The 72089-nt window shown below is 41.2% G+C and overlaps 1 protein-coding gene across 2 annotated transcripts; it reads left to right on the top strand.

The window, feature by feature from the left end:
- Window positions 1-24294: 24294 nt before the first annotated feature.
- Window positions 24295-69268, top strand: macroh2a1 (macroH2A.1 histone). Of its 2 annotated transcripts, none has more exons than XM_043703479.2 (9): window positions 24295-24445; window positions 37186-37379; window positions 43766-43872; window positions 45539-45739; window positions 47977-48087; window positions 55300-55399; window positions 64410-64499; window positions 65816-65990; window positions 68613-69268. In XM_043703479.2, the coding sequence occupies exons 2-9, from the start codon at window positions 37208-37210 to the stop codon at window positions 68776-68778; spliced, it is 1122 nt and encodes a 373-aa protein (XP_043559414.1). In that variant the 5' UTR covers window positions 24295-24445; window positions 37186-37207; the 3' UTR covers window positions 68779-69268. The 2 variants fall into 2 exon arrangements, with proteins under 2 accessions (XP_043559414.1, XP_043559417.1); XM_043703482.2 differs by lacking the exon at window positions 55300-55399 and adding an exon at window positions 56419-56509 and having other exon boundaries at window positions 24296-24445.
- Window positions 69269-72089: the final 2821 nt, after the last annotated feature.

Below are 72089 nucleotides of genomic sequence, written 5' to 3'. Positions count from 1 at the left end.
GCTCTGTGCTCAGCAGCATGAGGAGAAAGATCACTCAGTAACATCACCTCAGTCTGATATCCTAAGGATCAACATGTCCTTTTATGCCAGACTGAATGATATGAAGCCCATGACAGCACGCCCTCCCTGTCATTCCTGTCCTCTATCACGGAGGCCTCAGACAACAGCATGTGGGAGAGGCTGGTCCAGCCGCTATCTCTGGACGAACTGACCAGGGTTGTCGGGTCCTTTGAAAAGAATAAAACGCCCATAAGTAATGGCTTACTGGCCAAGTTGTATGCTGCTCTGTGAGACTTGATTGACCAGGACTTGCTAGAGGTGTACGACAGTCTGCTTCTGGCGAGAACCATGTGCCAATCCATAAGGAAAGGTGTCATCACTCTCATCTACAAGCAAAAAAGGGAGAGGGAGGAAATGAGAAATTAGTGATCAATCTCACTGTTGAATGTGCTTTCCAAAATCCTGACTAAAGTCATTGCCAACTGGGTCAGGTCTGCTCTGGGATCGGTTATTCACTCCAACCAAACCTGTGCTGTACTGGTCAGGAAAATCTCTGAGTACCTCGCACTCCTCAGGAATACTATCACCTTCATGAAGGACAGGGGGGTGGACACTTGCCTCATCAGCCTGGACCAGGAGAAGGCCTTCGACAGAATTTTACACATGAACATGAGATGTACATTCCAAAATAGGTTTTTGGGAGGGTATCTGCAATTGGATCTGACTTCTCTACACCAACCTCAGTAGTGCAGTCACAATCAATGGGGGGAATCTGAAAGCTTCTCAGTCAGTTCTGGGTAAACAAAGATGGAGCTGAAAATGTGTTGCTGGAAAAGCGCAGCAGGTCAGGCAGCATCCAAGGAGCAGGAGAATCGACGTTTCGGGCATGAGCCCTTCTTCAGGAAAAGAAGGGCTCATGCCCGAAACGTCGATTCTCCTGCTCCTTGGATGCTGCCTGACCAGCTGCGCTTTTCCAGCAACACATTTTCAGCTCTGATCTCCAACATCTGCAGTCCTCACTTTCTCCCAAACAAAGATGGAGGACAGGAAAACGTTATGGCTCTAAGAGCTGCTCCTTTTTTGAGGTATTTTCAACGTTGGAACCGATTTCCTAAAATTCAATAAGCAGTAATTACTGTTTTATAAGCCGTTGCATTATTTTGGAATGTTGAGGGACAAACAAACTCAAAACAAAAGCACTTTAAAAAGGAGGAGGAGAGAGAAAGGCAGTGATCACATGGTCAGTGAATCAAACAGGAAAGAAACCTACATCGCTGTCTGACACAGCAGTGAATCTGCACAGCTACTGCTTTTGCTCTTAGAGTTCAAGTTTCTCTGGACATCAGAATGCATCAAAGAAAAATTAACAAACAGCAAATTTCACAGCTGACCTTGGAGGAACCTGTGTGGGAGAGCTCATAGCACAGGGGGAGCAGCTAAGTGCACAGTTTTTAAGTGTAAGCTTGCTGATTTTTGTAACTCTGCAATAGTGAGTAGAGTGGGTTCTTTTTTGATTATCTGTTTTATTGAGAACTGTCTCTTTATCAAATTTTACAAATATAAAACAAAGGTACTAAGATAGTCTAGAGAAGTGTTTTTTTAGAGCAGTAAGACGGTGCTATTTTCTGGGCCGGTAGATTGTTAAGATGCAATGATGGCCTTCAGTACAGTGATGTGCTTTTCCAGTCAGATGTGGGAGATTAGGGAGAGTTTCCATATTACTGATGGTTATGTCTGCAGTAAGTGTGTTTGGTTGTGAATCTATCAGATCACACAGATTAGTGGGAGCGGCAGTTAGAGAGAATGAGGAATTCAAAAGATCTAGGGGGTGTGATGGATGGCATTTATAGGAAGGGAGAAAAACTGCAGATACAGTCAGGTAGATAGGTTATATCCAGGAAAGGTAGGAGAGAGAGGCAGGTAGTGCAGGAGTTTCGTGTGGCTGTCCCCATCTCAACAAAAATGCTGTTTTGGAAAATGTAATAGGCGATGGATTCTCAGGGGAATGTAGCACAAACAGCCAAGTTTCTGGTACCAAGACTGGCTCAAATGTAACGAGGGGTCCATCAGGTTCCAAGTGATCAATTGTGGTAGGAACCTCTCTGCTTAGAGGCACAGACAGACGTTTGTGCAGCCAACAGCAAGAAATTAGAATGATGTAATGCCTCCCGGTGCCAGGATCGGAGGGAGTGCAGAATTTTCTCAGAGGGGAGAGGGACCAGCAGAAGGTTGTTGTACTCATTGGAAATAATGACATAGGAAGGGAAAAGAATGACATTCTGAAGAGAGAATATAGAAAGCCAGGCATCAATTTTAAAAGGGGGTCCTTGAGGGTAGTAATACCTGGATAACTCCCAGTACTATGAGCAAGTGAGGGTAGGAATAGGAGGACAGAGCAGATGAACGCATGGCTGAGGAGCTGGTGTATGGGAGAAAGATTCACACTTTTGGATTATTGCAATCTCTTCTGGGATAAACGTGACCTGTACAAGATGGACGGATTACACCTGACTTGGAAGGGGACTAATATACAGGCAGGAAGATTTGTTAGAACAGCTCAGGAGGAGTTAAACTAGTAAAGCGGGGGAGGGGGAACTCAGGGAGATAGTGAGGAAAAAGATCAATCTGAGACTGGTACATTTGGGAAAAGGAGCAAGTCATACAGTCAGGGCAGGTAGGAACAAAGCAGAGAACAAGGTAGGACTAATAAATTAAACTGCATTTACTTCAATGCAAGAGGCCTAACAGGGAAGGCAGAGGAACTCAGGGCATGGTTAGGAACATGGGACTGGGATATTATAGCAATTACAGAAACATGGCTCAGGGATGGACAGAACTGGCAGCTTAATGTTCCAGTATACAAATGCTACAGGAAGGATAGAAAGGGAGGCAAGAGAGGAGGGGAAGTGGCGTTTTTAATAGGGGATAATATTATGGCTGTATTTGGGGAGGATGTTCCAAAAATACATACAGGGACGTTATTTGGGTGGAACTGAGAAATAAGAAAGGGATGAGCACCTTACTGTGATTGTACTATAGACTCCCTAACAGTCAGTGGGACATTGAGAAACAAATTTGTAAGGACATCTCCGTTATCTGTAGAATAATAGTATGGTTATGATAGGGGATTTTAACTTTCCAAACATAGACTGGGACTGCCATAGTGTTAAGGGTTTAGATGGAGAGGAATTTGTTAAGTGTGTACAAGACAATTTTCTGATTCAGTATGTGAATGTACCTACTAGAGAAGGTGCAAAACCTGACCTGCTGTTGGGAAATAAGGCAGGGCAGGTGACTGAGGTGTCAATGGGAAAGCACTTTGGGGCCAGCGACCATAATTGTTTTAGTTTTAAGATAGTGATGGTAAAGTATAGACCAACTCTAAATTGGAGGAAGCCAATTTTGACAACATGGGGCAAGAACTTTCAAACGTTGGTTGGTGGTGGACATTCGTTTATAGTAAAGGGACAGCTGTAAAATGGGAAGCCTTCAAAAATAGTTAGCGAGAGTCTAGAGCCGGTATGTTCCTGTTAAGATGAAGGGCAAGGCTGCTAGGTGTAGAGTATGCCATATGACTAGAGAAATGGAGGTTTTGGTCAAGACAAAGGAGGAAGAACATGTCAAGGAGAGATCAAATGAATCCTTAGAAAAGGATAAAGGCAGTAGGAGTATACTTAAGAGGCAAATCAGGAGGTCAAAAAGGGAACATGAGATAGCTCTGGCAAATAGGATTAAGGAGAATCCAAAGGGAATTTATGAATACATTAAGGACAAAAAGATAACCTGGGAGGGAATAGGGCCCCTCAAAATTCAACAAGGCAGCCTATGTGTGGAGCCACTGGAGATGGAGGAGATGCTAAACGAATATTTTGCATCAGCGTTTACTGTGGAGAAGGACATTGAAGATATAGAATGTGGAGAAATATATGGAGACATCTTGAAAAATGTCCATATTGCAGAGGAGGAAGTGCTGGATGTTCTGAAACACATAAAAGTGGATCAATCCCCAGGACCTGATCAGGTGTACCCTCGAACTCTATGACAAGCTAGGGAACTGATTGCTGGGTCCCTTGCTGAGATATTTATATCATCGATAGTCACAGGTGAGGTGCCGGAAGACTGAAGGTTGACTAATGTGGTGCCACTATATAAGAAAAGTAGTGAGGAAAAGCCAGGTAACTGTAGGCTGGTGAGCCTGACATCGGTGGTGGGCAAGTTGTTGGTGGGAATCATGAGGGACAGGATTCACATGTATTTGGAAAGGCAATGACTGAATAGGGATAGTCAACATGACTTTGTGCATGGGAAATTATGTCTCACTAACTTGATTGAGTTTTTTGAAGAAGTAACAAAGAGGATTGATGAGGAAAGTGTGGTGGACATAATCAATATGAACTTCAGTAAGGCATTCGAAGAGGTTCCTCATGGTAGACTGGTTCGAAAGGTTAGACCACATGGAATAGAGGGAGAACTAGCTATTTGAATATAGAACTCGCTCAAGGGTAGAAGACAGAGGGTGGTGATGGAGGTTTGCTTTTCAGACTGGAGGCCTGTGACCAGTGGTGTACCACAATGATCAGTGCTGGGCCCACTGCTTTTCATCATTTATATAAATGATTTGGATGTGAACATAGGAGGTATAATTAGTAAATTTATAGATGACACCAAAACTGGAGGTGTAGTGGACAGTGAAGCAGATTACCTCAGAGTGCAACAGGACTTTGATCAGAGGGCCAATGGACTGAGGAACGGCGGATGGAGTTTAATTTAGATAAATGCAAGATGCTGCATTTTAGAAAGGGATAGGACCTATACACTTAATGGTAAGGTCCTGGGGAGAGTTGCTGAACAAAGAGGCCTTGGAATGCAAGTTCAGAGTTCCTTGAAAATGGAGTCACATTTCGATAGGTTACTGAAGAAGGCATTTAGTATGCTTGCCTTTATTGGCTGGAGCATTGAGTATAGAAGTTGGGAGGTCATGTTGCATTTGTACAGGACATTACTTAGGCCACTTTTGGGATATTGTGTGCAATTCTGGTCTCCCTCCTATAGGAACGATGTTATGAAACTTGAAAGGGTTCAGAAAGAATTTACAAGGATGTTACCAGGGTTGGGGGATTTGAGCTATAGGGAGAGGCTGAATAGGCTGGGACTGTTTTCCCTGGAGCGTTGAAGGCTGAGGGGTGGTTTTATAAAGGTTTATAAAATTATGAGGGGCATAGATAGGATAAATAGACAAGTCTTTTCCCTGGGGTGGGGGAGAGTCTAGAACTAGAGGGCATAGGTTAAAGGTGAGACGGGAAAGATTTGAAAGGGACCTAAGGAGCAAGTTTTTCGAGCAGAGGGTGGTTGAAATGAGCTGTCAGAGGAAGTAGTGCTTGTGTCCGTGCTGTACATCTCTATGACTCTCCGGCTCTGTGAGTGAGTTTGGGCCGCTCATTCCCTCCTCTCTTGTTTGTATGTTGCACAGCACCTTTTGTCAAGTCCATCATGAAGGATGCGTGTTCGAGAGGGGTGACTATTCCAGACAGCAGAGGTCTTTGGGTCAAAGCCTCCCTCGACATGGATGACATCCCCCTTTTCTGCTCAGATTCTCTGTCAGTGTGCAGTTCGAACTGGCTCAGTTGCCAAGAGAAATCAAGGCAATAGTGAAGCCATGTTCTTTGGGAACTGGACCAACTGATCCCTTATACCCTTCACCGCCCGGACAGATTAACCGAAAGTCTGGGTTCAGAGGGGCTGGGATATGCGCCAAAACTTGTGTGGAGTGTGTCACCAAGGTGAGGCAGAAACTGGGCAGATGGGAGCATGTGTCCCTCTCCATTGTGGGTAAAAACCTGGTCATCAGGTGTAAGGTACTGTTGTACATGGTACAGGTCTGGCCTATTCCTTCAACCTTCACCATTGCAGTGATCCAAGCTATCTTTTATTTCATTTGGAGTTAAAGATGGACCGGATCCAAAGGGACATTATGTATAAAACAAGGACAAAGGGAGGGACAAACAGTCGCAGTGTTCCCCTCATCCTGATGACCACCTTCATGTGGGGCTGCATCAAGCTGTAGGTAGACCCTTACTGAGGTTCTGCTGTCCTGGTGTTGCAAGGAACGGGCCTGGCCTCATTGCCATGGAACACACCAAGTAGTTGAACTGTCCAGAATCACCTGTCCCTTGTGGAGGAATTTGTGAGTAAAGAAACCTTTGACCATCATGCAATGGTCAGCACCTAATTTCCTCAATACTCTTTTGGAAAAAAGATAAGGTTGATCTTGTCGGGTGGTTCCCTGAACAAGCTGGCAATCATTTGGCAGAATGCCTTATGACCAGTACTTCTCAACTAGCATCAGGGCATTGCTTGGCTGGTGCTGAGAAGGCCATTACCTGTCAGATTCTTTATGCATGCCCAGACTCTCTGTGGAGGAGATGAGCCTTCACACACATCCTTCTGGAATGTGCTTATGCAAATGTAGAGTATTGAGGTTGGTTCCGAGCAGCTCCGTGATGTGTGACTCTGTGCTCTACGATCTGTTCCCAGTGACGGACACCAAGACAAAAAAAACATTTCGCCCAAAACTTGCTGGTGTTCCAGGTGAAAGAGTTGACCCCGACCAAGTGTTGCAGACTGGCACATTCCAAGATCCAGGACTACATGCTGAGGGATGCACTAAAGCTTAGTGCAGCTGCCACTAAGGCACAGTGGGGAAGGACCACTGTGTAAAGTTTTTCTGCCAAAGCATATCAAGGGTCCATTCAGTCATCAGATACACACCCCTTCCCCTGATGCCTCAGATAAATGTCTACAGTTTAATTGTAAATATAGAGACAGCCGAACCCGGATGTTTATTTTCTTCTCTGTAAGTAAAGAAAGTATAGATCTGAATGCCTTCATTAACTGTGTAGGTACATAAAGATTTCCTTCTATGAACAAAGTATGTTTTTGCAATTAAAAAAAAGATTAATTACAGTGTAACAATGTCACCAACATATAGTGCCATCTTAGGTACAGAGTACCTTAATTCCAGAAGACAGCAATAAAGAAAAAAATCTTACATTACAGTTATACACAGTATAAAGAAAAACAGGAAGCAAAATTAAAAAGACAAATATCACAGTCTCTCTCCAAGGGCTCTCCACAACAGAGGGGGGCCTCCACATGGTCTGACCACTAGCTGCTGCTACACTCCTGCACTAGGCCGTTGGTCGCTGGTGTCCCTGCTCCAATTTGCTGAAGAAAAAGGGAAAGGTGCCAAAGGGATCTTTGATCATGTTGATTGCCTTCCTGAAGCAGCAGCAAGTATAGATGCAGTCAATGAATGGAAGGCCGGTTTCACTCAATGATATTTAGTTTAATTTGTTGTGGATTTTTTTAAAAATCTGTGTTCTTCCCCAGTGGGGTGATGGCTTCTGCATAGGGAAAGTGTTCAGTAAGTAAAGATTGAAACTATACAAAAGATTTATAACAGTAATTTCTGTAAATGTCTAGATGTTTTTTGCTGAGTAATTCAACAAATGGATTGCATGAAACAGATATAGTGTACTTAGATTGCCAGAAGGCATTTGCAAAAGTGCAATATCAAATTTTATTGTAAAACTAAAACCTCATGCGTAGGGTGTAGCATTTTAGCATTAATAGAAGATTGGCTGACTCACAAGAAGCAGAGGGTCAACATAGGGCGGCATGGTGGCTCAGTGGTTAGCACTGTTGCCTCACAGCGCCAGGGACCTGGGTTGGATTCCAGCCTCGAGTGACTGTATGTGTGGAGTTTGCACATTCTCCCCGTGTTTGCATGGGTTTCCTCCAGGTGCTCCGGTTTCCTTCCATAATCCAAAGATGCGTAGGTTAGGTGAATTGGCCATGTTAATTTACCCATAGTGTTCAGGGATGTGTAGATTAGGTGCATTAGACAAATATAGGATTGGGGAATGGGTCTGGGTGAGTTACTCTCCAGAGAGTTGGTGTGGACTTGTTGGGCTGAAGGGCCAGTTTCCACACTGTAGGGATTCTAATTCTAAATGGTTGTAAAGGTGTAATAACTTGTGTGCCACAAGGAACAGTGCTCAAATGTTTACAATTTACACAGATTACTTGGATGAAGGAACGGAACGTATGGTGGCCAAATTTGTTTATGACGTAAGACTGGATAGAGAAATAAGTCTTAAAGAGGGCAAGAAGAGGTCACAGAAAGATATAGTAAGGCAAGTGATTGACCAAAGATCTGGTGAATGGTGCACAATGTGGGAAAATGTGAATTGTCTATTTTGGCAGGAGGAACAAAAGAAAAAGCAGATTATCTAAATAGTGAGAGATTGCAGAGCTCTGAGATTGAAACGAACTTGGTGTTCTAATGCACAACACATCAATGACTATTATGCAGGTACAGCAATTAGTTGGGAAAGCTAGGATAATGTTATCATTAGTTATAAGAGGAATTGAATATGAAAGTAAGAAAGTAATGCCCATGTTCCACAGGATACTGGTGAGACCACATATGGAGAACTGTGTAGAGTATTGGTTACCTTATTAAGGAATTATATACATGCATTGTTGAGTTGAGAGAACAGTTGAGAGAAGTTTCACCAGACAATGCATAAAATGGGCAGGTTGTCTTCTGAGGAAAGGTTGGACATGCTATGTGTCTACTGAAGTTTAGAACAGAAATAGGTGATCAGATTGAAATATACAATATACATATTCCTGAGTGGTCTTGACAGAATAAATGTGAAGAGGATGTTTCCTCTTCTGGGAGAATCAAGTATTAGGGTTCATTGATAAAAATAAGGATTTTCCCATGTAAAAACAAATGAATTGAAGTTTTTTTTCTGAGGCTTGAGCTCTTTGAAGATTTCATCCAAAAAGGTGTTAAAAGTAAGAGTTCTTGTACATTTCTAATTGCAGAAGTAGACAGATTCTTGATAAGCAAGGGGATGAGAGATTATCAAAGGTAGGCAGGAATGTGGATTTGAGGTTACAGTCATGAGAGCCATGATCTTACTGAAAGGCAGAGCAGCCTTCTAGGGCCAAATGGCCTATTTCTACTCCTATTTGGATGTTCCATGGGTTTTGCGCAGGTTTATACCTACGGAGAGCATTCCAATTACCTTGTCATAGCACTAATACAGGTAGACAAACCTTTATCCGAAATTCTGAAATCTGAAAAGGTCTGAAATCCAAATTTTTTCCTGGAAATGTTTCTCCATTACAAGGTTGTTTGGTGTGCAAACATTTAACACAACTCCACACCCATTCGGCCCATGTCACTCAGATGTGACGTAGCGGTGTGGCCTAGCACTGGCAGGTGTCAATTCTGTCTCAGTGCTTGTAGTAATCACAGGTGGGTCTGCTGTTTGGTAACTTTATTTTACTATGAAAATGTCATTTCATCCTTTATCCAAAAAATTCTAAAATCCAAAAGACAGCTGGACTGTAGGGTTTCGGATAAAAGATTGTTTACCTGTACAAGGGGACAGCAATTATGAGCAAAAAATCTAAAACAATTGATCTAGAGCAAGGGTGCTTTAGGATGGGCAGACCATAATGTCTCACTGATCAACCACTGCCTGTCTAAATGGAACAATCATCAACTAGTAAGGTGCTGAACTGACATAGTCTGCCTATTTCAAAGGGTGCCTTGAGCGAAGAGTTTCTGCTCAACAAGTAGACAGAATCGCATCACATCAGGCAAATAAATTATGCAAACAATCCAGTTTCTTTGCCTGGCAAGCTAGAAGGTCAAGAATGTATGCACAGGATAGAGGGTTGACTTACACGTGGTTGACAACTTGCAGAAAACAGCTATGAAACCTGATGAGCTGAACATAGACACAGGTTTTCTACAAGAGATCAAGCTCACTTAGAGTGGAAGAATGAAAGAAGAATGTTACATGGGAAGAGTTCAGAGGAAGTGCATGACTAAGGTGTAAGCTTTACTCTAAAGATTTGAGACAAATTTATAGATGATAGTAAGATTTGAATGAATGCTTAATAAATATTATTGTGACTTAACCGCAGTCAGTATGTTAAGTAGATCCTTGTTTTGCATAATGACATATATATTTACTGTAATTCTAGTGTCATAAAGGTAGGAGGGAGAATAGGAGCAAAAACGTTGGCAGCAAAGTTCTATTAAGAGTCGCAGTTGTTAATGTGATGGGTCAGAACCCCAAAACCCCATGGGCATTTCTACCTCTTAATTTCAAAATGTGCTTTTAAAATAAAACTCCTACAAAGACAAAATAACTGCAGGCATAAACTCAGTGAGTGACTGGTGTAAATTCTAAGTGCAACCAATCAATTGTAACATCTAAAAGTGTCAAGAAAACTTCAATATGAGAGAGAATAACTTAAGCTAACGCAGGGCCATCAATTCTCCACTTAATAGCAAGCTAGCCCCGATGGATTATGTCCGAAACTGCAGGTGTATTTTGTATTTTTCTTTTGAAGAATGCACGAATATAGAAGGTTAAAAGGCCAGTTTCAACTCAACTGGAGTGTGCTAGTGGGACTGATCATTCTTATCTTTTCCACCCTGTATTCGAGGGTTAGCATGCTGTTAAGATCACAGTTAAAGAACTATCCCCTAGTCACCCTTATGTTGCAAGTGAAGACCTGCTAATCTAGAAGTCGGTTAGGTTGCAGCCAGACAAAAGAAAACTGGACAAGAAGAGCATTGTCTCTTACTCTGAAAACAGGAACTCAACTGGGGTCAATAGAAATCAGAACTACAAAATCTCAATGAATATGCAAAACCAAGGGGTATGAACCATCAATGTCAATGCTACTGAAGATCTCCACTGCAATGGCAGCACATTAGCCATCTGCTCTTCAGGAATAATTCAGAAATTGATTTGTATAAAACAGAATATGCTGTAGAAATGCACAGGTTTGGCAACATTTTGTAGACAACAAGAATTAATGTTTCATGTTGATATTGCCCTTCGGTAGAACTGAAAGAAGTTAAAATTGTGTTTTTCATGCTGTTGACTGAGGAGCAAGAATGGGTGGGACAGATAGTGAGGGTGCCCAGATCAAAAGACAAAGGAGTGCTAATAGTGATGAAGGAGAAATAGAGATCTAAAGTGTAAATGATATGTGTGAAAAGGAGAAAATATGTCCGCTTAGCCAAGAGCAAAGCCAATATGACAGAAACAAAATATGGCGGGAGCTGGTGCTGGCAGTGGTGGTGATTTGAAATTAATATTGAGTTCTAGAGGCTGTAAAATGCCTAATCTCAAAATGTGGTGCTTTAACTGAGCTTCATTAGGACACTATAGCAGGCATTGATGTGCATATCTGGTTAAACTGTTCTCTTTTAGGGCCCACCACTTATTCAAATCTGTGTGAATGCGTGTTGTGTTGGTTTTCTTCTTGCATGTAGTAATTAATAAATTCTCACACTTTTTTTGTTTATTCAAGAAAGCTTGGTTAAATTGGATCTCTTAAAACATATGTTCATTTGGGTCAGGCAAAAAGATATCCAGAAGTGAAATGATCCGTTTTTAAATTAGCCTTGTTATAACCCCCAGTCAAAGGTGAATAAAGAAGGGGAACCAGTTCTTCCTCTTCCTCACCTGGAGCTTAACAATTTGGAGCATTCTGTTTAGAATTGTGACAAATTTCAGAATGCAGCCCGAGATCTGGTCATAACACAGTAAAAGTCATCACTGACTGCAAATAATATTTGGAAATACAGGTGGAACCAACTCCTTGAATTGTATTCTAGGGAGACCACTGTTACAAGGGAAAGACTGTCTATCATGGTAGAGCTGGATATCAAACTCATAATGAAGGAAGTCAACAAATCTATTGTTTTGCATATGGGAAAATCTCCAGGTGCTGATGATATACAACCAAACTCACCAAGCATGGGATTCCAATGCTTCTGCAACATTTGCAAAAGAACATAATGTATAGGCCATTTAACCCATCAAGTCTGCTCCAGCATTTGATCATAGCTGATATGTTTCTCAACCCCATTCTGCCCTTAACCCTTGATCTTCTTACTAATCAAGAACCTATTTACCTCTTTCTTCGATACATTGAATAACATGCTCCCCATGGCCTTCTGTGACAATATGCTGCACAGATTAATGACCCTGTGGCTAAAGAAATTCTTCCTCATCTCAGTTCTAAAAGGACATGCCTTCAGATTAGGGCTGTGATGCTGGGTCCTAGTCTCTCCTACTTGTAGATATGTCTGTTCCATGTCCACTCTATTCAGGCTTCTCAGTATTCTTTAATTTTCAATGAGATCCCACACCTCCGCCTCCCCAACCTTCTAAACACCATTAACCCAGAGTCTTCAATTGCTCCTTATATGACAAGCATACTTCTTTAGATGGAAATGTGTTGCTGGAAAAGCGCAGCAGGTCAGGCAGCATCTAGGGAACAGGAGAATCGACGTTTCGGGCATTAGCCCTTCTTCAGGAATGAGGACAGTTTGTCCAGCAGGCTAAGATAAAAGATAGGGAGGAGGGACTTGGGGGAGGGGCGTCGGAAATGTGATAGGTGGAAAGAGGTCAAGGTGAGGGTGATAGGTCAGACTGGGGTGGGGCGGAGAGGTCGGGAAGAAGATTGCAGGTTAGGAAGGCGGTGCTGAATTTGATGGATTTGACTGAGACAGGCTGGGGGGAGGGGAAATGAGAAAACTGGTGAAATCCGAGTTCATCCCTTTTGGTTGGAGGGTTCCTAGCCGGAAGATGAGGCGTTCTTCCTCCAACCGTCGTTTTGCTGTGGTCTGACGATGGAGGAGTCCAAAGACCTGCATATCCTTGGTGGAGTGGGAGGGGGAATTGAAATGTTGAGCCACAGGGTGGTTGGGTTGGTTGGTCCGGGTGTCCCAGAGGTGTTCTCTGAAACGCTCCGCAAGTAGGCGGCCTGTCTCCCCAATATAGAGGAGGCCACATCGGGTGCTGAGGATGCAATAGATGATATGTGTGGAGGTACAGGTGAATCTGTGGCGGATATGGAAGTTTCCTTTGGGGCCTTGGAGGGAGGTGAGGGGGGAGGTATGGGCGCAAGTCTTGCACCTCCTGCGGTTGCAGGGGAAGGTGCCGGGAGTGGAGGTTGGGTTGGTGTACGGGTGTGGATCTGACGAGGGAGTCACGGAGGGAGTGGTCTTTACGGAATGCTGATAGGGGAGGGGAGGGAAATATATCCTTGGTGGTGGGGTCCGTTTGGAGGTGGCGGAAATGACGGCGGATGATGCGCTGTACATGGAGACTGGTGGGGTGGTAGGTGAGGACCAGTGGGGTTCTGTCCTGGTGGCGGTTGGAGGGGCGGGGTTCGAGGGCGGAGTAGCGGGAAGTTGAGGAGATGCGGTGGAGGGCATCGTCGACCACGTCGGGGGGGAAATTGCGGTCCTTGAAGAAGGAGGCCATCTGGGTTGTGCGTTTTTGGAACTGGTCCTCCTGGGAGCAGATGCGGCGGACTCGAAGGAATTGGGAGAATGGGATGGCGTTTTTACAGGGGGCAGGATGGGAGGAGGTGTAGTCCAGGTAGCTGTGGGAGTCGGTCGGTTTGTAGTAGATGTCCGTGTTGATTCGGTCGCCTGAGATAGAAATAGAAAGGTCGAGGAAGGGGAGGGAGGAATCTGAGACTGTCCAGGTGAATTTGAGGTCGGGGTGGAAGGTGTTGGTGAAGTGGATGAACTGTTCAACCTCCTCGTGGGAGCACGAGGCGGCACCGATACAGTCATCGATGTAGCGGAGGAAAAGGTGGGGGGTGGGGCTTTATCTCTGGGATCATTCTTGTGAATCTCCGCTGGACCTGCTCTATTGCCAGCACACAATCCTTCCTTTGGGGGCCCAACACTGCTCACAATATTCCAAATACAGTCTGACCAGAGCCTTACCCAGCCTCAGCAGTACATTTCTGATCTTGTATTCTCGTTGGCCTCCCGAACTGCCAACTGCGTGTTAACCTTAAGAGAATCCTGGGACTCCCAAGTCCTTTTGTGCCTCAGATTTCCAAATCATTTCCCCATTTAGAAAATAGTCTGTGCCTCTCTTCTTCCTCCCAAAATTTCCCATTTTCCCATATTGTATTCCATCTGCCACTTCTTTGTCCACTTTCTGAGCCTGTCTGAGTCCTTCTGTAATCCCCCCCCACCACCACCACCAACACCCCCACAACCAACTCTCTCAACATGATCTGTCCCTGGACCTATATTTGTGTTTTTTGCAAATTTAGCAACAATGCCCTCAGTTCCTTCATCCTGATGCTTAATGTAAAACGTGAATAGTTGTAGTCCGAACTTGAAATTAGAATACAAGTCAAGACCTGAAATTGTTGACCCCAACTTGATCCCTGTGGAACTCCACTAGTTACCCGCTGTCATCCTGAAAGAAAATCTCTTTATCCTCACTTTCTGATTTCTGCCATTCAATTAATCACCGATACCTGCCAGTACCTTATCCCGAGCATCACTTACCTTATTTAGTAGTGTCCTGTGCGACACCTTGTCAAAAGTTCTTTTTTGAGTCAACCTGGAAACAGACCCTTCAGCCCAATTTGTCCATGCTGTCCAGTTTTCACAGTTAATCTATTCCGATTTGCCTGCATTTGGTCCACATCCTTTCATATCTATCCCCTCTATGTACTTGTCCAAATGTTTCTTTAAATGACAAAATTGTATTCACCGCCACCACTATCTCTGGCAACCTGTTCCATACAGTCACCACCCTCTGTGTGAATACCTTGCCCCTCTGAACCTCTTGTATCTCTCCCGTCTCATATTAAACCTATGCCATCTAGTTTTAGATTCCCCTACCATAGGGAGAAGTTGGAGACTATACCTTATTTGGGCCTCTCATGATTTTATGGACCTTTACAAGGTCACCCCTCAGATCCTGTAGACCCTGTCTCTCAGAATCACCTCTAACAATTTACCCAGCACAGACGTTAAGTTCACCAGTCTGTAGTTCCCAGGGATTTCCTTGCAACCTTTCTTAAATAATGGCGCAATGTTAGGCACACCTGATTCTTCAGCACTTCACCTGTGACTGTTGAAAATACAAAAATCTTGACTAGGGGCCCCGTGATTTCCTGTCTAGCCTCCCACAAAGTTCTGAGATATACTTCATCAGGTCCTGGGGATATATCTACCAGTAATGTGTTTTAAGACTTCCAACACCTTCTCTTCTGTGATGTAGAAATCTAAAATAGATCAAGTCCACTAGCTTTGCTTTGCCTAAATTACTCATTACCTCCTCAAAGAATTCTAACAGATTTGTCAGGCATGATTTCCCCTTGACAAAGCCATGCGGACTCAATCCTATTTTACCATGCAGTTCCAAGTATTCCTCAATCGCATCCTTAATAATGGATTCCAAAGTCTTACCAATAACTGAGTTCAGGTTAACTGATCTAGAGTTTCCCGTCTTCTGCTCCTCTCCCTTCTCAAACAAGGCTGATACATGAACCATTTTCTCATCCTCTGGGATCCTCCTTGACTCCAGTGATTCTTGAAGGATCACCAACCATGCCTCTACAATCTCTTCAGCTATCTCCTTCAGAAATCTGGGGTGTTGTCCATTTGAGTCTGGGTGATTTATTGACCTTTAGACCTTTCACCTTTCCCAGCACACTCTCTTTACACTCATCTCTGCCCCCTGACTCTCTTGAAGTTCTGGTATGCTACTTCTGGTATCACACTTCCACCTTGAAGACTAATGCACAGTACCTATTCAGTTCCTCTGCCATTTCTTTGTTCTTCATTTCCCACGACATCTCAGCCTCATACTCCAGCAGTTCAATGTCCACTCTTGCCTCTCTTTTACCTTTTATATATCTAAAAAATCTCTTCCTAACTTATATTACTATCTAGCTGAGCTTCATATTTCATCTTCTCCCCTGTTATTGTTTTTTTAGTTATCCTCTGGTGGTTTTTAAAGGCTTCAAAGTCCTCTTGCTTCCCACTAATCTTCACTACATTGTATGCCTTCATTTTAACTTTATGCTATCTCTAAATTCTCTGAATAGCCATGGCTGCCTCATCCTCCCCTTAGCATGTTTATTTTTCCTTAGAATGAATTTCTGCTGTGCCTCCTGAATTATCCCCAGAAACTCCTGCTATTAATGTTGCACTGTCTTCTCTTCCAGGCTCCCCTTCCAATGAACTCTTGCCTGCTCTTCCGTCATGTCTTTGTCGTTACCTTTACTTAATTGTAACACCATTACATCTGATTCCAGCTTCTCCCTCTCAAACTGCAGCGTGAATTCTATCATATTTTGGTATCTGATCCCAAGGAACCCTTCATCTTAGGCTCCCTCATCAATGCAACATCATCATTTTGAATGAGGGTCTCAGTCTCTGGTGAAAGGAGGTTGCAAAACTTCAGAATATGAGTGCTGCAAATATTGTGGCACTGCATCAGAACAAAGACGACAATAGTGATTGTAATAATATTGAGGCATTTCCTTATAGTGGAAAAAGTATTTGCCAACATTGTCCTTACCGGACTGTAGATCTTACTTCATACACCCAAACTCCACAGCAGTTTCTAATATGGAAGCTTTACAAAGTGCATGTCCTAATCTGGCAGCTGTAAGAGAAATGTTGTGAACAAAACAGACCCCTGTATGTTGCCTTCATTTATTTCACTAAGAAATTTGACCATGTGAGCAGAGGATGAGAAAATTGATTGCCCAGCAAAGCTTTTCAATGTGATCTTATCTTTCTCTGACAAAATGATGGGGAAGAACAGAACATAGAACATAGAATAGTACAGCACAGTACAGGCCCTTTGGCCCTCGATGTTGTGTCAGCCTTTTATCATTCTCTAAGATCAGCTATGGCAGTGAAACATCAAAACACTTTGAGATCTTCAGTGGGGTCAAGTAAGGCTGTGTTCAGTCCCTCTCACTTTTTGGTGTATTGTTCTCCCTTAGCTGTCATTCGACTTCAGATCACCTATGAGAATGTCATCGTATTTGATTCAAGACAAAGGTGCACCGACTTCTCGTCGGAGAGCTGCTCGACACTGATGATGTTGCTCTGGTATTCCACACTAAGGATGACCTACGGGAACAAATTAACTACCTTTCTCATGCTTGTGAAGAGCTTAGTTTGTTATCAGTATCAGGAAGACAAATGTCACAATCCAAAAATGGTCATACTGTCACCTATCAGCATTGACAGTGTGATGTTGGGTGTTATTGGTAGTTTGATAAATGTAAACTACACAATCAGTCAGCATTGATCTGTCACTTAATGCCGAAATCAACAATTATGTCACAATAGCTGCAGATGGTATGTTCAAAATGAGCAACTGGGTGTGAAACAACAGCAGCCTGTCTGAGAAGAACAATCTGGGAGTCTCTTGAATCCGTTTCCATAGTACTCTCCTTTATAGTAGAATAGCATAGAATGGACAGGAGAAAAGGTTGCAGCAAGCTTCATGCCAGAATGGAGCCTCTGAGCCAAATCATGCAAAGCTTAACACTGCGTTGACCACCAGAGCACAAACCATCATCTTGTAAAACGGCATGGTCACTCAGTGGTTAGCACTGCAGCCTCGCAGTACCAGGAACCTGGGTTCAATTCCACCCTCAGGCGATTGTCTATGTGGAGTTTGCACGTTCTCCCCATGTCTGTGTGGGTTTCCTCCTGCAGTCCAAAGATGTTCAGATTAGGTGGGATTGGCCATACTAAATTGCCCATAGTGTCCAGGGATGTGGTGGCTAGGGTGATTAGCCATGGGAAATGCAGAGTTGCAGGGATAGGGTCGGTCTGACTCGGATCGTCTTCAGAGGATTGGTATGGATTCTGTGCTGAATAGCCTGCTTCCACATTGTAGGAACGCTATGTAAACAGAAGGCTGCCGACCAGACTTTATAAATGTTTTTTCCTCTGTGAAGCTTTGGATTGTCATGTTTTAATTCCAGAGCAACAAGAAACAACCGTCAATCTGATCCTTGAAATCCAGTTTTGGGCTTAGTCTGAGGAAATCTGAGCAAAATAGTGATGAATAAGATCATAAAACAAGAGGGAAAGATGGGTAATGTAAGAGAGTTTCCCATTATTAGTGGAATGATGCATTCTGGCATATAGTGTAACACTTTAGATTAGATTACATTACAGTGTGAAAACAGGCCCTTTGGCCCAACAGGTCCACACCGACCTGCCGAAGCGCAATCCACCCATACCCCAACCCCTACATTTACATTTACCCCTTACCTAACACTACAGGCAATTTAGTATGGCCAATTCACCTGACCTGCACATCTTTGGACTGTGGGAGGAAACCGGAGCACCCGGAGGAAACCCACGCAGACACGGGGAGAACGTGCAAACTCCACACAGTCAGTCACCTGAAGCGGGAATTGAACCCGGGTCTCTGGCGCTGTGAGGCAGCAGTGCTAACCACTGTGCCACTGTGCCGCCCACTTTAGTTCTTGTTAAAACTGCGTCTGGCCAAACTTAGTCTTCACTGCTCAGGCAATAAAAAGGGATGAAAGTTGGCCAAATTCTATAATTGCTTGATCATCTGCTCATCCAGAATATTATCCAGTCAGAGAAGTTGAAAATTGCTCTCTCATTATCCAATTTATATTTACCAAAGTCACGGGAGGCATATATTTGTACAGTTGCAGAAAGTCCCCAAGTCCATTTCAACCAAAAGCAAAATACTGCAGATGCTGAAATCTGCAATAAAAACAGAAAATGTTGGGAATATTCAGCAAGCATTTCTGGAGAGAGAAGCAGAGTTAATTTTTCAAGTTGCGACATTAGAACTAATCATCAGGATTTCCATTTTAAAAATCGCTTGTTGATTGAAAACTATTCATTTTCTTTCTCCAAGGATGTTGCAAGGTCTACAGAGTATTTCCAGCATGTTTTATTTTTATTACATGGCATTTAAAGATGATTTCATATCTGAAACAAGAGTCTGCTTTTCCATGCATGGTTGGGAAACGTCCTCAGAAACATTTTGGGTGCTATTGATTCACACTCGGAGGAAGCGTCTAGAGACCTCAGTTTTCACAGGGTTGGATTGTTAATTGGCTGAATAGCATGTTGGGTAGCCAGTTAAGGGCTGCTAACTTGGAATGATGGTGGGAAACAGTATGTTCAACCTCAATTAATATGGACCATGTTAGCTGATGTACTCTATTTAATTGCAGCAGCAGTTATGGAATGAGAAAAACAGAGGGCTGCATGCAAGTCAGCATTGGGTCCCAGAGCAAGGTTGGATCCAGGTCGGGGGTGGAACCAGGATTAGGGTTAGATCTTTGTCCAATGCTGGAACTGTGTCAGAACTGAAATCTGCGACAGGGCTCCTGATATCGTAGGGATTGACCTGAAGCCTTTGAATGAAGCAGTGAGAGAAGGAAGGGTGGTCTTTCTTCTGGAGGGTGGCAGTTTATCAAACCAGGCAAGCCTAGTTAGAGGTGGCTGAGACTGGCAGCGGGAAATGCTCAATGAGGAAGAATTGCATCCATTGCTGGAAAATGTTTAATTAACTTATTTGCTCCATCAAAATGAATGCGGCAACAGATCACAGTGGCAGACTGTGAGACCTCATTTGTCTGAAATTGAGTATAATATACAGGATATAAGAGAAGAGCTTTAGTGGCCTCTGAGATGCAATGGTGTATGTGATATCATGAAGGTCTGCGGCTGATCCTTGGAATTAAGGTGAGATTGATAACTTATGTTTGACTTCCAAGCTAAGCATTTTTAAGATGCTTTAGAAGGTTTCAAGCAAAATATGATTTTCTGCTCAGAAGTGAGAAATGGTAGAATCTGATAGCATCATATTTGTCTATGTATTTTATAGCTGTTCTAAGTATTCTTTTGATTTTGATCAGTTTTCTGTTGATGTGATATAATTCTCTGTCAAAAAATTATAGTTTCATTCTCTTCAACTGAATAACTTTTTCAGCTAACATTGTGACACTCACTCCAATATCAACTTGAAATTAATTGGATGACCATTAACCTTTCTGATTCCTTTCATATCTTGTTCAAATAAGTCAGGCACAACTTCCAGAAAAGATTGACACACATCTTCCAAAGGTGACATGTCATCATTTTGGGATATTTGTTCCAATGAAGGTATCACATGGTATTCTCGGTATTCTTCCAAAGATGCTTGTTGTAAGGTCACTTACAAACTTCTTTTGCAAACTTTATTTATTCTGTGGTTCAACAGTTGTTTTTGATTTGTGCACATTCTCTGGAATTGCCCCACTTTCTTTAGCACCTGTTGAGGTTACCAGGAAGGATCCCCTTCTCAACCTCTCCCCTTGTCTCAGGTGTGCTGACCCTCAGGTTCATCACCACCAGTCGCCCCCCCCCCCCCCCCCCCCCCTCTCTCTCTCTCTCTCTCTAATGAGAGAGCATACCAGTAGTCTGATGAGACTGTCGGGACTTTACCTTGCCCTTCATAAAGATTGCATTGGCATGACAAAGCTGGACATTGTTCTTATTAGTGTGTTTTTTTTACTTCACATCTGGAACAATAATCATAGAATTTACACATTATATATGTTGGTACATTGTGTGGCGCTTTTATACCCTGAGATAGTTGATAAAGTCTGATGATATTTTAAAACTAGGTTTGATTCCACTTCCCATTGTTCTCTTGTGCTGTTTATAAATTTCAGCTTGTACCAAAATCTAAAAAGATCTTTCTGTTGTCAGCTCTCCCTTGATTGCAACATATCTAAAAAGAAATGGATGAGAAAATCAAATGTCAGTTAGTTCTGCTCATAATTCACTATAACCACAAAATTCTGACAATATACAAAGCATATTAACAAATTTTCTTGGAAGCTGTACTTTCCGATTAACTCTCATTGTCTCCATAAAATAATTGGTACTGAATATATAGAAACCAACAGTGTCAATGTCATCTGTCTGTTTTTGTTCCTACTGACATTTATAGTGTAATCTGTTATTAAACCCACAGAATCAAGAAATCTGTTCACTGTTCTTCTTTCATTGTCTGTAATCTTGAAGCAATTCCAAATCACTTAATTTGCCATTTCCATGTAGTTTGGTTTAATTGGCTCTCTGAAGTAATTGTGATTTTAAATCTGCTTGGAAGTATGATATCTTTCTCCATTCTCATTTTATTTTACTGCTTCTCTTACGGAAATGATTTACTTGAAAGCTGCAGTAGAAATCTCTTAGTGTTTGGAGATGCAATTAACTTGATGCCCAGTGTTGTAAATTGTAAAAGTTCATAAATTGTATTAAATAGTGTCTTCTTCAACAAGATTTTCTATAATGCATTATTATTTTCATTTATTCTTAGATAATGTTGAAGTATTCCTAATAAAACTTTATCATTCAAAAGCTTTGTTGTTTTATTAAAGATTTTTTTCCCTTCAATCTTCTTTTCCTTTTGGATAGTTTCTTTAATTTTTGTTTATTAAAGGCAAAACGTCTAAATGTTTCAAAATAATTTTGTACTGTATTGACTGAAATAAAATTCCAAGCATTAAAGATCATTGAAATACCTTCGCAATGATGTAATTCTGATATTTTATTATCTCCCAAGATGGAAAAAGGACTCTGGGCAGAATCTTCTCAAGGTCTAAGAGATGTGGGCCATGGTGAAACTCACGGCAGAATCAGACAAGAAGTGTGACAAGTCCATCTTAACGGTGGGAACATTTTGATCCATCTATGTTTTTGACATGTGGTGAGGTGTGTTTCTTTGCAAATTGACAATTAAGGGAGGAGTTTTACATGTTAAACATCTTGTTAATAGTCCAACTCAGCCTCGTAATTTTCAGCTTTAAATCTTACTAAAACACAAATGACTTAGAAATCAAGAAAACTCAGCATGGAAGTCAGAGTGGGTCACTAAAATAAACAAAAAATGCAGGCACTTTGGTTTCCAATTTGCCAACCCCTTACAATCATCAGGTCACCTCACTCATTCACTTGCAAGCTGCTCTGGAAGTACAGATTCTTATTGCATGGTACACCAGGAACTAGCATTGAAAGGCTACTGTATGGAGACTTTATACAGATAAACAGGCTCACGGATTGAACCAGGTTGTATTTCAAGGCTGCTCCCTTGCTCTCTTGGTGCATGTTCACTTAGTGCTTGCAGCATCCCTGCATTGCCTCATGTTCTCATGTCATTTCATGCTGTTAGTGCAATGACACTTCAGCCAGAGCTTAAAACTACCAGTACATCCATATTGAGATGCTCTCTAGCATAGACATACACACAAGCTGCTTCTCAGTAGATATCTGTCCAGGTCGGGAGACATATCGCTGTACAATGCACTGAGAAGTCAGTCTAAAACCTACAGCATATACCAGCTACCCACATGGAAAACATACTTCACATTTTTTCAACAAAATGGCCAGGTTGGAAACTGGTGAGGCGAGACCCAGTTCAGTCAAGGGGATGCCACTGTCAGTCATAGGCACAGTCCACACAGACAGTGCAGTATTCTGGCCACCTTCAGTTGTTCTCTTGGAACACTCACAGTCAAGGAATCTGTCCCAGCAAGGTTCAGGGAGTGGGCAGCGATATTGGCAGTGACCAACACAGTGGTCTCTACAGTGGGAGTGTAGAGGGATAGGGCATTATTAGGTTGTAATGCTGAGGTTTGGGGGCAGGAAGGACATTTGTAGGTGAAGTTCAATGTGGTTAGACTTCCACAACGGGAGCAAGGGATGAGTAGAAATGAACTTCCAAGGTAGTACAAGCTACTAGTACATGGAGGCACTGGAGGGAGGTGGCATATATCTGGTGCCCAGTTGGGGCCTGATATACTCACAAAGTCCTCCATGCTCTGTGTTCCCTGCCATCCGTCTCTGTTCTTTACGTGCAGTGCTGTTGGAAAATTATGGGGACAACAGCCAAGATGGGTGGGTTTGATGGGTGAAAGCACACGATCAACAGCAGCAGTCATCTGAACAGGAGAACAAGTACAGAGGGATGAGGGAGCTGGCCTTGTCCATGACAGAGGTCAGCTGCTTTGAACGTGACAAGCCAGACAGAAGCTCACTGAAACAAAACCAGAAATAGCTGGAGAAACACAGCAGGCCTTGCAACATCAGTGACAAGAAAGCAGAGTTAACATTTTGTTTCTGGTGACCCTTATTCATGAACACTCATTGACACCCACTTCCGAGAGATGAGAGCTAAGTGTAGCAGACTATCATGAACTGTAAAATAGTCCGTGTTCATGGTGCACTCCAAGTAGTTGGACCATTCCATATCACCTGTCCCTCATGGAGAAGCTTGTAAAGGAAAACAGGTTTGACCACAAATCCATCAGGTTGTGGTCAGCCCATAACATTCCCTGAGGGAAAAGGAGAAGGTTGATCCACCTGAGCAGATTGTCAAAGTCATTTGGCAGACTATCTCATTGCCAGAATTTTCCAACAAACATAGCTTGGCTGGTGATGAAAAGGACACTACTTGTGAGATGCTTCATGTATGCCCATTCTTTCTCTGCCATCACACGATGCCCTTGGTGTGGCTGTGATTATGAAGAGACAGTCACACATCTCCCTCTGGAATATCCCTTTGCAAATAAGATATGGAGAGAGGTACAGTTGTTTTTGTTATCGTCCCGAGCAGCTCTGTGACTCTGTGCTCTCCAGTCTGTCCCCTGGGACGCACATTGAGACAATATTGTCTGCACCTGAAGGACCATCAACTGGGTGAAAAATGCCCTTTGGTATGCCTGAAACATTTTGGTCTTCCAATGTAAAGAGTTAAACTTGACCAAGGGTTGCAATCTGGCACATTCCAAGTTCCAGGACTATGTGTTGAGGGACCCATAGCCCAATAGAAAACAAAAAGAAGCAAATTAAGAGAAGGTAGCAAAGGGGAGAGAGATAGAGAAGGTAGAAACTGCAGAGAACTTGTTTGTACTGATTTATTGTAAGTAATACAATTGGAATTCATTCATCATTTTAAGCTAACCGTTAGGACATGTACACATTTAAATAATAGCCTGTAATTTTGTATTCATTTTATGGTACAATATAAGTTGCACTAAGTTTTTTTTAACATAAAGGAGTGGGATTAGAACCATTTATATGTTACCCAGTTTTGGGGGTGAAAAGCTCTAAATACAGAAATCCGTATCGTTTTATACAGAGAGGCACAGGCGATAACCGGAATTATATGCATCACTTTTCGATATAAAATATTGGACTCTTTCTGCTGCGAGTTTAAACCGTCAAACGCATGATAGCCAATCATTTGAAAAAAACATGCGCGACGGTATTCGATCTGATCGACTGCAATACTGATAACGTATGTTTTTTTTAGGTTCGGTTGTCTGTGTTATGTGGGTGTGGATGAATGCACTCTCCGTTCACCACATGCACTGGGGAGGATGACCCAGAGGCGCTGAGTGACAGCTCGGCTGGAAGCGCGCAGTATTGTGGGCCAGTCTACCACTGCCCACTCGGAGCTGAGCTGCTGTTTCTGCAAAGGAGACATATTGTTACTGTGTCATTGTAAGTGATTGACATTGTTTCTACACTTCGTTTCATTGTAATCAGAGGGCTAGCATGTTATCTTGATGTTGCGTCACTGCGCACTTCGAGTTTCAGATTGCAAATGAGTTGAAACAAGGGAAAGAAACTGCGATTTGTAGAGACATCTAGAATGTAAGGCCTTACGTTGTGTGTTGCAACCTGGACTGTAATCTTTAAGGTTGCGGATCGAACCCTATTATCAGTGGTTGTTTATATGTTTTCAACAAATGCAACCGTGTATCCCTGCCGATTATAGATGGCAGCAGAGCCAGTCCGCCGTATCTCCCTTATGCAAGAAAATGCAGCTTAGTTTACCGACTGTTTAAAACACGGATGCTTTTTTTAACAACCTCCCGTGCGAACCCGGAAATTGCCAAGCCATTGATGTTTTAATGTTGCAGCCCGCGGTGCGTACATTGTGCAGCTTCTGATACTCGGCAGTAAAACGCAAAAGAGTGGAGACCCTCGGAACAACCCATTGCACCATAATAAACCCATTCTAAACAGTGGAGTGGGATCCGGCTGTAAATATTTCATTTTATCTGCAGGCACAGGCCGATTGCCGCATTTCCTGTAATAGACAGGAATGGTGTATTTTGTGTTGTTGGAAAGGTAGATGCATTACCATGTATCTTGTCATTTCGATACCATCACCGACGTTTAATCCGCATATTGCCCGCTGTTACTGGCCAGATTGAACTTGATATGAATTGACATTTTAGGGCTGTTATTGAATGTCATCGTTTTGTTTTCCGAATTGCTTTAATTGCTACAATCTATATCGGTTTTTAATCACAGAATTGTACCCGGAGTGGCTGTGAAATCACATTCCAGAAGCTGTTGTGCGGCCGTTACTTAGCAACAGGCATCAAACTTGTTCCCTTCTCTCAAGAAAGGCATTGAATTAAAAAGAGGAAAATGATCTAAATGTGGCCTCTGAGGTCCTTCTCAAGTTGTGGTGCCGTTCCAATTTGTAACACCCAGGGAATGGTTTTAACAGATACACCTAAACCTTGCCTGTTCACATGCCAAACCTTTAGGATTGTTTTTTGTTTCGAATTTGATGGGTGGGGAGGTGAGATTTTTGAATCATTAGCCAGTCAAAGTGCCTGCCTGGGCGTTGTCTCCCAAGCAAAACCATCAACATCAACGATTGTCAATCGTGGGCAGACTCAGGAATATTGCACCTGCAAATAATAAATCATCCCATGAATTGACAGTAAAAATGTACTTTGGAGTAGTACACTGATTTATTTAATTATTCCTCCTTTGTGATTTGTCCATAGGATACTTCACAATAATCCCCCTCCCCCGCTTGTTACCGTTGATTAATTTCCTGGACTATTTTTAGAAGTTTCATGTTTCGTTTTGACAGGCACAGGAGAAGATAAACCGCATCCTCTGGGGGTGGGGAATATGGTTGACATGTGTTTTTTTTTTAAAAAGTCACATTTTCTTCATTGAAGGTCTAAGTTTTTAGACTATTTCAGATGTGTGTAAAACGGCTAGTTTGGACTGTGTAGTTAAAATGCAGAGAAATTAACTTATCTAAACTTATTAAAAACAAAAATCACTATATTTAGTAAGGGTGATTTCAACTCCTATAACTCCAGCTTTTTGTGCTTCTAACATTGTTGAAACTGCTGGTTTGAAACTTCAGACAAGGAAGTTTATCCAAAACTTTCTACAAGAAAGCAGAATACCATAAGAGCCAGAAGAACATTCTCATGTTGTTTTAATTGTTTTCTGTACAGTTTTAACAGTCATGATTAACAAACAGGAAGCTGTGGGAGTACATAACTGAATTTTGAATTTTTGCCACACTGTATATAGCAGCAACTGTAACATTTGTGCAAAAATAGACAAAAAAAGGCAGAGTTTTCTGCTACCATCCCTTTGTCAACAGCACTGATGTTTGGTGACATTTATAACACTGATATAAGTGTGTTCTAGACTTTTTTTCCCAAAGAAATATGGTCTTCCTTGTTTTTTTTTTAGATGAGTTGACTTTGTGTATTACAGATGCTTCAGCCTTTTGCATTGATGGGGCATCTCCATCATGGGAGATTGGAGGAGGAGGCTCCACAAATATCCCAATGAGTTGCTTAATTGTCTGCCACCACCCACTCATTGCTGTGCCATTTGCCACAATTAGTCCTATGTTGCAGCTTCACTAAGTTGAAACTGCCTTTTTAAGTGTATCTAGTGCTGTACCAGACATTTCTCCTGCACTTTGAATTGAAATAGTATCGTTTGCCCTGTTTTGGTGGCAATTGTAGAGTGAAGAATATGTAGTATCATGAAGTTGCAGACTGTGTTGAGTGCAGTTTTCCTGCTGATGGCCCACTGTGTTTCACGGATACCTGGTTTTAAGTTGCTAGATCTGTTTGCAGTAATCTCATTTAGCACAGTGATTGTGCCATACAACGCAGTGAAAGGCCATCTCATTGTGAAGATGGAACTTAATTTCCACAAGGACTGTGTGTTGGTCACTCTTAATACTGTTGTGGACAGATGTCTACATCAGATAGATTATTGAGGATGGGGGTCAAGAATTATTTTCCCTTTGGTAATTCCTTCACCTCTTGCTGCAGACCTGATCCAGTAGTTATGTTCATTAGGACTTGGCCAACTCGGTCAGTAGTGCTGATGCCAAGTCACTTTTGATGATGTACATTGAAGTCTCCTGTGCCCTTGCCACCCTCAGCAATTCCTCCAAGTTGTGCTTAAAGTAGAGGAGTACCGATTCATCAGTTGAGTGTGGAGGGTGAAGTGGAATGGGAGTTTAGTAGTGGTGATGATGGTACATTAAGGATACCTTATGCCATGAGACTTTATGAACTTCACAGTAAATGTTGAGAACTCTTGGGCAACTCCCTTCGAGCTCTATACCACTATGCTACACCTCTGGTCAAACTATGCTTTCAGTGGAATAAGATATACCCAGGGATGATGGTGATGATGTCTGGGACATTGTCCTTAAGGAATGATTCCATGAGTATGACAGTGACTGGCTGTTAATTGACTAGTCTGAGATAGCTTTCTTAGTTTTGGCAGTAAGCCACTAGATGTTGCCAAGAAAGACTTTGCAGGGTTGACAGGGCTCAGTTTGCTATTGTCATTTCCACTGTCTAGGTCAGTGTTTTTATTCCTTCTTTGAGACATTTTATTGGTTTGGTACAACTGAATGGCATGCTGGAATATTTCAGAGGATAGTTAAGAGTCAAACACGTTGCTGTGGGTTTGGATTTGCATGTAGGGCGTACCAGGTGAGGATGGCAAGTTTCTTCCCTTGAAGGGCACTAGTAAATCAAATTTTCTTTTATTTCAATTAACAATAGTTTTGTGGTCATCAAGTAGACTTTTAATTCCAGATTGTTCTTTAAACTCAAAATAGTGGGTTTTGAACCTGGATTCCAAGATCTGGATTATTAGTTCAATGTCAATATCACGATGCCTTTGAACCAGTGAGGTCATTTGATGTTTAAACTGTTAACCTAGCAAAGGTCAATAAATTTGGCAGACACCAGTGATCTGATTTCAATGCATCTGCTTCATGAAGGAGAAAAAATTGACCAACTGGCTCATTGACCTCCTGGTTTCATTTATTGTGAGGAGATTAATGTTTATGCTGTTCATTTGAGTATATGGCTTGTTGCAACTATAATGTTTAAACAGATTATTATTTTAAAGTAGAGTTATGTCATGGTTTCCCTTCAAGCTAAACTGGAATTATTTTTAAAATGCACAATCTGTTGTAGTTTTATTCTTGTGCTGCAGGACCAGGGCTGAAATTCCTTCTGTGCTCGTGAGAAGTGGATTTTGGCTAATTATTATGATAAATAAGCACAAGATATTTTCCAACTTTTTTTTAAGAAATACTTACGTCATTAGATATTGATGTTATTCCTGCTGTGATTTTGGAAAACAGTGCAGTGTTGTAAACAAGTGGGATGTTATGAAAACGGAAGTTAGGACATGGTTGGAAGGTAAACTGGGCCTCCTTCAGGCTATATTGTATGTCTATAGCATACTGCTAATGATTTTGCAGTGTTCGAGGGAGACAATTATGAATCCGATCAACTGCAATTTTTAAAAAAACCTCTTTCATAAAGCATAACTTGAACAAAATTGTTGAGTTCCAAAAAAACTGAAACCCATTCAAATTCAAAAAGAACATCCACTTATACAGCACCTTAGAACAACAGTTATGGAATTTCACTTTCTCAGTTGCACAGCATGACAAAGCACTTCGCACGTTGAATTACTTTGTGCAGTTATTACTGTTGCGTGCATGAAGTCAACAACAATTTTGCACATGGTGGTGTCCTACGAGTTACAAAGCTGGTCAAAATATGAATAATGTTGCATGTGTGAGAAGTACTGATCAGATTGTTGGGATTATGATTATGGCTTTGCATTGTAGCCTAGGTTACATGCCATTTGCACCTCAAGATTTGTCTGAAATTATACTGACCGCTCTTGGTTCTTGTTTGACTTCTCTAGTCTTTCTTTCCATTTAGCCGATTTGGTGGGCATTACTGTCAGAAGGAACAAGCTGTTCGAATATCAATGGATTCTACAGACGCAATTTTAATGAAGTCATTAACTGCTTCTGTATGGCAGTTGTATATCCATATACCCTTCAGTCCAACCCATCCATGCCAACCATCTTCAGTTGTCTATATCCTGTTCATTGCTAAAACTGCCTTTAACTACTTAATGTCATTATCTCTGCACCTGCTGCAGCTGAGCTGGTGCTGGAACCCTTGTTTATGCTTTTGCATTTCTAGAGTTGAACTGTTGCAATCTCCTCCTGGCTGGCACCTTTTCCTCCACACTCCATTCCCTTCAGCTCATACAAAACTCTGCTGCATGCATCCTAACTCATAAGTTCTTGTTAGCTCAACATTCCTGTGCTCACTGACAAATATTGGCTTGCGGCCCAGCTGCACATTAAATTTAAATTCTTGTGATGGTCTTCAAATCCCTCAATGGCATTCCTCTTCCCTATACAATTTTCCGAACTTACAATCCTCCATGAACTTTACATGCCTTCAGCCTTCACTATAGCACCGACATACAGTCATAGAATCATAGAGATGTACAACATAGAAACAGACCCTTCGGTCCAACCCGTCCATGCTGACCAGACATCCCAACCCAATCTTGTCCCACCTGCCAGCACCTGGCCCATATCCCTCCAAACCCTTCCTATTCACATACCTATCCAGATGCCTTTTAAATGGTGCAATTGTACCAGCCTCCACTACTTCCTCTGGCAGCTCATACCATACATGTACCACCCTCTGCGTGAAAAAGTTGCCCCTTAAGTCTCTTTTATATCTTTCCCCTCTCACCCTAAACCTATGCTGTCTAATTCTGGACTCCCCCACCCCAGGGAAGAGACTTTGTCTATTTACCCTATCCATGCCCCTCATGATTTTATAAGGTCACCCCTCAGCCTCTGACGCTGCAGGGAAAACAGCCCCAGTCTATTCAGCCTCTCCCTATAGCTCAAGTCCTCCAACCCTGGCATCATCCTTGTAAATCTTTTCTGAACCCTTTCAAGTTTCACAACATCTTGGTAAGCGGCATAGGTACCAAGCTTTGGAATTCCTTCCTTTAAAGCTTTCTGCTTTTATGCCTCCTTTAAGATGCCCATTAGAAACCATCTTTTTAACCAACTTTTTGGTCACTATCATACCATTCCCTGTGTGGCTTTGTTTGACTTGCTTTTACTAATACTGTGAAGAAAGGTGAGGACATCTTACCACATTGAAAGGGCTATGCATACTGTTACACCTTTTGTGCAGCAGTTCACAATGTGTTGGGTTTATGTAGCTTGTGGCAGCCCTGTAGTATTATCCTAAGGCAGATGGCAAGGAAGCCATTTCTGGATGTTCCCAGCTGTTTTAGTAACGCCAGCAAATTTATATTTTGTTAGTCTCCAGCTTTGCAAGATTTGTGCAGAAACAATAGGTTTACTCTTGGCATCTTCTTTAACAAATCTAGATTTATTATAAGCTGGATAGTATTATTTGAGTTCTGTTCAAAATACAGAGCTCACATTGTAGTGCAAATCATAGAATTGAGTTGCAAGATGAATTGACAGAATTTGTGCTTAACATTATTCAATTTATTTCTGGCTTCACAGATGAACCAGAACTCAGCTGAGTTCATTTTTTTTCTCTCTATTAATCAACATAATACAAATAAACAGGGCAGCATAACTATGTAACCCACTTTTGATAAACAGCTTTAATCGCAGTTAATGAATACATTGACGTTCTGCTACTAAAATCAATATTCAAAGCTTGATCAGCTTCCAGGCTAAATAGAGGTAAAAACAATGACTGCAGATGCTGGAAACCAGACTCTGGATCAGTGGTGCTGGAAGAGCACAGCAATTCAGGCAGCATCCGAGGAGCTTCGAAATCGACGTTTCGGGCAAAAGCCCTTCCAGGCTAAATATTCCATTGATTCCCTTGCTAGATTTCTGTTCTTCACCTTTCATAAGCCTTAATTTATACCAAATCCTAAATTACACCAATTTAGAATAATCAAATATTTCTTTAACTTTTGTTGGGTTGTTGGTTCTTGAAATTAAAATTTCTTATCCTTGATTTCCAGCCCCTTCTTAACCCTCAATATTTTTGTAACTTGTCCAGATTATGGCACTTAGCCCAAACTTGCTCCACCATTATAGTTTTTTTTTTAGATTAGATTAGATTAGATTAGATTACAGTGTGGAAACAGGCCCTTCGGCCTAACAAGTCCACACCGACCCGCCGAAGCGAAACCCACCCATACCCCTACATTTACCCCTTACCTAACACTACGGGCAATTTAGCATGGCCAATTCACCTGACCCTGCACATCTTTGTGATGTGGGAGGAAACCAGAGCACCCGGAGGAAACCCACGCAGACACGGGGAGAACGTGCAAACTCCACACAGTCAGTCGCCTGAGGCGGGAATTGAACCCGGGTCTCTGGCGCTGTGAGGCAGCAGTGCTAACCACTATGCCACCGTGCCGCCCATCTCTGTAACAACTCTGTGTCTCTCTGTCCCTTAGTCCAACATTCTTCACCTTTGTAAAAGCTCTGTGCCTCTGTGTCCCTTAGTCCAACATTCTTCAACTCTGTAACAGTTCTGTGTCTCTGTGGTCCTCAGACCAACATTTTTCACCTCTGTAACAGCTCTGTGTCTCTGTGCCCCACAGTCCAACATTCTTCACCTCTGTAACATCTCTGTGTCTCTGTGTCTCTTAGACCAACATTCTTCACCTCTGTAACAGCTCTGTGTATCTCTATCCCTCAGACCAACATTCTTCACCTTTGTAAAAGCTCTGTGTCCCTTAGTCCAACATTCTTCACCTCTGAAACAGCTCTGTGTCTCTATGTCCCACAGTCCAACATTCTTCACCTCTGTAACAGCTCTGTGGCTGTGTGTCCCTTAGACCAACATTCTTCACCTCTGTAACAGCTCTGTGTCTCTATGTCACTTAGAGCCACATTCTTCACCTCTGTAACAGCTCTGTGTCTGTGTCTTTCAGACCAACATTCTTCACCTCTGTAACATCTTTGTGTCTCTGTGTCCCTCAGACCAACCTTCTTCACCTCTGTAACAGCTCTGTGTCTCTGTGTCCCTCAGACCAACATTCTTCATCTCTGTAACAGCTCTGCGTCTCTGTGTCCCTAACACCAACATTCTTCACCTCTGTAACAACTGTGTCTCTGTGTCCTTTAGACCAACATTCTTCACCTCTGTAGCAACTCTGTGTCTCTGTGTCCCTTCGACCAACATTCTTCACCTCTGTAACAACTCTGTGTCTCTGTGTCCCTTATACCAACATTCTTCACCTCTGTAACGTCTCTGTGTCCCTCAGACCAACATTCTTCACCTCTGTAACAGCTCTGTGTCTCTGTGTCCCTCAGAACAACATTCTTCACCTCTGTAACATCTCTGTGTTTCTGTGTCACTTAGACCAACATTCTTCACCTCTGTAACAGCTCTGTGTCTCTGTGTCCCTCAGACCAACATTCATCACCTCTGTAACAGCTCTGTGCCTGTGTCCCTCAGACCAACATTCTTCACCTCTGTAACAGCTCTGTGTCCCTCAGAACAACATTCTTCACCTCTGTAACAGCTCTGTGTCTCTGCGTCCTTTAGACCAACATTCTTCACCTCTGTAACAGCTCTGTGTCTCTGTGTCCTTTAGACCAACATTCTTCACCTCTGTAGCAACTCTGTGTCTCTGTGTCCCTTCGACCAACATTCTTCACCTCTGTAACAACTCTGTGTCTCTGTGTCCCTTATACCAACATTCTTCACCTCTGTAACGTCTCTGTGTCCCTCAGACCAACATTCTTCACCTCTGTAACAGCTCTGTGTCTCTGTGTCCCTTCGACCAACACTCTTCACCTCTGTAACAACTCTGTCTCTGTGTCCCTTAGACCAACATTCTTCACCTCTGTAACAGCTCTGTGTCTCTGTGCCCCACAGTCCAACATTCTTCAAGTAGTTTTGCCTCTAGCTCTTATGTCTCTTTTCTTCCTTACTCGTTCATTTAAAGATCTACTTGAACCCAACTCTGACCACCCTCTTCATCTATTTAATTTAATGAGGCTACTGTGAAGTGTGTTGCAATAATACAAATAAAGGTGCTGTATATGCAGGAATAGTAGTAGCCCGAGAGAATTACATTGTTGAAAAACAAGTCTATCTAACAAGTCTTGACAAAAGCATATTTGCATAGTAAGGAAATTCCCTTGCTCCATGCACACCTGATGAATTGTAGAACTGCTACAGCAAAGAAGGAGGCCCTTCAACTTAATGTTTCTGCAAACGTAATTCAGCTAATATTATTCCCCCGCCCCCCCACTCCGCCCCTTGTTGTCTCCATAGTCCTGAACCTGAAAAGACAAAAGCAGCAAGGCAATACCATCACTACAAGACTCCTTCCAAGTTTTGGGCCATTCTGACTGAACTATATTACTTTTCCTTCATCATCTCTGTTGAAATCCTGGGACTGCAGGATATGGAGTGCAGTGGTTCCAAAGGCAGTTTGGCATCATTTGTTTGAGGGCAATTAGAAATGGATAACAAATGTTAGGTTTACAAGTGACAAGGATGCTAACTTTAAAAAAAAACCTTTTATTTCTCAGTCTTTCGATCTTGTTAGTTAAGAAGAAACATAGTTTGTCCAAGATTTCAGATGCCCTAACTTGATGTAGGAAGAGAGGTCTCACATCATCGTCAGACCTAGCTTGCTTGATCTACTCAGATGTATGCTAAATTGAAGGATATAGCACGCCATGATGTTGTGAAAAGATTGTGGTGGAATGCAATTCTACTGCTGCTGATGTCCCTAAGAGACTTATGGTAGCTCATTTTTAAGATACTGGATCTGTTATGAACAATTTGCCTTTAGTTGAATAGACAACCAATCCAAAAATGCACAACTTCATGATAATCATGTGACTTTAAAGGCAAAATGCTATTTTTGCAAAGTTAACAGTGGAGTGGCAAAAATCAACCTGAAATCTGTTACATTACTCACGGGTGATATATCTTTTTTTGTCACAAGTTGCTGGTTGATTTACACATCATTAACGCATGAATCTTATGATGTTATTTCACCAACCTGAACCATTAATTTGTAAAGTAATGACTTAGCAGCTTGGGCAGAAAAACACAACCTGGGGAAACCATAGGCTGGGGAAAGAATGAGTGTGATGTGACTAGGTGACTTTGAGCTTACATACATTTGGAATTTATAATTCTGCAATTGTTTAAATCCAGCAAAAATAGAAGGCCTGTTTGGAGGTTTTCAAATTCCAATTACTTCCGGTCAAATTGTTTAAAATGATGGACGTTGAGCAAAGGTTAAGCAGCTGCAGATTTTCTACATTTTATATTGTATATCAGCATCTAAATGATAATCCTTTTTAAAAGCAAGTTTTGGAGTATCTATTTAAGACAGGAAAGACTTGTGATTTTTTTTGTCATCATTCAGGCTTGGGGAACTACTCATTTAAGCAGGAAGTATTAATTGAAAGGAGAAAGCGAGGACTGCAGATGCTGGGGATCAGAGCTTAAAAATGTGTTGCTGGAAAAGTGCAGCAGGTCAGGCAGCATCAAAGGAGAAGGAGAATCAATGTTTCGGGCATAAGCCCTTCTTCAGGAATGAGGAGGGTGTGCCAAGCAGGCTATGATAAAAGGTAACGAGGAGGAACTTGGAGGAGCGGCGTTGGGAATGCGATAGGTGAAAGGAGATTAAGGTGAGGGTGATAGGCCGGAGAGGGGGTGGGGGCGGAGAGGTCAGGAAGAAGATTGTAGGTCAAGAAGGCGGTGCTGAGTCGGAGAGTTGGGACTGAGAAGAGGTTGGGGAAGGGGAAATGAGGAAGCTGGAGAAATCTGCATTCATCCCTTGTAGTTGGATGGTTCCTAGGCGTCGTGTTGCCATGGTCTGGCGATGAAGGAGTTCAAAGACTTGCATGTCCTTGGCGGAGTGGGAGGAGGAGTTAGTGTTCAGCCACGGGGCGGTTGGGTTGGTTGGTGCTGGTGTCCCAGAGGTGTTCTCTGAAACGTTCCACAAGTAGGCGGCCTGTCTCCCCAATGTATAGGAGGCCACATCGGGTGCAGCGGATGCAGTAAATGATGTGTGTGGAGGTGCAGGTGAATTTATGATGGATATTGAAGGATCCCTTGGGGCCTTGGAGGGAAGTGAGGGGGAGGTGTGGGCGCAAGTTTTGCCTTTCTTGCGGTTGCAGGGGAAGGTGCCGGGAGTGGAGGTTGGGTTGGTGGGCAGTGTGGATCAGACAAGGGAGTCGCGGAGGGAGTGGTCTTTCCGGAAAGCTGATAGGAGTGGGGAGGGAAATATATCCTTGGTGGTGGGGTCCGTTTGGAGGTGGCGGAAATGACGAAGGATGATCCGATGTATCTGGAGGTTGGTGGGGTGGTAGATGAGGACTAGTGGGGTTCTGTCCTAGTGGCGATTGGAGGGGCGTGGTTCAAGGGCAGAGGTGCGGGAAGTGGAGGAGATGCGGTGGAGGGGAAATTGCGGTCTTTGAAGAAGGAGGCCATTTGGGTTGTTCGGTAGTGGATTTGGTCCTCCTGGGAGCAGATGTGGCGAAAGCGAAGGAATTGGGAATATGGGATGGTGTTTTTACAGGGGCAGGGTGGGAAGAGGTGTAATCTAGGTAGCTGTGGGAGTCAGTCGGTTTATAGTATGCATCCGTGTTGAGTCGGTCGTCCGAGATAGAGTTGGAGAGGTCTAGGAAGGGGAGGGAGGAGTCTGAGACGGTCCAGGTAAATTTGAGGTTGGGGTGGAAGGTGTTAGTAAAGTGGATGAACTGTTCAACCTACCTCGTGCTCCCATTGACTCCCACAGCTACTTAGATTACACCTCTTCCCACCCTGCCCCCTGTAAAAACGCCATCCCATATTCCCAATTCCTTCGCTTTCGCCACATCTGCTCCCAGGAGGACCAATTCCAATACCGAACAACCCAAATGGCCTCCTTCTTCAAAGACCGCAATTTCCCCTCAGACATGTATGACGATGCTCTCCACCGCATTTCCTCCACTTCCCGCTCCTCTGCCCTTGAACCCCACCCCTCCAATCGCCACCAGGACAGAACCCCACTAGTCCTCACCTACCACCCCAACAACCTCCAGATACATCGGATCATCCTTCGTCATTTCCGCCACCTCCAAACGGACCCCACCACCAAGGATATATTTCCCTCCCCACCCCTATCAGCTTTCCGGAAAGACCACTCCCTCCGCGACTCCCTTGTCTGATCCACACCCCCCCACCAACCCAACCTCCATTCCCGGCACCTTCCCCTGCAACCGCAAGAAATGCAAAACTTGCGCCCACACCTCCCCCTCACTTCCCTCCAAGGCCCCAAGGGATCCTTCAATATCCATCAGAAATTTACCTGCACCTCCACACACATCATTTACTGCATCCGCTGCACCCGATGTGGCCTCCTATACATTGGGGAGACAGGCCGCCTACTTGCGGGACGTTTCAGAGAACACCTCTGGGACACCCGCACCAACCAACCCAACCGCCCCGTGGCTGAACACTTTAACTCCCCCTCCCACTCCGCCAAGGACATGCAAGTCTTTGAACTCCTCCATCGCCAGACCATGGCAACACGATGCCTGGAGGAAGAGCGACTCATCTTCCGCCTAGGAACCATCCAACCACAAGGGATGAATGCAGATTTCTCCAGCTTCCTCATTTCCCCTTCCCCAACCTTTTCTCAGTCCCAACCCTCAGACTCAGGACCGCCTTCTTGGCCTGCAATCTTCTTCCTGACCTCTCCGCCCCCACCCCCTCTCCGGCCTATCACTCTTACCTTAACCTCCTTTCACCTATCACATTCTCAATGTCCCTCCCTTTTATCTCAGCCTGCTTGGCACACCCTCCTCATTCCTGAAGAAGGGCTTATGCCCGAAACGTTGATTCTCCTTCTTCTTTGATGCTGCTTGACCTGCTGCGCTTTTCCAGCAACACATTTTTAAGTATTAATTGAAAACCAGACTTTGGTGACAGGATTTAGTTTTAAGTTTTTGGATATTTTAATTAAAGTTTTAGTTTTGCTTTATATATTTAGCATCTGACAGTCAATATTGTGTAGTTTTGAGTGTACCTTGTTCATGTTTTATTCCATTATGTTTTGACACAACTGCTTTTGATCAGAGTGTAGGCTTTTGTGATCATCATGTCCAGCAGAGGTGGAAAGAAGAAAACGACCAAGATTTCCCGGTCTGCAAAAGCTGGGGTTATTTTCCCAGTTGGAAGAATGTTACGTTACATAAAGAAAGGACACCCTAAATACAGAATTGGCGTTGGTGCTCCGGTGTACATGGCTGCAGTTCTGGAATATCTGACCGGTGAGTCATAGAGTTTTAATGGCACAGAAGGAGGCCCTTCAGCCCATTGTGTCCATGCCAATCATCAAACATTCATCTATTCTAATCCCATTTTTCAGCAAATAAAAAATTCTCAACTCCATTTTAAACCTTCTGCTCCTTACCTTTCAAAGTGACCCCTGGTTATTGATCCCCCTATTACGGGAAAATGTCTACCTCTTTATCTACCTCAGAACTCAATTAGATTTGCACTCAGCCTTCTCTGCTCTAAGGAGAAAACTCCCAGCCTACTTGGTCTTTCTTCAACCTGAATAACACGCAACATCCTTCATCAATCTCTTCTGCACCTTCTTGAGTGTAAACACATCCTTCCTGTAGTGTGTTGACCAGAACTGTACGCAATACTCCATCTGTCTCCAAACTAATGTTATTTACACTGTATCATAACCTCCTTGATCTTGTATTCAGTGCCTTCACTAATAAAGGCAAGTATACCAAATGTCATCTTAATCACCTTATTTACACGTCCTGCAAGGATTTATGGACATGTGCACCATGGACTCTGTGATCCTCTGTATTTTCCAAGGTCCTACCATGTAATGTGTACTCCTTGCCGAGTTAGTCCTCCCAAAATGCATCACCTGTCACTCTTCAGCATTCAATTCCATTTGTCAATGTTCAGCCCATCTATATCATCATCTAATCCAAGACTTTCCTCTTTGTTATTTACTACACCACCATTTTTTGTTATCTGCAAACATACTGATTATAACTGCCACATTCATGTCGACATCATTATTGTACACAGCAAACAGCAAGGGGCCCAGCACTGAATCTGTGGTTTGCCACTGGACACAGTCTTTCTAGTCACAAAAACACCCCTCGACCATCACCATCTGTCTCTTAGCCAGTTTTGGATCCAATTTGCCAAATTCTTCTGATTCCAAGGGCTTTTTGCTGAATCAGTAATATGAGATCTTGTCAAAAGCTTTACTGAAGTTTATGTAGGCTACATCAGTTGAACTGTCCTTATTTATACACCTTAGTCACCTCCATGAAAAAAGAGCAATCAAATTTGTTAGATATAATCTCCCCCATACAGAGCTGTTTTGATCATCTTTGATTAATCCTAGCCTCTCCAAGTGAAGATTAATTCTGTACTTCAGATTTATTTTCCAATAGATTCCCTACCAAAGGTTTTAGACTTACATCTCTATAGTTTCCTGGCTTATCCCTATCACCATTGTTGATATTTCAATGCAAGGGCCCTAACAGGGAAGGAAGATGAACTCTGGGCATGGTCAGGCACATGGGACTGGGATATCATAGCAATTACAGAAACATGGCTCAGGGATGGGCAGGACTGGCAACTTAATGTTCCAGGATACAAATGCTACAGGAAGGATTGAAAGGGAGACAAGAGAGGCGGGGGAGTGGCATTTTTGATAAGGGATAGCATTACAGCTGTGTTGAGGGAGGATATTCCCGAAAATACATCCAGGGAAGTTATTCAGGTGGAACTGAGAAATAAGAAAGGGATGATCACCATATTGGGATTGTATTATAGTCCCCCTAATAGTCAGAGGGAAATTGGGAAACAAACTTGTAAGGAGATCTCAGCTATCTGTAAGAATAATAGGATAGTTATGGTAGGGGATTTTAACTTTCCAAACATAGACTGGGACTGCCATAGTGTTAAAGGTTTAGATGGAGAGGGATTTCTTAAATGCATACAAGACAATTTTCTGATTCACTATGTGGATGTACCTACAAGAGAAGGTGCAAAGCTTGACCGACTCTTGGGAAATAAGGCAGGGCAGGTGACTGAGGTGTCAGTGGGAGCACTTTGCGGCCAGCGACCATAATTCTATTAGATTTAAAATAGTGATGGAAAAGGATAGACCAGATCTAAAAGTTGAAGTTCTAAATTGGAGAAAGGCCAATTTTGACGGTATTAGGCAAGAACTTTCGAAAGCTGATTAGAGGCAGATGTCCGCAGTAAAGGGACTGCTGGAAAATGGGAAGCCTTCAGAAATGAGATAACAAGAATCCAGAGAAAGTATATTCCTGTCAGGGTGAAAGGAAAGGCTGGTAGGTATAGGGAATGCTGGTTGACTGAAGAAATTGAGGGTTTGGTGAAGAAAAAAAAAGAAACATATGTCAGGTATAGACAGGGATAGATCGAGTGAATCTTTAGAAGAGTACAAAGGAAGTAGGAGTATACTTAAGAGGGAAATCAGGAGGGCAAAAAGGGGACATGAGATAGCTTTGGCAAATAGAATTAAGGAGAATCCAAAGGGTTTTTATAAATGTATTAAGGACAAAAGGGTAACTAGGGAGAGAATAGGGCCCCTCAAAGATCAGCAAGGTGGCCTTTGTGTGGAGCCACAGAAAATGGGGGAGGTACTAAATTAATATTTTGCATCAGTATTTACTGTGGAAAAGGATATGGAAGATATAGACTGTAGGGAAATAGATGGTGACATCTTGCAAAATGTCCAGATTACAGAGGAGGAAGTGCTGGATGTCTTGAAATGGGTAAAGGTGGATAAATCCCCAGGATCTGATCAGGTGTACCCGGGAACTCTGTGGGAAGCCAGAGAAGAGATTGCTGGGCCTCTTGCTGAGATACTTGTATCATCGATAGTCACAGGTAAGGTGCTGGAAGACTGGAGGTTGGCAAACGTGGTGCCACTGTTTAAGAAGGGCGGTAAAGACAAGCCAGGGAACTATAGACCGGTCAGCCTGACCTCGGTGGTGGCCAAGTTGCTGGAGGGAATCCTGAGGGACAGGATGTACATCTATTTGGAGAGGCAAGGACTGATTAGGGAAAGGCAAGGACTGATTAGGGATAGTCAACATGGCTTTGTGCGTGGGAAATCATGTCTCGCAAACTTGACTGAGTTTTTATGAAGAAGTAACAAAGAGGATTGATGAGGGCAGAGCAGTAGATGTGATCTATATGCACTTCAGTAAGGCGTTCGACAAGGTTCCCCATGGGAGACTGATTAGCAAGGTTAGATCTCATGGAATACAGGGAGAACTAGCCATTTGGATACAGAACTGGCTCAAAGGTAGAAGACAGAAGGTGGTGGTGGAGGGTTGTTTTTCAGACTGGAGGCCTGTGACCAGTGGAGTGCCACAAGGATCGGTGCTGGGTCCTCTACTTTTTGTCATTTACATAAATGATTTGGATGCGAGCATTAGAGGTACAGTTAGTAAGTTTGTAGATGACACCAAAATTGGAGGTGTAGTGGACAGCGAAGAGGGTTACCTCAAATTAAACGGGATCTGGACCAGATGGGCCCATGGGCTGAGAAGTGGCAGATGGAGTTTAATTCAGATAAATGTGAGGTGCTGTATTTTGGGAAAGCAAATCTTAGGAGGACTTATACACTTAATGGTAAGGTCCTAGGGAGTGTTACTGAACAAAGAGACCTTGGAATGCAGGTTCATAGCTCCTTGAAAGTGGAGTCGCAGGTAGATAGGATAGTGAAGAAGGCGTTTGGTATGCTTTCCTTTATTGGTCAAAGTATTGAGTACAGGAGTTGGGAGGTCATGTTGTGGCTGTACAGGACATTGGTTAGGCCAGTGTTGGAATACTGCATGCAATTCTGGTCTCCTTTCTATCGGGAAGGTGTTGTGAAACTTGAAAGGGTTCAGAAAAGATTTACAAGGATGTTGCCGGGGTTGGAGGATTTGAGCTATAGGGAGAGGCTGAACAGGCTGGGACTGTTTTCCCTGGACCGTCGGAGGCTGAGGGGTGACCTTATAGAGGTTTACAAAATTATGAGGGGCATGGATAAGATAAATAGGCAAAGTCTTTTCCCTGGGGTTGGGGGGTCCAGAACTAGAGGGCATAGGTTGAGGGTGAGAGGGGAAAGATATAACAGAGACCTAAGGGGCAACTTTTTAATGCAGAGGGTGGTACGTGTATGGAATGAGCTGCCGGAGGAAGTGGTGGAGGCTGGTACAATTGTAACATTTAAGAGGCATTTGGATGGGTATATGAATAGGAAGGGTTTGGTGGGATATGGGCCAGATGCTGGCAGGTGGGACTAGATTGGGTTGGGATATCTGGTCGGCATGGACAGATTAGATTAGATTACTTACAGTGTGGAAACAGGCATTTCGGCCCAACAAGTCCACACCGACCCGCCAAAGCGCAACCCACCCATACCCCTACATTTACCCCTTACCTAACGCTACGGGGAATTTAGCATGGCCAATTCACCTGACCTGCACATCTTTGGACTGTGGGAGGAAACCGGAGCACCCGGAGGAAACCCACGCAGACACGGGGAGAATGTGCAAACTCCACACAGTCAGTCGCCTAAGGCGGGAATTGAACCCGGGTCTCTGGCGCTGTGAGGCAGCAGTGCTAACCACTGTGCCACCATGCCGCCCACAACCAAAGGGTCTGTTTCCATGCTGTACATCTCTATGACTCTAAGAGTGAAACTAGAGTTTTAGCCAAGTATTCCATAGAGATTAAACATAATGTAAAATAACATTCGATATTTCGGTGAGTTTCGATGTTGGGAGTGTGATTTGAGTGCACAATCTATGTGGAATGACTGCTGGTGCCAAGAAATGTGATATAGCACTGAAATATTTTTGGCATGTTTTCTTTTTATGGTTTGATAAGTAGATTTTGTTGTAACATTCTCAAAGTCTTGGAACACCTTTCTCTGCGTTTTCGGTTGCTGGAATCAAAGGTAGGAGCTGGGGTAAGGTGGCAATACTTGGGAAGGCTGGCGAGACCAGGCATATAATGGAATGCCATGCAGAGGTGGTTCTGCAACCTTGAGGTAGGCCAGGATTTGGATCAACTGCCAGTTTAATGGATATGCAAATCAATTAAGTAATTGAGCTCCCAATTCATGCATTTGGCTGATAGTGAAGCAGTGCTGCCACTACGTGAGGAAGTTTTCAGCTCAATAATAAGGCCACCCAAACAGGTCAGTCCGTACCTCCCAATTAGCATTGGAACCAATGCATCAGAAAACTATGTGCAAAGCTGGTTACGTAATAAAAGTTCTGACAATTAATATGGCATCCTGAAGAACTTCCTCTGAGCAAAACCTATACAGAGACTTGCAAAGAGGATCAATGAAGAAGACCATTCCCCTTTTACAGTCCAAGTTTCTGCAAGATAAATTTAAAGGCCCTGTCTTTGAATGGTATTGAATGGATAACTGGGTTGCCAAGTCAGTTTAGGAGGGTAGTTGGGCGTATAGTCAGGTCGGACCATGGGGAATGGAGGGGGGATGACAGGTTGTGTGGAGGCAGTTGGGGAGACTTGATTTTGGAGTGGTACTGGGTTGGGGCTTGTGGAATTAGACCTCTGTTGGTGGGCAGGTGTTCACAGTATGTAGTTGGATTAAGGGGGAACTGGTTGGACAATCAGTTGTTTAGCTACCCAGATTTTAGACTCAGTTTTAACCTACCTCAAGATTTCCCAGGTAATTATTCAGTTGAGTACTACAGAGGTATCCAACATTTTCATCTCAAAGTTGGCGATATTCAGTAATCTCACAGCTCCTCAAGAGCTGAATAAACTTTGCTCACTGCATTCCTCTATGCACTACTTTGATCCACTGTCATGATACAAAGGATTTCAAGTTGCTTTTAATTGAGCTATAATGCTACTACTAGCTCATTTTCCACTCACTGTTAAAAGAAGCAACCACTGTCAGTGAAGACATTTGAGCCCAGAAATGAGAATTCCTCACCTGTTACTAAAATGTGGGAGACCTTTTACAGTCCATTCTTAATTAGAGGTTATCAATCTTGTTTATTCTGCACCTGCTTTGAAATTTTAAGTGAAGCACTGGTGGATGTAAAAAAAAGTGAGATATTAATCCCCTTCCCTCCCAGCCCAACCACTGAAAGTTACTGTTTTATTTCTTAACTCAGCAATATCCCATTATATTATTAATTCATGAAGTTTTACTTATAAAATAGGTTCATTGTTTAATTTTGTGCTATTGCATCAGTTGCAAACTTATTAAGGAGAGTTTGAAATTGCAGGCACTGAGCTGGGACTGAGGAATACAACAGATCTTTAGTTGGAAGTATCTGTGCATTGACACGGGATTCATTTTAAGTATAATACTTGATAAACAGAAGTTAGGATATTTTTATTCCCATTTTATTTTCTTTAATCAAAACCACAGTTTATTTGTTGCCTAAATAAAGATGTCTTCTGTAGATACAAACTCCCCCAGTATTAACATGAGGGGAATTGAATCTTCTCTGAACAAATCAGTTAATTACTTTTCACTGAGTGAGATGCGTGTATTACATGTTGAGTCTTCTACTTGCTGACACACATGCTAACTTTCCTTTTGGTTTAATTCTACATTCAGAATAAAATAACTTTTAACAAACTGATTATCTTCCAGCTGAAATTTTGGAATTGGCTGGTAATGCTGCTAGAGATAACAAGAAGGGAAGAGTTACCCCCAGGCACATCCTGCTGGCTATTGCAAATGATGAAGAACTGAACCAGGTATGTTGTATCCTGTAGACCTGTTGAGGTTTTCTGTGATTTCTTCATCAAGTGGGGAAAAAAATATGTTTAAGATTAGTCTGTTTTGATGTAGTCACTATGTTAGCTCAGAAGATGAAACAAAGAAGTAATGTGAACACGGAACATAAATCTTCAGTGGTCTGCAGGAGGAGGAAAAAAAACCTAAATCATTGACTTGAATGTACCACAAAAACTTGAAATAGTTGTGCAAATTGTTGGATAGGACACTTCAACTTTTATTTTCTATTTGTCATGGGAAGCACATCTGCAGCTGACTGTCATATATTCAGAGAGTTTTTGTGGCTTGGAAACTGGCCCTTTGCCTTGTTGTATCCGTGCTGGTCATCAAACATCCATCTATTCAAATTCCATTTTCCAGCATTTGGCCCATAGCCTTGTATGTGAGGCATTTCAAATATTCATCTAAATAGTTCTGAAATGCCTTGAGGGTTCCAACTTATATCAGCCTTTTCAGCAGTGAGTTCCACATATCCGCAACCCTCTGGGGATTTTTGTGTTTCAAATCCTCTAAACATCCTGTCCCTTGTTTTGAAACTGTGCCCACAGTCACTGACTCCTCTGCAGAGGAAATGTTTCTCTCTGTCTACCTTTTACGTATGCCCCTTAAAACTTTGCACACCTCAATCAGATACCGCCCCCCCAACCGCCCCCCCACAGGCTGGGTTAGTTCTCCTTAGAGTTATCTAGTCTCTACTACTTTGCTTTTTGAGTTTTAAGATGGTTTTAAAATTCAATGTATTAATCACACTTCCAATCGTCACTGATTACTGTTCTACTCCAGCTTGGCAACTGTTGCTTTCATGTATTAAAAATGTCTTGAAAGCACCTTGAAGTGTTGATCACGTGATCATAATTAAATTATGAATCTGAGCTTGTTTAAAAGGCTGAAAAACTGCTTGCTGTGAGAGTCATTACGATGTTTGTTATGTTTTATGCTTTATCATATGCAAGAATTCATTCAGATATCCATCTCTAAATTCCAATATTCCTATGTGGGTCGGTAGATTGAGATTAAAAACTGTCTGTCATGATGGTGACCTTGTCTTGACAACCGTTTATATGCTTTGGTTTCATGACTTATTTGTTGTGGTTTACAGTCCAAGATTTCATCTTTGTCTCCAGATAATGTGAAACTTGCTGAGTTTTTCCAGCACTTTGTTTTAATTTTGCTCCCCAATAATTTCAATATTTTTGCTTTTCTTCATTTTTTTTTGTAATCCTAACAGTCTATTGTGTTTAGCCACCGTGCATCATCCCTGTGGTATCTTGCTCATCCATTGAATTCATAAGGTGCCCTGAGCTACACGACCTTTAAGTGTTGGCCCAACTCCTTGGAAGTTAAAGAGGACTGGGACATGCATGTCCTCACAATGGAGTCGGCCAGGTCAGAAATTCAGCTTGGGATTTAAACCAGTCCAAACCTTTTAAACATCACAGTGCAAAACGAAACCTCAGAAATGGGGTCCCAGCTACCATTTCCACCCATTGACAAAGTCTCCCTAAATCCTTGAAAATCCATTCCATGGACTTATGTTTAACTTTATTTTAGCATATTATTATACATCTGTTTACAAGTTATTGTAAAAGTAGAATCATAGCTGTAATGCTTATTCTCTCCTTTTAGCTGCTGAAGGGTGTCACTATTGCAAGTGGTGGTGTCCTACCTAATATTCATCCAGAATTATTGTCTAAGAAACGAGGATCTAAAGGGAAGCTTGAAGCCATCATCACACCTCCACCAGCAAAAAAAGCAAAGTCCTCACAATCTACCAAGAAAACTGGAGGAAAGAAAGGCAAAAAGGGAGCAGGAAAAGGAGGGGCTAAGGTACAATTTATGTTGCTGTGATAATATGATACTTGTAATGATACTTCATCAGCACTCAATACTTCAGAACTTTTTGTTTCTGAACAACCTCTACAGTTTTTGTAGGTGAGGGATTTTGATACCAAAGACCAGTTTTGGCTCTGAGTGTTTACTGGTTAGATTAATATGGGAACTCATATTTTATGTTTTACGCTGTTTCTTCATGTATTTCTTGGTCAGAGGGAAGTGAAGAAACAAGGATTAGTGGGAAAATACAGAAAATTGGGCCAAGGCAGCTGAAGCTGTGGCTGCCATTGCTGGGATTAAGAAAAGGGTAAATACGCTGAGACTAAGAAGAATTCAGATAGGCTGAATGGCTGGTGGAAGCGACAGAGGTATGGAGAGACAAGACCTTGAAGGGCTTTATACGCAAAAAGAAGAATTAGAAGTTGAGGTATTGGGGTACTAGGAGTCGATATTGATAAGCACCAAAACACAGGTGAGGATAAAGTTGTGTGAATCCATACAACAGAGATTTAGATGTGCTAAAATTTAGAGTCTATGCTAATGGACCAGAAAGAGCATTTGGATAATTTGAGTCTGAATGTGCCAACAAAATGAGTGAGTTTTGCTGGATAAGCAGAGGGTGGGATGGAAGCAGGCAATGTTAGAGGTGCAAGTAGATTTTCTTTGTGATGAAGAAAACTCGTTGCAGGTCAGAAATAACACTATGCTTATAACAACATAATTCAGTTTGAGACATTGTTTGTGGAGAGAACGTGAAATAATTGATATTTGAGACAGGAACTGTAGACAAAGGCTTAGTCTTCATGGTAATGTCACTGAAGGAAATTGTGACTCATCCTGGATTGGATGTTTAAAAATATGGATGGCAACATTGAACAATCAAGAGTGGTGCCAGAAAGATTGGACTGGGATATCATCAACATGCATGTGTAATCTGCCCTTTCGTCCTCAGATAATCTAGGTAGGTAGAGCAGCATGTAGATGACAAAGAGGAGAGTGTCAGGAAAAGACCTTGTGGACCCTCAGTGGTAACAGAAAGAAATGCTTGACCTTTAGTTGAACAGGCAAAAGTAGAATCAAGCAGAGGCAGTTCCACTTAACTGGCCTAGAATGGGAGGAGGATAGAACGGTCAGCTGTATCAAAGGCTGAAGAGGACAGAAACAAGTGTTGTTCTCATAGGACATGTCATTGGGGCTTTAGGACAATTAAACATTCTGCCTGGGATCACCGTTTAATTGTAAATTTCAGACAGATAACAGGTCATGACAATAGATGAGAATGAAGCTGCAAAACAACAACATCCTAAAGGTCTTAAGAGAAGTTAGAGTGGCTAGAGATAGGGTAATATTTTGCAAGAGCTGTAAACTTGAGAGAGAATTTTTTTGCAGAGCAAAATGATGTTCATTATTTACAAGTTTTAGAATAACTCCAAGATAGGCTTTCTCCTAGAAACACGTCATTAGCATGCGTTATCTTTTTATTATACAGTTGAAGTATTTCAGGGAAATTTGAACTGTTGTGTCATTTTGTTCCTGACTTTATTAACATTAATTGATGATTCCCTCTTTCCACTCACCCTCCAAGTATTCTTAAACTGTGTCATGTGAGTTACTACGCTTTTCTACATGGTAGGCTCTTGAATATGGTGGGGGGAAATTACAAAACCTCTTGCATAGATTGAGTGCAGGGACAATCCACCTGACAGTGTAACTGAAACAAATTATCATGCATGTTGGAAAATATCATACCTCTGTTTATATGATCTCCATATTTTGGAATGAAATAACAAAATTGTTTTGAATAGGAGTTAAGATCCCTTTCCCAATTTGCATTTCAAGGGAATAGCAAATACTGTCTGTGGAAGTTGGATGTAATAACCAAATGCTTCCATGTCTTAGTAGTAGATATTGGAGGAGGAATAGCATATATTGAAATAAAACAGAACTTTTGCATCCCGTATATTGGAAATGGAGATCAGAGCTAAATGAAAGTGTATATTATTAGAGAATGTTTAATCCCTGGAAATTTCTCTTATCACAGATTGTTAGTAATATATTTGTGTAGCCATTCTTACAAGAACCAACAAAATTAGCAGAAAACCTGACTCTCTCATGGTCAATTCTCTGAAGTTAAGTGGCTAGACTGAGAATCTGAGGATAAAGAGATGTTCTGGGAACATATAAAACACACAACTCTAATATTTAAAATAAAAACAAATTTCTTACTGCAGAAGAAGCAAACAGAAGTCAGCAAAGCAGCATCTGCGGATAGCACTACTGAGGGAAATCCTGGGGACACGTTTACCATTCTTTCCACTAAAAGCCTGTTTCTTGGACAAAAGGTACTGATACTCTGTGACATGAAATGGCAAGGTTCTTAGTGGACTTTAATATTCCTGTCTTCATATTCACATATTTAATAGATATTTGGCATGAAAATGTTATGTTACAGATTAGACTAAATGCATGAATACTGCTTTCCATAACCTGATGCAGTTATGAATGTCATGCCAATATATTGCGAAATCTCTGGTACATAGAAGTCACTTAAAAGGGAAGTTAACAATATTGCTCCCCTTTTTGACACACTTACAATGTCATATATGTACAACAAAAATATTTGTTGTCAAAGCCTAGTGCTCCCATGATCTGGCAAAAACAAAGTATTCTTGTTAAGAACCGTTTAAACCAAAAGACTTCTAGCTGGAGGGAAGTGGCAGTTGCACTGGTTAGCTAATTTTCAATCCTTTTCCTGGCTGTACATTTTGTATATGGCACTTCAAATAAGATATCTTGATGTAAGAATATGAATTTGTCAGAAAAATATCTTGTAGGAGGAATACTTTCTCCACCATTAAATTTTTAAAAATTGTGGCCTTAAACTTTAATTGTCTTAAAAAAGCATGCTCCAATACACAATACTGTGTCTATTACTTAATCTAAAGCCACTGCAGAGTGTCCTAGATTGATACAGCAAAAATTGGGCTGTTTGGCTCATTGTGTCTGTGTCAGATCTGTTTGAGCTATCCAAGTGGACCTATTCCTGTGCTCTTTGCCCAAAATCCCCTAAATTGTCTCCTGTGAAATACTTAACAATTCATCTCTGGAAGTTACGATTGCATTTGTTTCCACCGCCCTTTCCTAATACTAAATTGGCAGAATATTGGTGTCAATTAATATTAATCCCAATGATACCACCAACAATAGTACTTAAATGGGTCCTTTCCTCTGATCAGTTTAGCACATTTTGGACCAGAATTAAGGCTATTTGCCACATTTCTTCCACCCTCTGAGCATTTATTGCTTATTTTTGTCTATGATAGGATTGATATACAAACATACAGATAGAATCACAACATTCTATGCCGTAAAAATAAAAACCTTGTGCATATATAGGTGGCTGGAGATGTTAAGTCTTCAGTCAAATTGAAGTGTTTAACTGTGAACAAATGACAGCAATCTGTGTTTTGATTGATTGCATTGATTAAAAAAGTTAATAGATTTCTGGAAGAATGTTTGTTTTATTACACTTGGGGAAGTGAATTGCACTGGTTGCTCTGTTTAGCAACATTCTAAGTACACTCTTTGTTACTGTCACTTGAGCGTAGAGCATCCACACTGACATTCCTAATGCAGTAATGAGAGAATGCTGTCTTTCAAATGACATCTTAAGCCATTTACTAACATTGCCAAGTCTGCTTGCTCAGCTCAATGCTAAGGACCCATGGCAACATTCGAAAAGGAGTAGTGTACTGATCAATATTTATCCTTCAGTAACGCAGCTGCAATGTGTAAATTGGTAAATATCACATTGCTGTTTGTGGGAGCTTGCTGTGTGTAAATTTGCTATCCTATTTCCTACAATACATCAATGAATAAACTTCAAAAGTACTTGATTGACTGTGGAGTACTTTGGAATATCTTAAAGTCCTGAAAGGTGCTCCATAAAATCATGCCTTTTTTATATGCGTAGCAACCAGAGCAATTCTTCTCAAAACCTAAAGCATTGTTCCTATTGATGATGGCTCAGCTATTCTGATACTCCTATATTGCGTCCTCCACCTTTCCTGATGTGTACATGTTGTATGTAGAATCTTATAGAACCATTTGGTTCAGAAAAAAAAAGAAATGTGTTGTGCCTATGCTATCGCTTTGCCAGACCAGTCTGAAATTGGTTCCACTGCTTTGCATTGTTTCTATGGCCATATATCTTTTGATTTTTCTTTTCTCTACTTGGCAACATACTCTATACTCCAACAACTTGTGGCATAATTGCACAAATCAATTTCTTTATATACTAACCATTTTACCTGTGATTGAGAAAATCTTTGTGTTCAAGTCCCACTCCAGATGAGCTCTTGCCAATGTGCTGCACAGTCTGAGCAGTTAAACAGAGGGTCTGTCTGTGAACAGTTGTGAAGGATTGCACAGATCTTTTAAAAAAAAAAGTTTAATTTCGGGAAACATGAAATTTTCTGTCTCTTTTCTAAAATCTAGTATTGTTCCTCAACAAACATTTTAAAAAGACTATCTGGTCATGTATCCCACTGCAGTTTGCCTGACCTCGTAATCTGTAATTTAGCTTTCAGTTTTTCAACATAACAGCATTCAGAGTTTGGTTAGTTCATTTGGCTGAATGGCTGGAGTGTGATGGAGCATAAAGACAACAGCACTAGTTCAATTCCTATACATCCCAGCTGTTGTATTTCATTGACGCACCGCCTCCCCACATTTAACAATGATTGGTCATGTATAGCTTCAGGGTAATCACTCCACAATGGACTTCTCCTAAATTTTCCAAAACTTCCTTGCCTATTGCACCTTACTCACCTGATAGAGAGAACCATGGAGCCATCAAGCTGAGATTTATTGCATCTTTGCAGCACCTAAGGGGTGGAAATCCAACTCTTCACTAAAGCATCATATTATGGCTGTGGAGCCGACTTGTTCTGAGTCCATTGGTTGGTTACTGATTTTTCATCCAGGATAGACAAGCTGTTCATGTCCCCATAATTTCAGTAATGTCAGATCTTCCCTCAACAAGATAGTTTTCCATCACTGCTGACATCCTAGTGAGCTACTCATGCAGGAACATTGCATTGAGTAATTGTTATGATCCCAGTAGGGGAGCTATAATCCAAAATTAGTAAATAGCCCCCAATTAAAAAAATTAGAAACCAGATTTTACCATGTGATAACTTTTACTTTAACATGAATCTCAGAAACAATTTGAATTAACATGCCAATTATGGTAGATATGAGCTTTAGCTTGCACATGGGATAGCAAATACAACAAAGACTATTCATGAGATTACAGGCATTCAGATTTATACTCTCTCAAATGTTGCATGACGTGCAATTTCAGTATTTCCAACTCTGGTAGGTGAGATATCTTATTTTTCTCACCCAGATTATGATGTGGTTGAGTCACCTTGAGGCAAGAGAGGAAATATTAAGTGTGCTGGCAATAATTTTCAATTCCTTCCTGGCCACAGGAGAGGTGCCAGAGGACTGTGGGACAGCCAATGTAACATTATTATTCAGAAGGGGACAAGGGATAAGGCTGGAAACTATAGGCCAACCAATCTAACCTTGGTGGTGGGGGAGCTATTGGAAGGAATTCTGAGAGACAGAATTAAGAATAGTCAAGCATGGTTTTGTTTTGGGGAGGTTATGTTCAGTCAACTTGGTTGGATTTTTTAAAGATGTGTCAAGGTATGAAGTTGATTAGATTAGATTACCTAACACTATGGGCAATTTAGCATGGCCAGTTTACCTAACTTGCACATTTTTAGACTGTGGGAGGAAACCTACGCAGACATGGGGAGAATGTGCAAACTCTACACAGTCAGTCGCCTGAGGCAGGGATTGAACCTGGGTCTCTGGTGCTGTGAGACAGCAGTGCTAACAGCATTGCCCACGGCAATGCATTCAACTTGGCCCACTTGGAATTCAGAAAGGATTTTGATAAGATCCTGCATGGGAATCTGATAACAAAGGTAAGAGCCCATGGAATCCAAAGAAATTTAGCGAATTGGCTGGATGGCGGGAAGCAGAGAGTGATGGTCGAGAGGTGTTTTGTGACTGGACGCCTGTCGAGTGGGATTCTGCGGTGATCCATTTTAGGACCCTTGCTATTTGTGGTAAAACAATATATATAATGATTTAAACCTGAATGTAGGAGGGTTGATCAATAAGTTTATGGATTATACAAAAATTGGTGGTGTGGTAAATAGTGAGGAGGATAGCCTTCGATTACGGGAGGATGTACTTTTGCTGATCAGTAGCAAATGGAATTCAGTCTGGGTAAATTTGTGGTGATGTATTTGGGAAGGAGAAACAATACGTGATGAATGGTAAGATCCTGAGAAGCAGTAAAGTTCAGAGAAACCTTGATATAAATATTCACCAGCCACTTAAGGTAACAGGACAGGTGGATAAAGTGGTAAAGAAGGCATGTGGGATAGTGTCTTTGAGTCAAGGCATAGAGTTTAAGAGCAGGGCAGTTATACAATATAAAAAGTTGTCTATGACCACAGCTAGAATATTTTATACAGTTCTTGAATTTGCATAATAGGAGGGATGTGATTGCGCTGGAAAGGGTACAGAGGAGGTTTACCAAGAAAGTGTTTGGGCTGGAGAGTTTAAATTATGAACAGAGATTTGACAGACTGAGGTTGTTTTCCTTGGAACAGGGTAGAATAAGGAGAGACATGATGATTGAGATGTATAAATTTGAGGAGCATAGATAGGGTAGACAGGGTGAAACTTTTCCCCTCGGTTGTGCAATCAATTACTAGGTGCTTAGATTTGAGGCAGAAGGCTTAGAGAGAATGTGGAAAGCTTTTTTTTTAACTCACAGGATGATGGGAATTTGAAACCCACTGTCTGCAAGGCATTAGAGGCATAAACACTCTTAATACTTAAGAGGTGCTTGGATGTAGATTTAAATTGCCAAGGCAAACAAGTCTATTGGCCAAATGCTGGAAAATGGGATTAGAGTAGGTGGTTGTTTTTGTGGACCTTTTTGTGGACCTTTGGGACTAAACTATGATCTACAGCAATGACTGCATGTCTCCTGAGTCGCCCAGAGACTATTGGTACTAAACCACATCTCAGCATACCTCTCTTAGTGAGGTTCATGACAGTATTGATGGCATAGATTCCTCAAATGCTTCTTTAGCTGACTCCTTTTAATAAACCTTATTCAATTTTTGTGTCAGTTCTAGCAAAACAAGCATAGAATCGTCCAATTCACAATCTGGACTTTATCCATGTGTTGAGCATTTTAAACTTTTTTTATCCATGAAGTACCTTGCAAATATGCTTTTCCTTTTTCTGCCCCTGTTGCAGCTGGTTTACACTGCCCTACACTATATAGATCTTAACATACATCACGTTAGTACTGTCTCCAGATGAAGGGCTGTCAGATCCCATGGACCAGTATTTCTTTTCATCCAAGAAAATTACTGCTGATCCTTTTGCAATTGATGAAAATAATTAGAAGCCCCTTTCTAATATTTTTAACTAACATTACAGATTCACTTGACATTTTAAAGAAATTACTAATTCTCCTTTCCGAATTATTTCTAAGTCAAAGGTCAAGTAATGAATTCAATCTTGTTGGACTCTTCAAGTTTTCCTGAGGTGGCTGCATTTATCATTTTAAAAAGAATCCTTCCATGTAGTTTAACTGAAAATAAAAGAAACTTTGGGTGGATTATCTTTTAACAACCAAAGCAAAATATTTTAATGTTTTTCACTGAACAGGATGATTAATGTATTTTGATTGTAATAATGATTCCAAATGTGGAGTGAAAGGTTTACTTATGTAAAGATAACTCTCAGACTTTTAAAAAATTTTTAGTTGTTTTTTTAATTGACCTGTTCACTTCTAGGGCAGGTGAGGCTTGAACCCAGGGCTTCAATAAATTACTGAGATTAGATGTTTGAATAGCTACTGCACATTAGCCATATAGGTTTTTCCATAGGTTTTCAATCATACAGCTAATAAGTTGTTTGGTCCAGTTTGATAAGTCAATTGTGCTATGAGTGGAAAACTCTAGATTTAGAACCTTGTATGTAATTAGGAAGTAGCGTTCTGTTTTCTTTTAAATTTCTTTTTGAATAGACCTCTTTTCCCAGGCCTTGTATTTCAAATGATTGAAACTCCAGTTGTGTCCCTTACTAGTGTTGCTCTACACCAGAGCTAGGAAGCATCATTTTTCTTTCATTTCTTCCTTCTGTATTCAGAAGTTAAATTTACCTTGAGCACTAAGCAAGAAGTGTTGAAGCGTCCTCCATCAATATATTAGTACCAGAACTGCTCTGATGTTCTGTTCTGTAGATTCCATTTCTCACCCAGCTTTTACGTTTGCCTTTTCCCTTATTTGTGTGAACATGACTGCACCAACATAATGTAAATATTACAAGACAATTATTTCTGGAAAGTTTACAATTTAGGTCACGTTCACACAACATATATTTATTATTTAGTCCTGTCTCCAGCTGATTCTCCCTACCTGGTACTTAACTCCCTGTTGCTATTGTTTGTCCACTTCTCCCTGTTCTACAGTTTCCTTCTCGCACAGTTGGCTCCCCACAATTGATTTTATGTGTCGTGTCAATTCACTCTCTTTGCCTCTTAAGTAACCAGTTTATAACAGTTTTGACTGCTTGCCACGTGTCTGTCCCCCTGTCCTGTCTGCTTAAACAAATTTTAACCTTGCTTGCAATAGTTTTTGTCGGGCAATGAAATCCTGTATTTTCCTCTCTTGTTGGCTTTTCCTTGCCCTCCTAACGAGAACAGGACCAGTGGGTAATCATGGAAACAAACCTCGTGAGAGTGATCATTGCAGTGAAAGCTAGCACCAGGACAGATTGAGGTGGACAATCATGGGAGAGGCCACATTTAATGGTCAGAATAGGATAATTGTTCCATCAAACATTGAGTCCAACACTCAGTAATGATGTATCCTTGGGTGTTTCAGCACAGCATTGTCGCAGAGATCAGGAATTCAGAGCAGGAGTATTGAAGTTGCCTTCTGCCTCTCTATAACAGCCAAGAGTTGAACATGTGACATACTGTGCTATCTAGTTATATAGTCAGAAAAAGTTCCTTTTCCCAAGGACTACCGAATTGAAACCACGTATGCTACTTTAAAAAAAGACTTAAATTTTATATTTGTAACAGTATAATAGAATTTAACTAAAACTACCCATAATTTAGGAAGAAACTAACTGTTAAAGGCTGCATATGACTAAGAAGTACCAAATGAAATCTCTGAATTAGGATATAAATTTCCCCGGTTTCACTTAGGCTAGAGACCCCAAGTTCAAAACCAACTAAGGAGAGCCACTACCATGTGTTGAATTATACCACAGTGTAGGAATGAATGTCCTTTGTAATGGAGGACAGGGGAGAAAATTGGCGAAAGATAAAAAATGTTTCCACAGAGCTTGCTGTCCTTTATCCTCTGTTGCTGTGATTTGTTTCTCCCCTTTGTTTTTTTCCTTCTACCCTGTTACTTCTGTATCAATGCTTTTCCTTGCAGTTGCACCTCATTCACAGTGAACTCAGTAACATAGCGAGCTTCGAGGTGGAGGCCATTATCAATCCTACCAGTGCTGACATTGAGCTTAAAGATGACCTAGGTAAATAAAATGTGACATTGCAGGTAACGTTGGCTGAGAGCATTATGGAATTTGAAATGAATAACTGATTCTGGGCTAAATGTGACAATAATTATTGTTTTCTTTCCTCACTGGGGATTTCTGGAAGTTGACAGTGAGTATTTTCCATAATTCGCCACAGTTCACCGTTACCTGTTATTGTGGGTGGACTCCGCCATGCTTTAAAAGATCCTTCTCATTGTGCGAGCAAAGGATTTAAAAATATTCTGACTAAGTATTTTTAAACCATGCGATCAATAAAAATGTTTCCTATAAAGATTGCTGCCTTAAAACATTAAAATGTTTCACCGAAATATGTTCAGCTAATTGTTTTGCTTTGGCAACCCCGAATAGCCCTAGCCTTCTCTATCATTATGCTGTCCGTCATTGTTATTGCCCTAACAATGAGTTCCAATATGAATTTGAATGTTCTCAATCCCTTTTTTTTCCATGAAGAAATAAATCGAAGGCACTGTTTCAGGACGATCTGTTCACTTAAAATAAATTTCAAAGTGTACACAGATCAGATAAAAAAAAAACACAATAAGCCACACCATTTTCAATGACAATTTTGCAAACCAATTTTAGGTTTGATCATTGCCCTTTACATCAAGCTCTACATGTTTGCCTCCCTTGTTTAATTGGAATAATAGATTAAAACAAAGGTATTAATAACTTTTGCTTGACCTGGGATGTAAGGATCTTTTGAAACATGGTTTTCCAAATTTAAAATAAAATTAATGATATGTTGATGATTTGGAGTAAGGAAAGCAGATTCAGACATTGAGACTGTGTTGGATCTGACTCAATTTCAAGGTCATTTCAGCTGATGGTCAAGTTAAGTTTTCGGTATGAAAGACCTTTGACTTGCCTGCTCCATCTGAATTTAAATTGTAGTTGTTCTTTGCAGGGGTCCCCTCTAAAAGATATGCCAATGTTCCGATCTGATCGTTTTCTTTCCATCGTGGTTGATGTTCTGTATGTTTGTTTGCCTGTTATAGTTACAAGTTGTACAGGCTGACATTGCAACAATTGACAGTGATGTTATCGTTCACCCTACGAACTCCGACCTCTACACTGGTGGGGAAGTAGGTAATGAAAAATTCTATGCCGTGAGTGCATGTCAATCAATGGCAAATTCTGCTCAGCTACTTAGATTAGTGCTTCATTCTTCCAGCAACATGTTGAGTTTAACTAATTGAAACATCTGATGCATTTGCAAATTTTTTTTTAAAGAGCAAATTCTTTTTTTGGTGATCAGAGTGTTAATAGATGGTGGGAAATGTTTGCAGCTCAGAGGTTTCTATACAGCTTAAGAAGGTGGAATGAGAGTTTGTCCTTTCTGCTGGCTCTAAAAGCCAACATGGAATACGTTTGTGCACTTCCAAACCTATTGAGTCTTAGCCTGAATGCACTCTACAATTTCAGGCTAATCTTTTTTTTTACACTCGTGAGTATTTAATTGGTTTCCTTTATTTTGATATTGGAATGTCTCACTTAAGTCAGACTAATCTTATTGGAGCAGACCTTGAGTTTCTTAGTCCACGTTGTAGCTGGAAGGATGAAGTGAGATATCAACTGAATCACAAACTAACTTTAATTTAATTCTTAAATAATGCACTGATAAAGACACTATTTGATATTGTTTCCACTGAGGGTTTAGGCCTCAGACGAAGCCCAAATAGCATCTTTACTCTCATTGCACTGAGTGGCTGTGGTTTTTCATGGGCAGTATAGCTAATGGTGGTGCATAGTGACCATAGCAACAAATTCTAGTCTCATTTGAAATTTACTCCTGCTGGATATATGTATTTAAGTTTTATGTTTGTCAGTTCTGGAAAAGGAACAGTTCCATTTCTTGCACACATTCCGGTATCAATGCTCCTCGATCAGATGTAACAAGGGTGAAATAGGCACACTTCTCAAGCAATGTCCTTCTACCAAAAACTCAGAGGAGCATGTTTTCTACACAGATGACATCCCTGAGTGAAAGTGAAAAACTCCAAGCTTTGGAATAAAAGTCTTGTGCTGTATGGACTCATCAGAACTTTGAAAAACAAGAAATGGCTGATCCCAGCAAGATGAGCGTTATGAAAAGGTGGTACTGGGCCTTCTTGAATCATCGCAATATATTTGGTAACATTCCTACAATGGTCTTGGGGAGAGATTTTCAGGATTTTGGCTTGCTGGTGTTGAATGATAAAATGGCTACGCTACAGAATCCTGTCTTAAAGCAGGCATCAAGTAGGCTTACACCAATGCATCAGTATTGTTCTCAATATCTCTTACAGCAACACTGAAACTTTATACTGACAGGCATTAGCAGGTGTAGTAATAACATTGCACTGATGGTAAACTCTTCAACCTCAATTGGCTGAAGTCAAAAACCGAGATGACAACTGATTCTCTGACAGAACTTAGTACGCATCAGTCAGTGCTTACTCTGAAAAACTACAACAGCAACGGACTACTTGTGTGCATGGAGATACCAATCCACATCTAAATAAATCTAATCCACTGCCTTTAACTGTAATGTGAATGTTGCAAAATGTTCCTCAGTTCCCATATTTTGGAAATCATCTATCCAAAAAAGTTGACACTGATGTAAAATTATTCCATTGAATAACTCAGAGTAGGGTAAACTATACTCAATTTTCAAGAATCATGGTATCATACCCAATGCTAAACTCAAGGTATATTGGGCAGTGGTGCTCCTATATTTTGCTGCAGTGCTGAAGTTCCAAAAATATTTGGACACCACATCAAAATCCCAAAGCAACAACATTAATGCTTTCTTAAAAAGATCTTGTTAATCAAGTGGAAGAACAAAGTAACTAACATGATTATTCTCAAAGAAACACATGCCAAGTCTAGAGGCCATGATAATCTCACACTACTTTAAGTTGGGTCACATTGACACATTTACACAGAATAAGAGCCTGTTCATGCAGCAGCCAAAGGAAACATTTCAAAGGCAATCTTAAAGCCTCCATTATGGTTCGCTCTACTAACATCGACAAATAGGAAACAGATGTCCAGTCGCAACCAAAATCACCTTCCGTTGTTGAAAATGGTGTGCAGACTTTCCAATCAACAAGAGCAGCTACTGAGAGAGAATGGTAAGTGTAAGAGGAAGATAAGACAGCTGTTTGAGCAAAGAACCCACCACCACCTCTATCAGCTGCCACCAAAAGTCCGTACTGAGAGAGAAACTGCAAGGTTGCGATAGAGTTTGTGAGCTGTCTCTGAATCTAAAGCAAATATCGATTTTTCACTTCTGGATTAACCCCATCACAGGGGATTGCTAACTTTCGATGAGAAGACCAATAAAGAAGGAGACTGTGGCGAATGAAATGGAGATGGTTCATGCAACCATCAAAGGACCAGTAATTATTAGTGTCTTGGAATTTTTCCAGAAATAGATAGCACATCTGCCCATGTAAAAATAGACATAACTTCAGTTTATTTCTTCTATTTTTCACCACACCATGATGAAAACTGTTGAAAGTTGTCTTTTTGGATAATGACCTTCCACCTTAGAGAGATTTTCTCCTTTGATACTCTTGTTTGAAATTTACAGAGAGAGGGCAAATACTCAGGTGACTTACTTTTAGTCTTTCCTTGAAGTTGGTGCAAGAGCATTCTCGAATGAATTATTTACCTCCCTTCTACGGATGAGCCTCTATCTAATGTCCAGTCGGAATTTCACCAAATCTTCAAAGAAAAAGATTGAAGGTTTAGCTTATAAAGCATTTTGGGTATCATTAAGAATGCAACTAATCCTTCCAAGAGCAAGGTGGGGCTTAAGTACCTGAGCCACATTTTTAAAGGTTTGCATTGTGAAGGTGGCATTGGAAATATTCCTAACGTCATTGCAAAATCACCATTTCATTTTTTATTCCGCAAAGGACTGCGGATTCAATTGTTATTTTTAGAAGATAGTTTTGAAGAATAAAGCTTTAAAAGACTCTGCAGGGAAAAATGTCAGGGATTGATGCTACCCTTGTTAGCATTGCAAAAGCACAATTTAAAAAACAAAACAGTCCTGATCATGGATGCAACATGTCACTTCATGATTAAACTTATTAAAATTAAGTTCCTATTTCATCTGACAAATATACTCATTAAATATGGTCACACTGCAAAGCTGTGTTTTTAATTTGCTTTCTCTGCTTCTAACAGAAAAGCAAGTAACACAGAACCTCTGAGCACTTCAAACTTGTTCTAAAATTTGCTGGGGGCTCATGATAATACAACTTTGGAAGCTATTTAATTCTTTCCCTGGGAAGTTATGTTCAGGTTCATTTTTGATGTTGAAACTTGAAGCTTTTTCAACATTTTAAACTACTCTGAATTTAAAACGTATTTCATCTTAATGGAAGATAATGCTTCTTTGCTTCTTGACAACAATTAGAGGTGCTCAGGGGTAGCCATCAGCTTATGGCTACACATGTAACTTACAGTAGCAAGTGGGTTCCTTGTTAAAAAATCACTGAAAAGTTCTGAAACTATTGATGTTGCATCATCCTGAAGATAGCAACCTCTTCACTGATCATATTGCAACTGAATGTGTGTGACAAATAAAAATCAGTCTGTGTAATCATCAGTAAGATTATCCATTTACTGGAGAGGGGTCATAGTTGAAAATGTGAAAACAAATCCTTGATGAATTTTCTTTTTCTTTGTCTAAGTTTTAAAAATTTTGTACCAGCAGGTTAGAAAGCAGCAACTTTAAATTTGTTCTGGCTGCTACTTATGAAACGTACATCTAATATTGAGATGTATTATAATGAAAGAGTTAGAATTTAAACAGTAGTTATATTTTTATGTTGTGCTAAATTGGCCTCAATTGCCTTAGAATGTTAAAGTTGATTATTATGATTCTGATGTTTTCTTAGCCCCTTACGTTCCACACAGTTTTCATAGTTTGATGTCCCAGAGAGAGGATTTCTCTTTGCTTACCTTACTGCTAACAAAGGAGATTTGAATTAACCATGGTTGTACTGTACATTCAGTCCATGAGCAACATCCTCGGAGTTTGAACAGAAACTTAACTGGTCTAGCCGTGTCAATACTCTGGCTACAAGAGAAGATCAGAGGATATGAGCTCTAGGAAAAGAAACTCTCCTCCAGGCTTCCAAAAGCCTATCCACCACTGACAAGATACAAGCCAAGTGCGTAATGGAACACACTCAACCTGCTTGAATGACTGCATCTCAAATGACACTCAAGAATATAAACACCATCAAAGATAAAGCAACTTGCTTGATCAGCATCCCATCCATTGTCTTGAACATTAATTCCCTCCACCATTGACACACACTGTACAATATGCAAGGCAGACTCAACAAAGTCTCTTCTACAGTGGCCTCAATACCTATTAGGACAAGGGCAGCAAAAGCATAGGAATACCACCATTTGGAAGTTGGCCACCATGCCATGTGCTATCCTGAGTTGGAACCATATCATTGTTTTTTGACATTCATCAAGTCAAAATTCTGGACATCTATTTCCGATAACACTTGGTGTTCCTGCGCCAGAAGGACCACAACAGTCAAGAAGGTGGTTCACCACCACCTTTTCAAGGACAATTAAGGATAAATAAGTGCTTGTTTTCCAAGCTTGCTCACATCCCATTGAAGAATTTTAAAAACTCTTATCATTCCTCTTTGTTAACTTATCATAAACCTCAAGGAAGTTAGTTAAATGTGATTTTCCCTGAACAGTTCCTTGATACTTTATTCATCCACATTTATCAATTTGAATCTTAATATTGTCCCGACCTGTAATTTCTAAAAGCAAATACCTCCCTACTTGTGTATTGCATTCCCTTTGAAGTAATCGCCAACATTCCATTTGCCTTTCCTAGTAGCTGCGGAACTTGGATGGTAGGTTTTTGTGATTCATGCACAAGACTCCAAAATCTACCTGGTCTGCAGTCTTTCTTCATTTAAGTAATTTTCATTCTTCCTGCCAAAGTCGATGACTTCACATTTCTCATATTATATTCCATCTGCCAAGTTTTTGCTGAATTGCATAGTCTGTGTCCCTCTCCAGACACTTTGTGACACTCTCACCACTTGCTTTCCCATCTATGTTTATGTCATCTGCAAACTTAGTCCATTAATTTCCCAAATCCAAGTCATTAATTTGCTTTGTAAAGAACCGTGATCTCAACACTGATCCTTGTGGCAGACCGGTTTCCATCCAGAGAATGCCCTCCTTATCCCAACTCTCTGTCTTCTGTTAGTTAGCCAACCCCCTATCCATGTTATTAACTACCTGCTTTGCCATGGTCTCTTATTGAGTTGGCAGATGTGAGGTACCTTATGAGAAAACCTTCTGAAAATACAAGTATATTACATTCACTCCTTCCCTTTGTGAGGCCATGCTCACTTTCTTTGATCGTATTATGTATTTCTGAAAGCTCTCCTATAAATTCTTTACATTAGATCTAACATTTTCCTGTAAACAGATATGAAACTAACTGGTCCATGGTTACCTGTGCTTTTTGTCTCCCATTTTTAAATACAAGTATTATATTGACAGTTTTCCAATCCTGTGAGACCTTTCCAGTGTCTAAGAATTCCTGACAGAGCACTACCATTGCATCCAGCATAATAATTGTAGCTATTTTCATTAATATCGTAGGGTGCACCCCATCGGGTCCAGAGGACCTATCTGGCTTTAGTGCCATTAATTTCCCTAACACTTTTTCTCTAGTCATAGTTATTGTATTTATTTCATCTGCTCCTTTTGTCCTTTGGTTATTTCCTAATTTTAGAATGCTATTACTTTGAAGACAAATGTGAAGTACTAGTTCAACTCCTCTGGATCCCCACTATTTCCCAGCATGATTTCCTTCGGAGCATGTGTTCTCTTTGGCTTCACTCTGCTTTTTTATATATTTACAGTGCATGCATTTACATTGCAGTCCAGAACATTTCCTAATATGGACTTGCCTTCTTTGAACTGAATTATAGAAAAGGTGACAAAGTTGGTGCTGTAAAAGGTTTGGGAGGTAATTTCCAACCTGTGCTGGTGAAAACAAAAATGATTTTGAAGGTCGGTGCATGTTACAGATGTAATTCTATTTCCTCTTAATGAAAATGGAAACAGTTAAATTTTCTAAATATCCACCTAATCCAGAGTGACTGTTTTATCCTCCCAGTAATAAGTTTAAACATTACTTCTTTTATATAGATTTGCAAGGGTTAATATGAAGAGTACCAAAAGTACTATGACAATGTCATATGGACTTCTGGGCTAAACAACTGACACACTTCAAGGAGTGAGTCCTGACATCTTGTCTCTGCCACACTGTCTACCATATGGATATAACTCATTGCTGACATGCAAAAAGCTATTTCTACTTTATGACAATAGACTCTTCTAATTACATCTGGAGAACCACGACTGAAAAGTGTCAACAGATGTCCAATCTTTCAACATATCAGAGAAAAGAATTTGCCTGTTTCAACAGGAAAGATATCCTCGGCAAAGGAAATCCAAGAGATTAAAGGCTCTTCAGTTTAAAGGGATTTATATACCTTAGGCTACCAGGAATGGAATCAAAGGCAATGGTCTTCCATCCAGCAATTTATTCGACTTCCAAGTTGAAGTGAATACTTTCCCAGAGAATAGCGAAACCTCCAGATCACCTGAATCTGTTAAGGCAGAGGCTTGGGTCAGAGAGAATAAAAATGTGGCAAATGTAATGATATATGCAATTACATGATATTAATAGTGAAAACATGGTTGGAGATAGGTGTTGTATGTAAGTTATATGTAGGTCTAAAGGATTAATACTGAGCAGCGCCAAAAACACTGTCCACTATGATGGTGTCATGTGGGCTTGTAGGTAGAACAGCTCAGAATCCCAAAGGAGTAAGATCTAACATCTGGTCCTCCTCAATATCTTCATAACAATACCTATGACATTAATCTGTGAAAGTTGTGAAGACACAATTAACTATTTATTGTTAAGTATAAGAATCTTCCAGATACGTGTGGAAGTGGTTTTCCTCTAAAACACAAGACCAAGTTGGCCCTATAACTTCCTACACTTAAGGCAGATGGTGGCTGTGACCTTCTTCATGAGAAGCAGCTCACACAACATAATGAGCTGATTTACAGACAACATTGTGGACAGTAGTGTGGATTTGACTTGCCAGCTCATAGAGCATTTCTCAATGTGGACCTTTGAAATTGAGCCTTTTAAAGAAGTAGCACGGCTTTGGTATGGTGTAGAGTATCCTCTGCAGTTCCACTTTTTGAAAGGACAAAAAAAAGTTGCTTATTTTTTTAAAAATCTGCACATTGCAACTATCCTTTGCTGCATAATTTTAAGGAATTTTTACTTCAAATATTTCAGTATCCACCTGAAATTTGAAGTTATTTTCAGTTTTGTTTGAACTCTGACAAAACTAACTACTTGGGGATAGTTATCTACACAAATAGGTAGTGACTGATAGATTGCAACTTAACATGAATAAAAGTCCTGCGTAAAGGAATGAAAATGTACAAGATCCTATTATGGGCAAATCTTGAGAATTACTCTCTCAATTCAAGAGGTGCTCAGAAGTGAGGATTCCAAATGAATGAATTAATGCTGATCAGATGGTTAATCACCAAAGAGTGAGCCTTTTAACTTTGTTCAGGTTTTTAAAAATGGTATACTGGCATTTTATTTTCTACAGACATGCAATGATGTGATGTGTTGCATTAATTTTAATATTTATTTTGCATTAACTGCTACCAGCTCTATGTAGGAACTTGATGTCCCTCAATGCCTGATAGAATATGTTTATGGATTACTACCTGATAAATCTGTTTAAATTAAATCTCTGTGACATACCCTTAACTGGACTGACAAATTCTAGTGCATGCTTTGATTCCAAAACATTAAAATGCTTACAGTGCATAACCACAGTCTACTCTGTTCTGTTTCTACTCTAATACCATAATTGTAAATTTTAATTTCCACTTTTAGGAAGTGCTTTGGAGAAGAAGGGTGGCAAAGAGTTTACAGAGGCTGTAAATGAGCTGCGTAAGAAGAATGGTCCCTTGGATACAGCGGGAGGTATAATCAATTGATACTCTTTACAGAGCAAGTACACTTCTGTATAATTTAAAAGAGTGCATAGAATCAAGTTTCATTATGTATAAGAAATGCACCACTATGGGTGTAGTTTGTTTGCTTTGCTCAAATGCAGGTCCTTGGCTCATTATCTACTGATTGGCTCAAGCTGACCACTTGGCACTTTCTGGGAGTTGTGGTTTGCTATTGTCTTGCACTCTCAGGGACAGGGCAAAGGGCAGGTCCTTAGCTGAAGCAGGAATCAAACCCATACTTTTGGTGTTATTCTGAATTACACACGAGCTATTGAGACCACTGAGATTGTCAAGGCAAAGTATAACCTTGATTGATCTATGACTGATGGCGATTTTTTTTTTGAGGGCAATGAAAGCCGAATAGGATTTTACAGTGTCAAAAAACAAAGCTGCATGTTTCTGGGCTTGTATGGGGCCATGCATGTCTGAGCTAACTGCTGAGAATGTGCAAGAGCAGCCCGTGATAGCATCTCCAATTCTCTGTTCTTCCTAGGCATTGATACTGCAAGGAGATGTTGGGATTGTGTTCTCAGCGTTGTGGGGATCACAGTGATGCATACATAGTCAACTTTCCTAGGATATCACACATTGATTTTTACTCTGTTGTTCCAAAAACAATAATTTTTTTTCAATCATTCAGAGTTTACGATGATTTAATGGATTGGTGATAAATAATTCACATCATTTTGCACTTTTTCTCCTTTAGTATAAAAGTTCAATATTCACATACATTATTTTGATTTAGTTTGCATTTATGTACTTTGGCTTGGTGGGAGGGGTCCCTCATTTCAACTTCCTTCATGTTACTAATTCAGGCAGGAGTACACCAATGCCACTTTGTAAAGAGAAACCGTCTAAGTGACTTTTTGTCATGTGCAAGTCAAGATGGTGAAGTTGGCAAATATTTTGACTACTGGCTGAACCAAGTCCTACCCTTACTCATCCTCATCTTGTTTTCTGACATGGATGTATGATAGTAGTAAGGGATTTCAAGCTTCTCCAAATTGTTATGCTTCCTTTGAAGGCACTGAAGCTATTTGGTATGTCCTCACTGCTGCCTGACAGAAATCAGTTAACTCCATGCATGTAGGGATAGTATCAGAGATCTTCTGGTACTTGAAGATCACCAATCTGCTTCTATACACTTGGGTTGGTCCCGACAACTTTTCTTTCCTTGATCTTATGCTCTTCTACCAGGGCAGTCAGACTGAGAAAGAGGATATGCTGATTTGATTCAAAGTATGATACCTCTGATTAAATACATTCCATTGTCTTGTTTGCTAGCTGTGCTAAGCTCAGGTCATGGACTGCCAGCCAAGTTTGTTATCCATTGCAACAGCCCTGGTTGGGGATCAGACAAGTGTGAGGAGCTTCTGGAGAAAACAGTGAAGAACTGTCTGGCATTGGCAGATGAGAAGAAGCTGAAATCCATTGCCTTCCCTTCAATTGGTAGTGGCAGGTATGAAATATTGCTTCATCCTGCAAAGGGGAACTGTTTAAAAAGAGGCATTACTTCAAGTTGCTGAAATGCTATTGATTTACTGTACAAAATTGCTTTGTTAATGTTGGTATTTATCATGAGAATTCAAATACTGCTGAGATGCATATTTATTTGTTATTAATATAATAGGAAATGCAAATCTGCATGTGTCTAGTCATTTCTGACGCAACAATAGACTCATTTATTTGAGTCAAATATCTCTTGACTGAATGGTTAATGCAAATTTCTTGGACTGAGTAAACACTCTCAAAGGAATAAGCCATTAAAATATGATATTAATCAATATTGTATCCCAGGTAAACATTTTATACAGTCTTTTTTTTTCTATTGATTGGGTGGGTATGCAAGGTGGGCAGCTGATTCACTACTGTCCATATTCACCACCACCACATGAGACTCTGTATCAGAACACCGCTCTTGATAAAATAATTCTTCTGGCTGTCCGTTTGTTCTTTAACGATTAGTAGAAACGTGGATGAGTTCCGTCATTACACCTCTTTCACAAAGATATTTTTCATGACACTTTAATAGTTTTCAGACCATCACATCTCCCTTACCTATTTCTACTCTAATAAATCGGGCCCAATTTTTCAAACATTTACATCTCCTTGTTCCTAATACCTTGGTGTTGTGGTTTGGTCAGAAGTCTACACAATACTTTGAAACTACTCAGACAAATGTACTGTCCAAATTAAACATCACTTCCTTATTTTCTATTTGGCAGCACTACGTATAAAACCTAGAGTTCCACTTGCAGATTTTTTTATGGCTTTCTCTGCTTCTTGTCTCCACCTTTTTGAAATATTTACATCTCTGTAGCTTTAAATCTCTCATTTTCTGCACTCAACTCCATGCCTTGAAGGTGAAATACAACCCATGCCAGCAGCATAAAAGGGTGTGTAACGATTCAGCGGTCTATTGTTTATTGCTACAGTTTTTATTTTCCATTTGAAATCTTGTAAAAGGAGATGGTGAAAAATTGGCTGCCATTTCATTACTTTTATGACCAAGTTTGGAGATGCAAACAAATTCCTGTTTTTCTCTCCCTGTGCTGAGCAATACTTTTTCAAAACTACTTGACCACATAGCTCTGGGACGTTCTGCACACACTGATTGGCATACCAATTACATTGGTTTCTGCTCACAGAAGCTGCTGGCCTGTTAGGTCCATGGAGTGGAAAAGAAGTTACAGGCAACATTGCTGTTGAATTCATAGCAACGTAGTTTGAATTTAAAAGAGAAGTGATATTGACAATCCAGTATATAAATATTTCTGGGTGTGTACTACTTGATGTAAGAAATAAGCCAGCCAGGTTCATTAAGCTAACAAGTAAAGTGTCAGTTTTATTGCAAAAAGCCACTGAGGCAATGATGCAGAAAATAATAACAGAAGTTTCAATATGTGCAAAAATGTCCAACTGTCCACTCATACAAAACAACATGCATGCAAACCCCACCCCATCTCCCCCACAACCGTACAAACTGCAGAGTATCAGATCTCACAACTTGACCAAACATCAAGTCAAGTCAGAAAGAAATTTATTTGCAGATATTCCGGAGGCTCGTTTACAGCTGGGAGCCTCCTTTACACAGTAGCTGCTTGGACTGGAGTTTCTTAAGGGAGTAGCCATTTTGAAGTAGTTATTCTCTTGGAGATGATGGTATTCTTTCAAGATTGTCCTTCGTAAACTCTCAATTTGTGTTAATGATGGATGGATTTCAAAGCACAAAGCAGCTCAGTTTTAATGTCACCCCACTGTCCTGTGGTAGTCTCTCTGGCTTAATTAAAAATCTAGCATTTTTTTAATACCCAAGAACTGAGTCATGTGACCTCTTTCTCGTACTACCTGCTCTCTGTACCTGTTCAATGGTTTATGTCCTTCACAAATGCAACATTTTAACTGCTCTAGGGTAGTGTCCTTTGCTTTGAAAATTGTCCTTTCAAAAAGTGCAGGTATATCTTCAGCCGATGACATGATAAATCAATATTTTGAATAATACATCTTTATAATACTACATAGTCAATTTGTACTCTTGGTGTAGATCAGTTTCATGTCCCTAGCTCGCTCCTTCACTTTTTTAGAGTGCTTCCATATTTGTCTTTTCCCCAAAGATCACTGTCTCTCTGTTGAATCATGCCACATCTGCTGTTTACTGTCCACTCCACTAAACTGTCTATGACCTCCTCTGTACTCAGCCTTGCTGTAAACTTCACTTCAAATTTTATATCATCAGAAAACTTTGGTGTAATTGTTCGTCTGACTTTATGCCCATATTTGTATCAAGTAATTTTCATCTCATAATGATTTACATACATCTGCATGTGCCAATTGTGAGATGACTAGTATGGACTGTGATGTTGAATTAAGACCTTTGAAATTTGCCTAATTACTCAGAAAAATGTCGAGAGTTTTAAAATAGAGCTTTATCACAGTTGATTCATTCCTGTGGGTTTTGTGAATGAGGCAAATTGTGTCTTGTGCAAGGAAGGGGCTCAGTGTGTCGAATGCCCAAAGACATTCCATGTACACATATTTATACAAAGAGTATAGTGCTAACCAGTTTTTCATTTCTTCACAGAAATGGGTTTCCCAAGCAGAGTGCAGCACAGCTGATCCTGAAAGCCATTTCCAGCTACTTTGTTTCTACAATGTCATCCTCAATCAAAACTGTCTACTTTGTTCTTTTTGATAGTGAAAGTATAGGGATTTATGTCCAGGAGATGGCAAAGCTGGAGGCTAACTAAAGATGTCAACTCCACATGAAGAATTCCTTGACATTGTGATGCACCCCACTTTTTTTAGTAAAGTTATTAAAATGGCAAAGGGCGAGCAATTCAAAGGAATCTTTTACTTAGCATTTGTTTCTTAATTTTACAATGGCACTGACATTTGGCTTGAAAACGGATTATGCACTGTTATCAGAAAGTGACTAGAATTCATTGTAATTTAGTATATATTTTGTAGGTTTTAATTTGCATCAGAAAAAGTACAAAAAAGTATTGCTCAGAGTCCAACGTTGCCAGTTTGGACATTTTTAAATCTCAACTGAGAGAGATGGGAGGTACATTTTGTAACTCTGTTGTGGTACATTGATGTGCACCGAGTAACTCAATGAAAACACATGGTGCTACAAAACTGTATTTTGTTTACATTACAGCTAATCACCACAAAATGGTTGTCAAAAGTTATGATAAAATGGAGTATGTCACTTGTTTATTAAATTGTTGGACTGTGGTGGCACATCTGTCTTTTACCTATTTGTTGTGGTGTTTTGTTTTCAATGAGTTATATTTAAAATAGACAGTAAAAGAACTGTGTGGATTGTCACAGGAGTACCTATCATGCAACATATTGGAAGTTCATATCTCTCTTTTTGCAAACTTGAAAAAATAATTTTGCCACTTGGCATGTGATGGACTGAAGTTATGCTGTAATGATGTGAAGGTCCTTTTTTCCCAACGTAAGTTTCCTGGGACAAAATAATTTAATCCTTTTTGAATAATTTAAGTGCAGAATTATGCAGTACTAACAAGTACTCCTCACCACCATGTCTAAAAGACGAAGTAAGTAATTTGTATAAAATTATTTAGCCACGTCTCTTGCCTGCAGCAACAGATTGGTACCATCTGTTGTGCCCAGAGGACCTGCTGGAGCTCCTTGGTGCCAGCAGGTCCTCTGGGCACAATGCTAGGGGCAGCAAGTGGAAGAAATGCAACCAGCTTTTTCAGAACATATCCATGGGCTATCATAAAATCCTTCTCAGAGCTGGACAGTGTTGTTAGTAACATTGCCTGCAGAGAGCAGGCACTGATACCCTCCATTCCTGATGAAGGGCTTTTGCCTGAAATGTCAATTTTCCTGCTCCTCGGATGCTGCCTGACCTGCTGTGTTTTTCCAGCACCACTCTAATCTAGACACTGATACCCTCACATCTGGGATTAATTTAAGACAGAAAGATGTGAAAATTCATTGAAGGCAGGCAGGAGTAGTACATCACTCTCTCATACTTTCTGGATTTTCCCTTTAAGCAACATTTTCACCAATAAATCTCCACAGTATTTTGTGCGTCAGCGCATTGACTATATTACAAATGCACACTGACTCAATCCGTGCCTTCATATCTTCCCTCCGCTTTACCTCTCAATTCACATCTTCTCTTGCAATTACACCCACTCCTTAACTGACAAAGTTTCGCTGTAGGACTTGTTGGCCAAGAATGTAGCCAAACAGGTTAAGTATCAATCTGCAAAACTTTCCAACATAAACCAGTGGCGGATGATCGTAATTCTAAGTCAGCCATGTGATGGAATGAATATTAGAGCTTCAGCCATCATCATTCATAGGTCCAGATTGCAATGTGCATGTTGCCATAGCAACTCAGACTGTGAATTAACTGTAACTCATCACTTTGACATACATTCTGAAGGGAGTAGAGTGTGCTGGAAAAGCACAGCAGTTCAAGTAGCATCCGAGGAGCAGGAACGTCGATGTTTCGGGCAAAAGCCCTTAATCAGGAATACAGACAGAGTGCCTGCAGAGTGGAGAGATAAATGAGAGGAGGGTGTGGGTGGGGAGAAAGTAGCATAGAGTACAATAGATGAGTGGGGGTGGGGATGAAGGTGATAGGTCAGGGAGGAGGGTGGGGGAAGGTAACAGAGCACAGTGGGTGGATGGGGGTGGGATGATGGTGATAGGTCAGAGAGGATGATGGAGTGGATAGGTGGAAAAGAAGATAGGCAGGTAGGACAGGTCATGGGGACGGTGCTAAGCTGGAAGTTTGGAACTGGGGTGAAGTGGGGAAAGGGGAAATGAGGAAACTGGTGAAGTCCATATTGATGCCCTGGGGTTGACGTGTTCCGAGGCAGAAAATGAGGTGTTCTTCCTCCAGGCATCGGGTGGTGCGGGAGCGGTGGTGAAGGAGGCCCAGGACCTCCATGTCCTCGGCTGAGTGGGAGGGGGAGTTGAAATGTTGGGCCACAGGGCGGTGGGGTTGATTGGTGCGGGTGTCCCAGAGATGTTCCCTAAAGTGGTCTGCTAGGAGGTGTCCAGTCTCCCCAATGTAGAGGAGACCGCATTGGGAGAAGTGGATACAATAAATGATATTGGTGGATGTGCAGGTAAACTTTGATGGATGTGGAAGGCTCCTTTAGGGCCTTGGATGGATGGAGGAGGGGGAGGAGGTGTGGGCGCAGGTTTTGCAATTCCTGCAGTGGCAGGGGAAAGTGCCAGGACGGGAGGGTGTGTTGTTGGGGGGCGTGGACCTGATCAGGTAGTCACGGAGGGAATGGTCTTTGCAGAAGGCGGAAAGGGGTGGGGAGGGAAATATATCTCGTGGTGGGGTCCGTTTGGAGGTGGCGGAAATGTTGGCGGATGATTTGGTTTATGCGAAGGTTGGTAGGGTGGAAGGTGAGCACCAGGGGGGTTCTGTCCTTGTTACGGTTGGAGGGATCGGGTCTGAGGGCAGAGGTGTGGGATGTGGACGAGATGCGTTGGAGGGCATCTTTAACCACGTGGAAAGGGAAATTGCGGTCTTTAAAGAAGAAGGCCATCTGGTGTGTTCTGTGGTGGAACTGATCCTCCTGGGAGCAGATACGGCGGAGGTGGAGGAATTGGGAATACGGGATGGCATTTTTGCAGGAGGTAGGGTGGGAAGAGGTGTAATCCAGGTAGATGTGGGAGTCGGGTTTGTAAAAAATGTCAGTGTCAAGTCGGTCGTCATTAATGGAGATGGAGAGGTCCAGGAAGGGGAATTTAAGGTCAGGGTGGAATGTGTTGGTGAAGTTGATGAATTGGTCAACCTCCTCGCAGGAACACAAGCTGGCACTAATGCAGTCATCGATGTAGTGGAGGAAGAGGTGGGGAGTGGTGCCGGTGTAATTACGGAAGATGGACTGTTCTATGTAGCCAACAAAGAGACAGGCATAGCTAGGCCCCATACAGGTGTCCATGGCTACCCCTATGGTCTGGAGGAAGTGGGAGGATTCGAAGGAGAAATTGTTCGGCCAAACAAATGAGACTGTCAGAAGGGTACTTTTGGGGACATCGGGAGAGGAAG

Source organism: Chiloscyllium plagiosum, unplaced genomic scaffold (assembly GCF_037043375.1).
Source record: "Chiloscyllium plagiosum isolate Xiang-an unplaced genomic scaffold, Cpla_swu_hap1 HiC_scaffold_16, whole genome shotgun sequence".
Lineage (NCBI taxonomy): Eukaryota > Metazoa > Chordata > Chondrichthyes > Orectolobiformes > Hemiscylliidae > Chiloscyllium > Chiloscyllium plagiosum.
The sequence above is the reverse complement of the archived record's forward strand: the minus strand, read 5'-3'. Positions and strand labels throughout refer to the sequence as shown.

Coding starts and splice junctions, on each gene's coding strand:
- macroh2a1 (XM_043703479.2), top strand. CDS start 37,208: ATGTCCAGCAGAGGTGGAAAGAAGAAAACGACCAAGATTTCCCGGTCT. Junction 43,873..45,538: donor ATGATGAAGAACTGAACCAG/GTATGTTGTATC, acceptor CTCTCCTTTTAG/CTGCTGAAGGGTGTCACTAT. Junction 64,500..65,815: donor TCCCTTGGATACAGCGGGAG/GTATAATCAATT, acceptor CTTGTTTGCTAG/CTGTGCTAAGCTCAGGTCAT.